We start from the raw sequence: 72,089 nt of genomic DNA, 5'->3' as shown, positions 1-72,089 counted from the left end.
TGGTGCATGTTCTTCTTGACTGTATAACACTCTTATGTCCTCTTTAAATAATAAAGGAACCTGGGGACTTTTGCAGGTTAGAAAATGTTATAATATCAGAAACTTTTCTGCTGACTGATACTAATGCCGTCCTTTCCATATTCATGGGCTCTCGGATTTCTCAGGCAGAAGAAATACTGCAGTTGTACTGCACATGGGATTTATTAGGGAAGCAGTGCAGCAGCAGGAGCAATATTGGGAAGTTCATATCGTACCAATTCTTTTATTCTCCATTACTGAAGGAGACATACTAAGAGACACTCTTTTTTATATCACCCTGTGAATGAGGATAATTTTGCAGCCAGCAGAAAGAATTTGCCCTTTCATTAGGAACAGGCCAAAGGTTCTCAGATAAAAGAGGTCTGCATAAGGTTTACTTCTCTACTACGTGGGCCATATCAGGGTTGTTAGCTATGGCTGTGAGGTACCCAGGAATATTCAGTGCACAAGCCTTCAACATAGCCAGTGCAGATTTGCTTTCATTAGATGAAATCCTGTCTTTCCTGGGAGTAAAATAGATATATGAAGCAGATGCTGCAAATAAACTGTCTTGCAGACATTCTGGAAAAATCACTGGAAATTATTTTTTGTTGGGAGAAAAATTAATCATCACTATTTGTCTTTATCTCTGGTACGTACATGTGGCTTTTCTGCAGAATAAACCTGCATGCTTGCTTGTGTCATGTCAAATGCTGAATGTTTCTTCCGCCTGGTTGATGCTTCCCCTCTCATGTGATACAGACCTGGGGCTTCATCCACCTTCTGTGACATCCGTGGAGCTAGATAAGAGCCTTACAAGCCTCACCCGCAATTGGTATAGGCTATTTTGAACAATGTAAAAATAATCTTCATTGTAGCTTAAATTATTTTTGTAAGGCATCAAATACTTGATAACTTGAATAAAATTATGTGGGTTATCTTCGTGATACTTTTAACAGAGCTTCCCCTCCAAAGAAATACTTAGTGTTTTATGTTCTAGTACAAGCAGTAGAGTCACATTAAACAGAGAACATGTTGTTCTTCTCTGTGCTGATATACTCTGAAAATGCATGTTGGCCTTTGTGCTTAGAGAATGTGTGAATTCATGTGATTTCTTTCAAACAAAGCTCAGTATGTGGAAAAAGCTTGGCATCTTTGCTTGGAAACAGGCTAAATTGCAACAGCGACTTTTAGTCGGCCTTGCACTGTGGTGCCAGCTTGCTAAACGAATAGAAATACTGTGTAGCAAAAGATGCATAAAAAGAATAAAATAAACAGTTTGGCATTATAAATGATAGCACTTACTGCGCACTTGACAAATAAGAGGGGTAACAGTCTTGCCATCAGCAGACTTGCAGGGCCCTTCCACACTCTGTATCTGCTGTGCCGCACCACGTATTCACCCTGGCAGCTAAGGGAAAAGCATCAAGCAGTGCTCTGATGGAGATCGCGCACAGCAATCGAGCTGGTCGGCAAGGCTTCTCCAAGCAGATTTTGGCTGAACTTGCCATTTCAGTTAAGTCTTTTTCTGCAAAAAGCGACACCAATTTCAGCAAAATTTCCCACAAACAACAGCAAAGAAATTACAAATGGTGCTTCATTGAATGAAAGTGTATTTATTTGTTTTATAAAACTGGAGAAATTACATCAGAACAAATTTAATTATATTCTTACCTTAATTCATGACATGTAGAATTGCATGACGTGGTATAATTTTTATGAACATGTTTGGAACAGCAGTAAGTTATATGGTATGGTATGAAATATCATGATAAAAAGTAGTACATCAAAAGTGCAGTGCTTCTTTTTAATGTTGTTGGGGTTTTTTTTAGTTAACTATTAGGTGAAAGTATGTCATACTTTTTGTGAGAAAGATATTTTTAAAATTGGCTTTGCTTCCATTAACAAAGAAATTGAAAATGTGAAAAATTTTCATGAAATAAAAAATCTGTGGTTTAACCAGTTCTTGTACCAATAATCCTTAAAAAGAGATCACTCATGAATAACTATATAGAAAAGCCAAATTAAGCCCCACAATATTCTGTTAAAAATATTATTCTTATTTGAAAGCAAAGTAAGACAAGTGAATTCTTATTTTATTAAACAAACATGAGAAATCCCTGTGATTTCACCTGAAAAACTTGAAGAAATTTGGTGCAAATAGCTCAGGAAACATGAAGTACCCAGATAATACAGTGATATGACATGTAACTGGCTCACAATTTTATAGTGATTGCACTAATTGATGCTTGCTTTAACAGTAAGAGTTTATTTCTAGCAATAAGTATTATTCTTAAAGAAAAATTATTCTTCCAAAAGAAAAGGCAGTCCCCATTTGTATATGAACACAAAAGACATTCATGGGCTGTTAGTTTGTGTGAAAATGATTATTTCTGTTAGAACATTTTTTAAAAAATCATGTTAGTGTGAAGAATGGTTTCCATTTTATTGTCCTAGGTTATGTAACATTTCTTTTAAATGCCCCCCATCATATATTAATGGATTTCCTTATAATATCTCTGAAGCTAAAGAAAGAAGATTTCTTTTACTAAAATTCCCATCCAGACTTCAGATGAAATGGTTTTGTTATAGGCACTTTGAATAAGAGTGTAGTCTTCTAATGTACTTGAGAGTTTGAACAAACCCTCTGACTGTTTCCAAAATGTTATCTTCAATGAACAAAGGAAAAAGAGATAAAGATTTAAAGCTCTGTGGGAACAAAGCAAGTTGTTGCAGGTATTTCAAGTTATAAACAAGATTAAATTAAGAGCCGTAAACCATATGAGATTGCTCCAATTTTGAATGAGAACTGTGCTGTTCCTTATAAAACCAGTTCCTCTACAAAAGCTAGTTTCTTTCCTTGATTATCTGTAGAAGACAGGATCATCCCTGCATGCTTTACGTCTCAAGAACTTTTCAACTCACATAGTGCTGCAATTAACCAATTGCATATTAATTATTACATATTGTAAAGTTTTTTCAAACTATTTTTTTTTATACAAAGATCGCAACTATTGAAGAAAAGAAGCAGCCAATGTTTTCAGAGAAACAGCTGCTATGTGCACTCTCTTAAATAGTACATATTAGGACGTCATTTCTTGCTGATTTGATCAGTAGTAGGTGGAACACACCAACAAAAATCATGAAAAATGTATCAGGGATACGATTTAGGGATTACTTTGCAGCCTTTATTTCATGATGACAAGTATACAGAGAAGGGAAAAAACGATTTGTATCAGGTAAATTGGCACTAAGCAGCAAAAAGGGCAAAATTCTGGCTTGGTGCTCATGGGTAAGTTTTGGTGCAAGACTGAATGGCTTTTAGCAAAACTTCTGGTATTCCTTGTACCACTGCAGCTACCAAAAATGTTGCCCTAACTTCAGTGCATTAAGGGCTGAAGGCAGAATCTGGTCTTGACACTCACGCCTCCCCACAGGCAGCCATCAGCAAACCATGAAAACACGGACCGTATCAATGGTCCTGGCATCTCTCATGAGAAGGAAAACCCCTAGTGTAGGAGGTTGCACGAGATGTTTTTTCCATGAATACTTCTAAGAAGCACTGTACAGTACAATTCACCCAGCACACACTCACTGGGAAATCTCATGGTCTCAAAGTGGAGAATGGCATTGTCCTTGCACATTTTGTATTCCTTTTATAGAGACACAATGAAAGCTCTTGTCTAGAAACTGTATTATTCTCTATTAAATTATACGATTTGTAGAATAAATTTGTACAGTTTTACTTCAAATCTTCAAAGGTTTTGTTCCAAGCAATGTAATGCTAAGATGTGCTACCTGGGTTTTCCTGCAACATAATTCCTCCATAAACTTGCCACACTTCTATATCATTCCCTTCCAGTCTTCATTTATATTTGCTTCTTGATAGAAAGCAAGCAGTGAAGAACCCATCTGTCTTTGAAGGTGATAGCAAAATGTTGACAGCTAAAATACAACAGAATTACTTTTCCAGAAAGAAATGTTTTGTCTGTGAGCATTGACAATAGCTGTCTTGACTCACATAATGCACACATGTATGTGAAAAATGTTTGAAGAATCTTGCATAGATAAAAAATGAGTCAGGTTTCACAGTGACATAGATAAAACAGCAGGAGAAAGTACAGCCTGACTCTTGCATTGCTGTATCTTTTGAAGACACTGGCTACCTTAGACAATACCTTTAGATATAGAAGTCATCTATCTATCTATCTGTCTATCTATCTGTCTGTCTGTCAGACCTGTAACTGTTCACATAGCCTATTGACCTGTAGTTAGGCACTCGAGCCAGCTCTGATTTCAAGAGAAAATAAAACAGGCATGTGGCCCTGGGAATTTTGAGATGAAAACCAGAGTTGACTCAAAAGTGATCAAGCTGTGGAAAAATACATCTGTAACAAGTGTTTCTTCAGCACATCATAAAAACAAGATACATCCAAAATTAATGGCTGAAGAACACACTGATGTCAAATTGTTTTGGGGACCTTTTCTGACATGCTGAATGTTCAGATTGTTTGATGCTGACAGTTCACCAGGGAAGTCAAGTTAAAAGATTAGGAAACCCAGGACAAAATAATTCCAGCAAATTGAAGTACTCCTAGTTGGAATGTATTGCCAATAGCTCCCTGTCTGATAAAATAAGTGGCTCTGTACAAGCAGCTCTCTGGGAGCAAGTCTGCTGATTTCCATAGTATGACACCGAGAGGGGAGGGGAAGATGCTTACTTAGATAACCCTGACCCAAGACCCCACTATACTCAGTGGGACCACTTACTTGAAGGTCAGCAGAATTTAAAAGGAACCAAGATTCTAAAGTACATAGACATTCATAGGTGTAATTAATATTTTCTCAACGGTTATGTATTTTTCTTAAGCGCCCACTTCAAAGATTATAAAAGAAAGTTAAGTACTTCTTTAGAAAATATCCTTTCCAATTGCCTGGCCCTCGAATCACTGACTACCACGCAAGTGTATCGAGAGCTGCCACACAAAGCAGGTATAGCAGGAAGGCAGCCACAAGTGTTTTGGTTACAACAGATTCATACAATTTCAGGCATTGTAGATCTGTTGTGATTTCAACTCCTTTTGGATTTACCATTGGAATAAACAGGGTTTGTTAGCTTTAGTTGCCAGAACCTAAAATCCTGTGCTGGACTGCTGGGGTTTTTTGTGCTAGGCGAATATGTGCATGCAAACCCCGTGAGCCCACTTACGCAAGGAGAAGCAGCTTGCTCCAAAAAAAAAATCAACAACCTTTGTCTCAGTTACACTACTATTTAAGCTTAAAAAATGAAGACAAAAGTTTCAGAAGAAGAAGTTGCCTTGTGCACATGCTGTTTCAGGAGAAGGCTGACAACAACCCCTGCTTATGCAGCTTCTCTGAGGAATTAACTCCCTGGTACCACAGTTTTCTGGAGTGGACCTAAACCACCAGGTGTGTTAGCATGAACATTGTATTTGAATTTCAAATAAGAAATTCCTCTTTTTCAGTCTGAGGGGAATATATTGATTTTAAAATAAATTCTGTCTGAGGAGAGAAGGCAGCCCACTAAGCAGCACAGGGGATCAACATAAGCATATTAATAATGTAATTATTATAACCTAACAAACAAGACAGAGTGAGCAAAATAATTATCAAGATGAGAACAAGCTGAAATTGGTATTTTCCAGCCACAACTGCTGCTGATATAATTCATGTTTGTGAAAAACACTTTAAACTGGAAACTGCAGAGGCAATTTAGGTATGAGTCCTAAAAAAACTTACCTCTTTACAACCTGAGATGATGTGGTGAGGAAGAATGTCATTAAAATATCATCTTTGGTCCAATTTTGCTATCAGTTGAAAGACAACGGGACTGGTGCTGCCACAAGGCAGCACCATTAGGAAGAAGAAATAAGGCCAGTGACTTCTGCAAATTGCTGTTGAAACCCCTGAACTCTTGAGTAGTCATCACACGTCTGCCCACAGGGCTTCGGTTGGTGACTTGTTGCCACAGCAAACACCAGGATTAGACATGCACGTAGCAATGTTTACACACACACAAATGTTTTGCTTGAATAAAATAGAAAATGCTTAATAGTACTTCGTGAATAATTTTCGTACTACTGCCAACAGTTGTAAAACAAGACACAAGGGAGATGTAAACACTTTTTCAACAGCTTCCTACTCTCTGCAAGGTGAAGGCTGGGACAATTTGAGGCAGTCTTCCAGTTATACGTCCTGCTTGCAGAAATCTCACAACTTCTCCTCTTTAAAACATGAGTAGTTATAACTAACTGTAAGTCTTGGCTTCCAGGTTTTTTTTCTTCAGCATTGCTTTTACTTGACAAAATATGATTATACACAAGAGATACTCGTTACATAGCTAGACAAAAAAAGCTAGGTTAAAAATAGCACTTGAAGTTATAAAGTTATGCTTGCATTACAAATGGAAGTTTGTACTTTTGACAATAAACTGAAGACTATTCATAGTTTCTCTTGCCAAAGAAATATCACTGAGTTATACTGACTTTGATTTCTCTTGTCATGTCTTTATGCTATTACAGATTTAATGGATATAACTAATGAAACATATTAATCTCATAAAAGAGATTTTTAGAGGTTTTAAAACACAAAACTCTCACTGTTTAAGGCAGTAGGATTATAAAATTCTCAGATTAATTTTTGATGTTTAAGAAAGTTCCAAGAAACCTCCAGGAACTCCACAGAGCTCTCTATTGTTCTTCAGCTAGTCCCAGTGAGAAAAAAATGGAAGAATAAGAATTCAGAAATAGAGGATTCTACTGTAAATTTCAATATGATTCTAGTTGGCTTTGGGTGGCTAGCCTGCACAGTTAGATGCATGTCCAAAGGAAAAAAAAAAAAATCAAACAGTGAAGACCATTTACATGAAGTAGTATAGGATAAACAGGAAAATTAATTTAATGAATGGCAATTCATGGTGTCCTGGCCTTCAGATGCAAGCAGCCTCTTAAATTACACCTGGTATCATTCAAAAATAGTTATCAGAACAGCTCAGAGTTTAAAAAAAAAAAAAAAAAAAAAAGACAATATAAAGCTTGGTCTCAAATTTTCAACATCTCTCAAATACAACATTTTCAAAACTTTGGAACCAGATTCACTGTCAGCTTTGTGGATAGCCAGGCAATTACTGGCAATACCATCTCCCCTGGGCTTGAATGCAGAGAAAGCAGAAAAGGGCCTCGCACTGAAGGATGTCTCCCTTGTCACATCCACATCCTCTTTAATTTAAAGAACTTTCTCCCAGATATTTTTCCAGAAACAAATTATTTTATTTGTTTACTTCTGATGAGAATCCAGCTGCAAGCATAGAAGGCTCCAGCAGTTTTTCAGTGCTAGGAATAAAGATCATTTCTTGTGCACATAAACATCAGTAGTACAGAGACATTTTTACCACTTCAGCTGTGCCATATAATCCAGTGCCTTTACTGAGTATTTATGAAGACCATTGCTACTATGTTGACATCTATGAAAAAAACCCAGTTAATGTGGAATTCAGGAAGCTTGTTTTGTCTGTTTAAACCAAAGTAATAGACTACCAATTCTTTGAATACGTTTTGGAACAAAAACCATGTAATGTATCACAGAAGCAGAAAGTAAAATTACGCTACTGCTGATCTTCACATGGATTTGATTAAATCCTAGTTCCTTAGCTTTAAACAGTGAAGTGTTGACTCTTCAGTGGGCTCTTTCCCCTTCTCTCAAAGAATTGAACAAGTATAGCCTGGAAGTAAGTTGATAAAGTACTTTGTAGCCAAAGTACTGGAGTCAGTAGTTTATAACTGCTTAAGAAACGCTTTAAAACTTTGGTTGTAGAGGTCACCCAGCTTGTATGGAAACATTTTGTTGATCAACAGATTATCAACGTAGTTCAACATTGCTAAATGAATCGTGTTGGGGTTGAACACAGGGCTGCCTTGTCCTATGAGAAAGATTCCCAACTCCTGCACAATTCTGCATTCTCCAGGGCGAGTTTTCCCTCAGTCATTCCTCAGCTGTCTTTGCAAGATGCGCTTGATGAGAAGGGCAACCCCAGGTCACCCATTGCTCTTTTGTGGGGCATGGGCCAATGTAGCCAAACCGGATAAAGAGAGCAGGAATACATGTACTTGAAACTTAGGAGACTGTTGCTGAATTTAATGATCTCTATTAGGAAGTATATAATTACATGACCACTAATTTTTGGACAGTGTGAAAATGAAAATGTATATAAAACAGAAGTCATTTATCAGCAAAAGTATCAAGTTCCTTGGGATAGCTTAGAAATAAAAGGGTATGTCAAAAAAAGAAAAAAAAGGAAAAGAAGAGCTAAACATGAATTTTCTTGGAGGAAGTTTTACTTGTTTTTTTAGTGCTCTGAACACTTTACTGGAGGCTTCATGAAATATATTCCACATACTTCGGTATAGCTTTGCTAGGGCTGGCTGCAAAATATGTCATATATGCATTGATACAGCATACATACATATATGTAATATATACATCATATATACACTGGCAGCACATAACTGAGTTCTCTCAGTTATAAAAATGAATCATTATTTGGTTTTGATATTTTGTAGTTCTCCTCCAGAAATAAATTTTGCTGGTAAATCAAGCAAAAAGACTCATCTCAAAGATGGTTTTGTTAATTTTCAGACATCACATTACAGTAGGCAAGGACACAGAGTAGGGAAGCAGTCTGGAATCTAACCATGTAATACACTCTAATTATAACTCATGTGTCATCTTTCCAATAGACCGTGTGTTTACAAGAAACTGTCACTGACTTTTGACGTATGTGAGAGCAATTGGGTTGAACAGTGGTTCTAACCTATGGGAACTTGAGAGTGTCTGTTTCTATTTATGTTTTTACTTCTCAGTATGGTGCATACTTCATTTGCTGTAGAGCTCTAACGCGGGTGAGTAGTCTAGTTTTCCTTGGTAGTCAGCAGAGAGACTTGACCTCTGGAGGCCATTTTAGAGTACTTAAATTCATCTCTCTCTGTTGTTTACTTACGGAGCTTAGATTCCCTAGTGAGGGCACGTAAATTAGGTCATTTCTGAGCATTAAAAAAATGCTGCATCATTAAAATTTCAGTAGTGTATACTACCCTCATAAGTGCAGATCTTGATCACAATTTCCTTTTAATCCTTTCCCGTCAAGGGGAGCAAGTCAGCAAGAGCTTTTAAGCAGCTTTACCTGGTCACCGTATTTTTAATGATTGATTCATATTAAATGAATAGAATGAGTGACAGAACATAGCCTTGTACATGTGAATGTACTTTATCAGAATACCCCCATTCATATAAATTAGTGGGAAGGTCTTTTAAATATGTGTCTTGAAACTGCTTTTCTAACTCATTTTACCCGTTAGATTGACTCATATGAGTAATGAGGTGATGTATGAAGAATGGCATCCTTTGCTGCTGATTTTGCCCTTTGTTTGGATCCAAAGGATGCCTATCATGGGTCAGTATTTAAATTCCTTGAGAAGGAAAGTCCTCATAATGTGAGAATTTGGAAGAATCATATGAAAAAGAACCTTACAAATGCCAGACTGGGTCCCTGAAGGGATCAAATTTTGGTTCCCAAGTCTTGAATTTTTAAAACTAAAGTCATAAAAATGCAGAATTTCTTCATTAATTAATAGGAAAATTACATAGGTGATGTCTAGCCTGCTGAGCAGCTGCCAAGTAAGGAGAGTATTCAGTGAAATTTTCACTCCATGATTGAGTTCTGGGTAGGAGTCTTGGCAAAGCAGCCAGATCTCCATGGTTGTTGGTTCTTCAGATTTATTTTTGAAAGGCTTTTTTAATATGAATTTTATTTTATACTGTCTAGCATCTTATACTTATTAACATTTTTCTGTCATTGTGCTTAATGTGATCTGAATCATTTCCATTTCCTGAAAATGGACTGAAAAACAAGGGCACGTCTGTGCATATGCATGTGCGCGCGCGCGCGCACACACACACACAGAAACAGCTCTCCATCCCAAAAACACTAGCAAGGAAAATAACTATATGAAAACAAAGGTTTCAAATTTAGATGGAGAATCATAGAACTGATTTGACACATCATATTTAGATTCTTTAAGTATGCTCTAAGATTAAAAGTGTTTTTTTTAAATCAACATTATCTGAGAACCATGGACCAAGCAAAAGGCAAATAAAACCAGATGTTTTCAAAGAAACAGTATTTCAATAATAATGACGAAGTTCCTGCTGCTCCATGGCATTGAGAGGACTGTACCTTATCTTTCCACAATGACTGTCTGCGGTACACTGACCTAGAAGGTCCTTTCTAGACCTGAATTTCTTTATATAGCTGACAAAGAAATTAATTTGAATAATTTTCAGTTCTGTTCATTGTTTCTAAGCATCTTTACAGCATTTGTAGGATGTATGTGAAGGAAAGAGGGAAAATATTCAGTATTTTTAAAAAAACAGACCCACAGCTGCAGCTGATTATTAATTTTCAGAGAAGAAATAAGCTTATTGCAAGCCATTATGAGTTCGAAGTAAATAGTATCTGGGTTTATTGCTATATCTATATTTTATGTAATTAATAAAGTTCAATATGAAAGGCCCTGACTTTTAATAACTCATTAAGTGAATCTAGCAATGCAAGAAGCTAAACATCATTATTTCCCGCTGAGATGTATTTCTTTAGCACAGACTCTTAAGCGTATTTCAGGGATGATTAATAGCGGGACTCAGGCAAGCACTGCTCAAATCTGTTTTTCTTATGAATTCCCTTCTAAACGCCATTTCAGATCTCTAAGATTACTATTATGAAACTGCTTTTGTACGAAAGACTAGAATGGGCTGAGATAACTATCTGATTATCACTATTTTTTACAAGTCAAATAATAGTGTCATCAGCTGAATAAGGATGCAAGATACAAATTCTTTGTGCAAATGCTTCTTTATTTTCCAAATTTCATTTCACTCTTTCTCATTAATATCAGTCAAGGAGATACAGGGGCAGACCCACTGCCAAGTGTAACACTCATTACCCCAAGCAAACTCATTCAGGAGGGATACTCTGGCTAAAGAAATGTCAGTCGTAAACAACTGCTGCTTAAGCGACTGACTTAATACTTGTTCACAAGCAGCACTGCCGTAACACCTGTTGCAATTATACTACTTAGTATAAAACATACCCACGTTTATCCTAAGGGGCCTAACTTCAGCCCAAATTCAACAAATTATTTAACCCATGGTTCAGCCTAATTACTGCACTAAAAGATGATTTTCATCCTGCCTTCAGGCAAGAGTTGCATTTTGGCTGTGTTATGGGACCAAGTAGCATGGCACAAGGGGAGCCATCGGTCAAATCAAATAGTTAATGCCGGGGACCCAAACTCCACAATACTCACATTTCCAGCGGTTTTACCCTAACCCCACTTCAGTCTGGTTGAGGCACTGAATATCCATCGGGTGCTGCAGCACACGGTGTGTACTTTGGAGCGTATCATATCCCCAGCTCAGTTGGAAGGCAGCCCCCAGGCTCACCCTGCGTGGAGAGAACCAAAGTACAACCAATCTCACCCACTTTACACTCCACTGCTACCGGGGCTGTTCTTCCCACATAGTTCTTTATCCAGTTTCTTATTTCCTTTAGACTCAACTGGTTTGCCCTTCCAACATATTAGCTCCTCATTGTCGTTCAAGGGAATATTAGCCTTTAAAAGGCATTCAGTGATTGTCTGCCTTTGCATTTAGGGTGAAAAATAACAGACCTCTTTCCCCATGTTGATTAATGACGATTAATTGAGCAATGGCATTTTATCCTTCAAGTATTTTTGTACTGGCCTGAACCTGACAGAGTTCAGTATCGTTTAGCTTTGCTTTATGCAGAAATTGAATCATGCTCTCAGATGAAAATGCAGAGAATCAGGAGATGGCCAAAGTAAGTCACATTAATTGTGGGCTACTTCTTACACTATTAATGTTAATTCTAATAACCTTTGTGAATAAAAAGTTTTTGAAAGTTTTATCTATTGTTTGCATAGTTTGTGATGAGAATGAATGTTTCTAACACAAATTTTAGGGCCCAGTTTGGCATTTAATTCAGTAGATTGGCATTGCTTTCAAAGTAAGATTTGACTCATTATCTAAAACTATTTGAGATAGTGTCAAGTTTTGCATTAACTACAGTATTGTGATTATTTCCATGATAATTTATATTCCTATGCATTCTGTGGCTATAGCCTTGATGAGGTTCACAATGTTAAGGGGGAATGCGGGCATAAGGCTGCTACTCTTGAAATAAAAGATGTCTAATGAACTAACCTGAGGACCAAAGCTGGTCTTGACTCCTTGGCGTGAACTGCTACATACGTAGCCCATGGGCAAAGCACAGTTTAGATTTTAATTAACTTCTGTTATATCTCAGCCGGTCACTGATGTGGAAGTAGGTGGGTTCTTCAAATGGAAAGGATCCTGCTCTGAAAGCACGTGGATTTGATCCTGATCGTGATGGCTTTAAGTGGTGTGAAGAATCCAAAGTGTGGGCGTCGCTATGACTGCTGTTATGCCTCTTAGCTCAGCTTCTAGCGCTGCAGCTCGCAGCCCGATTTCAGCTGCTGCTGTTACAGAGGTTACTCTTGCCTGTTCGTACATCCCTGCATTACACCAAATAATTAATACCAGTAAAGCATTTAATATCATTATAGGATCAATAATTTTAAGCAGCTTCCCATGTCTTTCAGAGTTCTTGCTGCTTTTTCCTCACATTTAATGTTGCCTTTGAAAGCATAATCAATGATGCTTCCTTTCCAATGTAAACATAATCTCCTTTAAATAATCAGTGATTAGAAAAACTTTATCCTAGAGAGTCAGAGTAGCAATGTTATCTATGCAAATAAAATATATCCCTACAGAAACAGATTTTTACAGGAATATTACCCTAAAATCAGAACTTTCTCAGGAAATGACATCTCATTACACTATGTCTGTCTTGGGCAACATGTCCTCAGTTTGAGCATAAAGATGGCAGCCCAAGTATTAAAATCAGTCACTGCAAATACATCAATCAGCTTTACCAGTCCTACAAAACATCATCCCTGTCTAATATTATTTAGGCTTATTTGCAGAAAATGTGGAAACCATGATAAACCAAATTGGGCATTTGATTCTCTTTCTAAGCAACTTGATGGAAAATTTTCCCCCTGACTTCAGTACTACAGAATCAAATTCCTTGTCTTTTTTTGCCGTACTGATGGCTTATTTACAGTCAATATCTCCTGTGCAGACCTCACAAAAAAGGTTCGGGATAACTCATAAACTGGAGATTGCTCCATTTAACAAAGTTCTGTTCATTTTCCCCGAGAATGACTTTTGGGGTGCTATTTCTTTCCTTATAGGTGTATTTTATATTGTTTGTATGGTCCTTGAGTTAAAATTTAACTGATGTTTATTCTATTACCATTTCATGTTCGTGTTTGAAGATCTTAATGAACTGTTGTAAGTCTGCCTTACTGGAGGGATTTGCATTGACTAAATTTGTAAATCAACACTAAAGTTTCCCTGTGTTGAAAGACTTTCAGGCAGTGGGTGCAGAGCTGTAATCAGTGAGTTGTTCCCTGGTCTCTCCTGCTTCTAGTCACATTTTGATGTTCTGCTTTTTTTCTTTTTTTTTTTTTTTTTTTTTGGTGTCTGGCGGGTCATAATGTCAGGTGCAATGCAGACAGCTAATGCTCACTGCTGTAAGAACTGACCTCAGCCCAATCTTCATCTGTGAAGTGGGCTGTAATGCTCTTGCTCTTCCAATCATGAAAGGCAACAAGTGCTCTTTTATAAATGTTCCCAAGCAGGCAAGAACTCCAGTTCCAGTGGTTTAACTGTTGTTAGTGATAAAAGTGTACTGATTGAAAGGAAACTTTTTTTTTTTTGTAGCAATAGCATGCTATTTATAGTAAATTGTCTAGAAGGAAAGAAAAAGAGAATTAAAACCTTTTGATGTTGGGTATTTAACTTTAGGCCTGGGAATGCTTTAACAAAATGTCTTGCAAGGTTTTGGTGGTACTAACACTTAAGCACATGCCTAGCTGTTCTGTTAGTTCTACAGAAATCACTAAGATATCCTATGATACTCCTATTTATAGGAGCTATAGAGCTAGCTACATGTACAGGTATTTTCTGCATGACTATCTGAGTAGCAATTGAGTATTTGCATTTCCTTTAAACATATGAAGTAATTAGATATTGTTTGATCACGGACACTTGTCAAAATGTTAGGAATATTAACAATATTTTAAAGTTGAAGGATTTTTTTCCTTGTTTAGGACAAATAAAAACCAGGAGAGTTTTTATGATTGCTGAAAAGAGGCAATTGTTTGGGAAGACCAAACAGCTGCATGTCTGAGTTGGAGCTCAGGGTTTCTATTCTTATTATTAATTGACTCACTTTCACTTTATGGGAACAGATAAGAAAACTATTCTTTGTGCTTGCTTGGTCTTAGAGAAATGATAATTCACAAGCATGAGCAGGGAACTGATACACAGTTCACTTCACCTGTTGCCATCAATTCCAGAAAGGAAAATTATATTGTGACTGTTTTCTGCATTAGGTATTCATACGTCTCTGGCCAGGAATGTATCTGAGCAATTGAAAAACTCCCTGGGAATTTACTAATGGCAAGGGAGGGAAAGAAATTCTGATTACTTCGTCAGTTTAGCATTAAAATCTGCCATGGAAAGAACTGAGTCTACATCTCTCAGACCTAGTCTTCCAGCTGTAAGTAAGCCTTTTCCCAGGGGTAGCTGGTTTCTTTTTCTGACTTACAAATACACCTAATCAAAGCTGAAGGATTAACCCAGCCTGCCCTGTTTAAGAAGACAAAGCAATATATGATACGAGAGTCTTATAGAGGATAATGTTAATATGTGAAATAGGCTGGCTTCTTCCCTTCTGTCCTCCAGTTTGAAAGTCGTCAGGAACAGTGACTGCAAATGAAGGGAATTCCTACTGTTTCCTCCTATTTTTTACCAAAAGTGCAGAAACTCCAACCGCAGAGAAACACTTGTTCCCTTCTGCTCCCGTGCCAATTTACCGTTCTCCAGGACTGGATCCTGTCACATCGTGAAATAACTTGTGAATCGGCGAGGCTGTACCATAACACAGGGAGCAGGAGGTTTAGCAAACAGAAGCTCTCTTTCTTTCCTGCAATTTTCGAGGCTTGTTTCAGCATGTTAGTCTTTATTCAGTACCTCCTATCACTCAGAGAAATTGCCAAAGAGACACTATCACATGGGTAACACTCTATATCGTACCTTTACTGTAGTTTTCAGAGGATAAGGTATAAACATTCAATCAGATGTTGGGAACTGCAGATATGGTATAAAAAAAGTGCCCGTTTTTAACTCTGAGAGGAAACAAGTACAATTCTGCTGATAAATTGCAGTCATACTTCCCATGCCATGCAATTATTGCGAGTTTTATGGAGTCCAGCTATTGAGTAGCAGTCAAAATGCCACCACTTCCACTCATAAATTATTGAATGTTCTTGTGGGGTATTTTCACTGGATTAGCTACAACTACAATTAAAACAGTACTTGACCGGATGTTAAATCAGATTATATTCAAATTCTTGAAGCAATTATCTCAAATACAAATTTTATTGCATGAGCTAGCAAGCATTTAAAAGATTAGTTAATACTACATCCAGACTGCAATCCTAAGCGACTGAAACAAGAAAAACAAACATATTTTTCTACAACCTCTACAATTAATGATAATACAGTAAGAAAGTTAAAGAACTCTCATTTTCCTTAGAAGTACTTGAAGTCAATGAAGTAGAAAAACTTGATTCACTTTAGACTGCATAAAAATACAGAAAAGGGCAGCATTAATTTTATGAGGCAGTGTTAAAACCCAACTTGCTGGAAAGTGAACCCATACCCTTACACAGGAGAATCTGGATATGCTGCCAGTGACATTGCTGAATTCTTCAGACCATCTTCTTAAGCAGTCATCTCTTAAAAGGAACATTCATTCTAATTATAATCTCATATTTAATCTATTACTAGGAGAAAAAGGCTAAGAAAATTATGGTGGATCAATACCATTTACATTTAGAAATGTAAATCCTATTTTACACATGCAGATCCTGACAGATCAAAACACAGATGCCCTCATACACTGATGAAAACTTAAGACATCAGCTTCCAAATTTAGTACAGGTGTTTGGTTTAAGTGCTTCCAAAAGCCAAATTCTTCTCTTTGTTCTGGCAAACATTTCAGTATTAACAGTCATTTAAATCTGGTTACCCCAAACTTTATTTTAAATGCATGTTACCACAGCAAAATAAAGCAGTCTCTGCTTCCTGCTTCAGCTGAAGAAGTTTATAAACTAGTAGGCTTTCAGTAATTAACCTCTTCTATTAATGTAGTTTTAGCAGTTCACAAAGTGCACGGTAAAATGAAATAACATTTTGGTTTGTTTTAGCCAAGAATTCTAGGAGACAGTTTTATTTATATATTCCAGTACGTATTTGCCTTTTTCATAATAACATCATGTTGTTTAGTCATGGTCCAGCCTAAAATCCACTATGATCCTGAGATCTTTTTCTACAGCACCACTGCCTCACCTGTTGTTCCTCACCTGGATGTGTGCAGATGCTATCCTGCCACAAAGGCAGTGGCGCTGGTGCTCGGTTTTTCTCAGATCCTCTTGATTTCTAAGCCTGCTCTTGAATGTGTTGACAATAGAGGTGTCTGCAAATCTGCTGAGTGTAGACTTTACTCTACAACCCAGATAACTGCTGAAATTACTGAAAAGGACATGGCTGAACTAAAACTTTTTGCAATTATCCCATTTGATACATTAGTTGGTTTTGACATTGAACCACTGTTAAACTGGAAAACTGTATTCAGAAAGAGGTTTTCATGTGTGTGTGTCGTAATTTCATTTCTACAGCTATGTTACTTTAGTTTCTCCAGTTACCATTGTGATATTAAAGGAGTATTACCAGTACCAAAAGAAGAAAACACATTTTTGAGGTTTCAAATCTAATGCCTTTACTTTGTTGTATATGTTGAATTAAAGACAGCCCTTAGGAGAAGTTAGGGCAATTTATCAATTTCTAAAAGGAAGCACTTTAGCCACTGTGTACACAAAGCACCACTAACTATTTAACGAAAAAAAAAATCTATAGATGTGGTTTAAAGAAATGAGTATACATCATTTAATCTTCATTGCCCTCTTGCAGGATTTCAGTCAGGAAACTGTTCAGCCATACAGATTTCATTACCGAAATCAATGAAAACAGCACTTTGTGTAAAAGCTTCTTGCATAGGAACAAAAAGGCAAGCTTAGCTTTCCTTTTTTAATTTTTTTAAGCACTATTTTTGCTTTGTCACTTTTCTACATCGTGTCCTCTCTACAGCCTCCCCCGGCTCCCTCTGGTGGTTACCGAACAAAAACATTGCTTCACTCAGGGCCACATACAAACCCGCAAATTATACACCGATTTCGTTAGCATTTCTTGCTCTAAGAATAATTAAGAAATTATAAATTTATGAAAGTATAAGGCTTTGTGTAGCCTACTGTTGTGTAATCTAGATCATAATATGCCTTCTGAGCTAAAAAATATTTGAAAAATCCATTAGGATTTTTTTCCCCCACTCAAATTCTTTTGAGGTTTGAAAGTGAGAAATAGACAATACAACTAACCAATAGGTTAACAACCTATAATATCCTTGTTAATGATCCAAACAGAACATCTAAATCCATAATTACAGTTAAGTGACTTTTAATATCTCCCTTTACTCAGGCAGAACTCTCTGATACTCTGGATGTGTCACAAGCTCTCTCAGCTGGCAATCTCTTCTCCTACCTCAAGTGTGGATGCGGATTTTCTCTTGATCCCAGGGATATTGCAGACTAGCATGGGAGAATTTCTGGCTGAAATCTCAGTAGATACAGCCCTCTTCTGAACTGATAGCCAGACAATTTTAATATTACTATTTATTTTTAAAAGATTTAAAAAAATCTTTCCATAATCAATATCATGAAAAGTCACCTCCAAAGGCACAAGAAAAAGAAGCTATTTATATTTTAAATTAGAGTATCGGTATTAATAATTTTTATATGGTAATTCTTTTTATTAAAACAGAATTATTTGAAATATGAAAAAACACAGGAAATTTTGCACAAGGCAGCCCCAGATCACAGGGCACATGCTTGACAAGTCTATTTTACCTGCATCACCTTTGCAGATGAACAGAATTAAGACTAAATAATTTCATACTGAGGTCAAGCCTCTGGCACTTCTTGCCCCTTCAGAACTTCTTATGGTTAAAATACTTGTATTACATTTCCAAGAAACAGCAAAGTACAGAGATAATGAAAAATAAAAATTGAGTGATAAATACATATTTCTTTATGATAGTTCTAAGTGGTAAATACTTACATTATGAATGTAATAATGTAGAAACTTTTTGCTCCTCTTGTGTTTATACTTCTTATATCAGAAGTATCAGAAGGACTTACATCTTAGCCAGAAATGTGCAAAAAATAAAAAACTTTCACTCTTGCTGGATCTGAGCACAGTTAGGACACAGGAAAATGTTCAAGACTATTCTCTCCTATCTGCTCTGCAACTCTCATATCTTTTGAGACTTTTTAATCAATTTTAATGGTTTTATCAATTAATCTCCCTACAATACTCTTTCTTCAGCTCATTACTCTAGGAAAAAAACCTTCAGAGAGTCTCATAACCATGTGCCTGGCTGCATATATAAAATCCTTTTATTAAATTATATATAGAGATAGATATATAGATAGATAGATAGATAGCCAGCATTCTCCTGCAGAAACTGGCTGCTCATGGTTTGGACAGGCATACTCTTCACTGGGTAAAACCTGGCTGGATGGCTGGGCCCAAAGAGTGGTGGTGAATGGAGTTAAATCCAGTTGGTGGCCAGTCACAAGTGGTGTTCCCCAGGGCTCAGTTTTGGGGCCAATTCTGTTTAATATCTTTATCAATGATCTGGATGAGCGGATCGAGTGCACCCTCAGTAAGTTTGCCAATGACACCAAGCTGGGCGAGACTGTTGATCTGCTCAAGGGTAGGAAGGTTCTACAGAGGGATCTGGACAGGCTGGATCGATGGGCTGAGGTCAACTGTATGAGGTTCAACAAGGCACAGCGCTGTCAGGTCCTGCACTTGGGTCACATCAACCCCATGCAGCGCGACAGGCTTGGGGAAGAGGGGCTGGAAAGCTGCCCAGTGGAAAAGGACCTGGGGGTGCTGGTCAACAGCCGGCTGGATATGAGCCGGCAGTGCGTCCACATGGCCAAGACGGCCAACGGCATCCTGGCCTGTATCAGAAATAAGTGATCTTCCCCTGTACTTGGCACTGGTGAGGCCGCACCTCGAGTCCTGTGTTCAGTTTTGGGCCCCTCGCTCCAAGACAGACATTGAGGTGCTGGAGTGTGTCCAGAGAAGGGCAACCAAGCTGGTGAGGGGCCTGGAGCACAAGTCTTATGAGGAGCGGCTGAGGGAACTGGGGTTGTTTAGTCTGGAGAAAAGGAGGCTGAGGGGAGACCTTATCGCTCTCTACAACTACCTGAAAGGAGGGTGTAGTGAGGTGGGTGCTGGTCTCTTCTCCCAAGTAACAAGTGATAGGACAAGAGGAAATGGCCTCAAGTTGCAGCAGGGGAGGATTGGATAGTAGGAAAAATTTCTTCACCAAAAGGGCTATCAAGCATTGGAACAGGCTGCCCAGGGAAGTGGTTGTGTCACCATCCCTGGAGGTATTTAGAAGATCTGTAGATGTGGTACTTGGGGAACATGGTTTAGTGGTGGACTTGGCGGTGTTAGGTTAATGGTTGGACTTGATGATCTTAAAGGTCTTTTCCAACCTAAATAATTCTATGATAGATAGATAGATGATAGGTAGATACATACATAGATAAAATAGGTAAATAGATTCATTTACACATGCACATATGTATATTTGGTACCTACTTCATGGCAGCTGCTATATGAAAAGGCTGGGAAGCACCATACCTGCTGATGACTGTTCATTTATAGAAATGCCGACATGCCTGAGTTGATCAAATGCTGAGGACATGATGTTTTCTGTACTCAAACACGGATATAATTTTTGAAAAGCATGCTGGAGGCTATAATTGGTCTTGAAGTCTCACTGCTGGTGACAGTGGATTAAAAAAAGTAGATATTCTTAAAATGATTAAAGTTCTCCATAGTCTGTAACTCAAGTGAGCTTTTAAAGTATCCACATTCTTTTTAAGCCATCCTCACACATTTCACAGTAGTTTCTCTTCAACACTGAGAAGTTACCTGTTCTCCAAAGTATCCAGAAAAAAAAAAATGGTCTCAGGTAAATTATGACTTGTTAAACCAAACCTGTGGAACATGTATGGGCAGCTCAGCACATCACTGCTAACGATGCATCACTGTGCAGGTATATGATTTGCTGATGTACAGTCTCCCTTTCTGATGTTTATGATGGTCAGTCAAAGTTTTGTGCATGGGCATGAAACTGTGGTCTACTGAAAGAAACTTGTGAATGTAATTTCTCTGACCTAATGACTACATAGAATGCTCTCAGAGCATTTCTGCTTCATTTTAAGTCCTTAACAATAGTACATTGTTCTGCACTTTCCATAAATATAGCCAAACTGTTGCAATATATGTGTAATGTAATGTATTACACATATTTCAACATGAAATCTTTCTGGTTTAGAGATGACTAATAAATACAAAAATAAACTATTTATATCACTGTTATGTCAATGTAAGCAGCCATGAGTTAGTTCGGTATCGGTTGATTCAAGTCAGTCTGTATTACATTGTCCACAGTTTTTTAATTTGATTAGTGGTTGTTAAGCAGCTGAGAGAAATGTGAATTTGCTGTTTTCTTTTCAACAACCTAACATAGCAAAAATTTCAAGCACTGAAATTTTCCTTTAGAATTTTAACAAGGCCTAGCACAGATTTATCCTAAGACAGTAGAAGTACAAAACCATTCTCTTCAATCATTACTATATAATATTATGCCTCTCTTTGAGCCATACGTTTTTCAACAGCACTGCAAAGAACTTGTATAACTGCAAACATCTTCCTCTTAGAAAAGATCATAATATAAAATAATAGGAAAAATGCAGTAAAACCAAATCCCTGAAGTATTTTTGTTTCATTAATATCAATTTGCATAAGCTCTGCTGTGGATTAAAACAACACTACTCGGGGGTCTCTGCATCTCAGAAGAAATATGTTTTATCTATTATTTTTTCTACATTGAAAAAACCAGAAGAGTTAATTCTATCTCCAGAAATCAACTGATAGATACAACTGATAGACAGCGGTCTTGACTACTACGTGATGTTTTTGGTAAGAATAGCAAAAGAACGTATTTAATGAATAAAGTCACGCTTTCATGACTGAAACAGTTTAATGAACATCAGTGTGTTCTCATAAAGAAAAAATGAGCTACAGATTCACTCTGTATGCATCTTTTGCATATTTTTCTTTTAAAAGTCTTTAATACAAATGTACAGAAAACAATACGAGAAGTAAGACTGGAGTAATAGAAAACTCCTTAGTTTCTGTATCCATACTTTTCTCTTTCTTTCAAGTGTTTTAGTTTTTCTTTAAAGAAAAATAATCAAACACTGGTTACCATAACAAAACTAAAAAGCTTGCATTTTAACCAATATTATATTAAATTCTTAAATGTATATGTAAATATAGGCTGGAGTTTTCTTTAATAAATGGCTTTTTATAAAAAGTCAAGACTCAGATACAAGACTGATACAAACTGAAAAGGCTTCAGCTGAGCCAAATTATACCAATGATAGATTTCAACCTCAGTGAACCTCAGGGTCAAATATTGTTAAAAAAATAGAAACAGATTCACCAAGTTATGCAAATTCTATAATCTACTGACCTGATGCTGTGGTTGACTTAGGTGTTCCTGGACACTTACTTAGTGGGATATAAGCGGAAGCTGAGCATAATTAGCACTCAAAAAAATGTACTTTTTATTCAAAAATAGAAGTTTCAAAGGCTGGCTTCCAGAATGCTTTTAAAAGGAGGAAAAAGAAAAGGAATAACAAGAAGCCAGCCAACCTAGAATGACTTACTTTGTCTTCTTTTGCATGACAAAACCAAACTAAAAAGAAAATAAATATATTAAAAATACCAAAGAAAACACAGGAATAATTTCTTTTCTGACAGATAGCCAGATTTTGTCACTGTCATTAATTAAATATGAAACTGCTCAGGTTGCATGTTGCTTTTTACTGTTCACGAGTCCTCAGGGTGAAACACCTCAAAAATAATGTCATGAGGGGTTTTGATAACTGAAAGCAGCCGCAGCTTCTTTTGCTCCATGTTAGGGTTGGTGACACAAAGGACCGGGCTGTACGCAGGACTGAAAGGAAAAGTGGGACACCTAAAGACACGCAGTATGCACACTTCACCATTGTGTCGACTTTCAATGCTTCTTTAGGACAGCTTGTATAATCCTCTGAATTCACTAAAAATGATCATTGTACATCAAGGCACATTGCTGTTTTCCTTCCAGGAGGACAAGCGTAGGCAATCTTTGTATTTTGGATCAACCTTTTTCCCTCAAGTCCTTCTGCCAGGTGGACACCTGTGAATCTGAACTGCCTCCAGCAAGGGCGGTGAGTCTTCAAATATTACAAAGTGTCTGCAGAAGGAAATAGAATAAACTGTTTTCTGTATCCATGGATCAGAAAGGAGCATGCTTAAATTGCTGCGCTAGAAATGTAAGTTAACAATAGCAAACAGCTTTCTGATTGTAAATGATAGCTGAGCACTAAAACAGAGTGTCTACAAAGGTGGTGGGATTTCAATCAATGATGTTTTTAAGGATAAACAGGTATTTATGAAGACTGGTTATAAATCATTCACCTTTCTTCCTCCTGATTTCTGTTTGCCTTCTGAGATGCAGGGCAGTTAGATTAGGAACTCCTCCAGCAGAACCCTCTTTCACGGTGCTCTTCATGTACTCAGCGAGTCTTGGGAGATGAGGGAAGGGAAGACAACCTCACCTATATTTTTGGTAAACTTCAAATAAACTCTGAGTAATAACACCTCCCATGAACTCTCAGAACAATGAAAAATAGAATCAGTCTAATGATCTGGACTCTGAACGAAGCCCTCTCCCAGAGCAAATCAAAACACTGTACAGCTATGCCTGATTCAATAACCACCAACACAGGTAGTTACCAAAATCAATAAAGAAGAAAAGTCTGGCTCAAACAAAATCAAGTTTAAGCTGCCTCCATCCATGGCAATAAAAAAGTTTCACTAATTACCTGAAAGTAAAACCAGACTCTGTTGTATCAGAAAAACGATGAGAGCTGGAAAAAGGGTTCACCAAAACCTAGAGAGCTGACAGCAGCACTGAAAACTGGCTTCTGCAAGACCTTAAGTTAAGATCTACGGCAACTATGGAATGATTTTTCTATCTTGAATTTGTCATTTTGATCTCTATATTTTAATGTCCTTCCCTCAAATTCTGACACAGCCGAAGTCATAACAGTAGTAAAGTGATGGTGAGCATACAAACCTGTAAAAGAAAATAGCCTTCTAGTCATCCCCAGAACTTTGTAACTGAAATTGATTTTGTCAGACTATTTAACTAGAAGGTAGGAAACTTGTTTTGTAAAGCAGTCAGGATCTCTTGGTAATTCTAATAGTAATTCTAATGAAGACTATTAAATCCACCTTAGGGTTTTCTTTTCCTGCCTCACAATTTATATGATGACAGTCTGCCATATAGAATTAACAGAAATAGTGAACCTGCAGGTTTTGTCTACAAAAAACTTGTTTTTCTTTACTATATCTGCACAAGGCCTTTGCACAGCTATAGAAGTACAGTTGTACCATTTTCCTAGAAACTATAAATCTCTGCTTATATAAGCATCCATATAACAAATTTTTAGTATTCCAAGAGCAATCAAAATCACATGATTTACACAATTTTTGGACACGATACCTGCAGAAAAATGGCAATCCCCTCATATATTTTTCTTGCATAGTTGTATTTGGAGCCATCTCCAGGCTCCTCAGCAATGTGGACAAATTGGGTTTTGCTTCCCTCGAACGGGGAAGACCGGGGTCAAGCCAAGACCAGGATGCTGCTGACACACAAGCCCTTTCTGAGTGTCTACGGAGAAAGCCAAGGTTGCTGCCACCACGATGGAGGGGAGGCTGGTGGCAGTGGCCACCGCTGGGAAGGATGCCCCATCCGCTTTCCACGGGCTGCTGTCCTCCTACCCACCCATTTTCTCTCTTTGCCCAAAGAACTGCCCCGGTGACCAAGGTCCCCAGGGCTAGGCGGTGGGACCCTGGCCTTTTTACTTCCATCAGCCTGCTCGCTGCCTTCGGCAATGGCTTTCTTGGCCTGTGTCTGGTGCTGACCCCCGACAAAGCAACCTGCAGGCTCCTGGTTGCTTGACCTGCTTCAGCAGCAGTCGTGCTTTCCAAGTTGCTTCCTTCCACTGTGATCCCTTTCAGCACAGATAACTTACTTTGATGTTTCCCACATGGCTGAGGTGTCTCCTCTAGCTTGTATATCTATTTTCCCTATATAGAAACAGGAAGGTCATTTCACAGAACTTAACCCTTTCTGTTCTTGCCCTACTACCTCCAACCAGTCAGATGCCTGTTTCATGAAGCTACTTGAAGGTAGACTAAGTGTCCATTTAAATGACTTCTGCAGACACCGTGCCTGTGACCCGGATCCCTGCTGCACTCTCCTGAGTTTTATAAGACTTGCTCTGTTGTGCTATGTTGTATTCCAAGCACTCATCAAAATACTCTTGATTCTGTTATGTCAAGGAAAATCGGGTATTTACGGTCTCTGTTTTAAATAAAACACAGTTGTGTTTTTATGCACAGGCAAGTTGCTTCTGCAGCCAACATTAAAAAGCATCTCATGGGGTATTTGTCACAAAACAAGGCAAGTGAAACAAGCACCTCTTTTCAACAAGTATAAAGCAAGATCATGTTGCTAGACCATGGTGATTAGCTTCTGTCATTTTCACAGAGAAAATTGCCAGGCATTGAATAAAGTATGGGTACATGTTTTCATATATAATTTTTAAGTCATACCTTTAGAATACTAATTTAAAGCACTAAATTGTAATCCAAAATACGGATGGAATTTTGAATCCAAAATACAGATGGGATTTTGGAAACTCTAGCTTCAAATTTAGTTCTCTGCATTTGATTGCCTGCATTTTAAAGGCTATTTTAGAACTGATTTTTAAGAACTGGAATAGACAACTAGGAGGAAAAAAATCAGCATAAATTCTCTGACAGAGAGGCAATGGCTCTCAGACAAATAGGGGCAGATGTTTACTTCTTTCTAAATGTCAGCAAGGACCAATAAACTTCAGTTTATTAGTGAAACCTCTCCACCATGGAAATCTGAATGTAGTGACAACTATGACCTCAGGGTTACATTTCCCCAGAATATAAATAGAAGGGGAGTTAATGCTTAAAGATAGTTGACTTTTCCATACTAATAACTTTATAGAAGGTGAATCACAGGTGGGTTATGAATCACAAACTTTTTTATTTAGCTTTTCAGTGATATTGAAAGTTCACATCTGCCTTTAAAATGTAAATTTCTACTTCAGGAACTTGTTGTAAAGAAAAATAATGGGGTACCGTTGATGTGACTATTGCGCCTGATCTTGTTTCACAAATAAAGAAAAAGAGTCAGTCTTCAAAATAAGCCTATTTTCAGCCTTGTGTTTTATAAACAAAACATGACCAAATCTGGGGAATATTTTTGCAGCAAAGAAAACTGGTTAATCAGCTAAGGGCTGAGTTGTCAAAAGATTTCTAAAATTTTCAGAGCTACTCATACACTTTAATATAAGTACACTTTAAATTTTTTTCTCTATACTGACAGTGGGGTGCTGTTTAGAGGTTTGAACCTCAACTCCAGCTTCATTTTCACTACAGGGGAAAAAAAAAGAGAATTTATACAGGGTTTTACTGAAACACTTCTCTGAAGTTGTATGTCCTGTTATACACATTTTATTCCTGTAGAATGATACAATGTATAAAGACATATACCTATGTATAAATTTGTATAGTCAGCCTCTGATTTTTGTGCCTCACTTATTCAATATATCCTAAAAATGAAAACTGGGACAGCGGGACTGTAGCTAAGAAGTATGGGAAATCTGTATTAACACATGCATTGTTTATTTTTTCTGAGGTGCTAAGTAAATGTTCATTTTTAAATATAAAAGCACTTCACTGACATTATTTTGATGATATGTTTATTATATATACATTACATAGTAACAAAGACTTTAGTAGTAATGAATGTTTTAAATCAATTTGTTGGATTGTTAAATGATTTCTCTTTCCTGAAACAAAAAAGTAGCAGTGTAAGTCAAATATTTTTATTATTGAAACCATATGAAAAATAAGGTACCCAACCAATGGAGTGAGCAAAAGGAAGGACATCCTTGTGATATTTTTTCTCAGTAGTATCTTTCAGATTAAGTCACTGAGGACTAAACATGTAGGTCTAGACCTAACAGGGTACTTAGGTTCCCAGCTCCTTTATAGATTTCTTCTACCATTTTTTTTCCCATTGATTGCTATGGAAAATCATGGAGCCAAAATACTTTGCTGGAGGTGAGTAATAACATCTGATAAAGATGACTGTGGATCCTGGCCAGAGACAGAAGATTGCATGTAATTTCCTGCTTTTTCTGAAGTTCATAGGCTATTTTAGTTTTGACAAAAGTAGATCTTTTCATGTCAAAAGGTGTTTGGGACTAAATTCAATAAAACTAGATTCAAGGAAATGCGTGAGGCACATGCTTCAGACATCTCTTTTGCAAAGATAAGAACTTTATTTTCCTAAAGCGTAAGGCAATTTTTTCACTGAATTTTTTTCTCCCGCTTTTTCAAGTAATTTGTGTTTTTAATTATATAATTATTTGTACTGAATTCATAACAACTTCTCCATTGGAACCTTCTATTGCATGAAAATTTTACTCAGTCTAGATAACAAGAACAGTGGATTAAAATGTCAACACCTGTTTGTTTACAGTGATCTTAACAGGAATCACGAGTGTTGTCAATGGGGGAACTTTCCTTCACTGATATAAAAGCTGAAGCCTGTAGGTCTAACAGAAAAACTACAATATAGTTGTGTTCTCTGTTGGTTTTTTTTTCCCCCTAATGCTCAGGGGCAGCCTTACAAGAGCTATATACTTTACAATATATACGTAACAGAAAAGCAAAGCTTGAACAGCAAAACTGTCAATTAAACATCTAAAGAAACTAATGGAGTCAACGCTCCCATCCAGATCACTAATGTGATTTTCAGCTTGCTTTCCCTTAAAACTGATTTTGTTTCTGTACTCATTTTTTCCTGCTTACTTGTCTATAAACCAGTCTAATATTCTACATTAGTCTATAAAGACTTGTATTTGTTTTCACAATACACTCAGAGCACTTCCAAAAAGTCTGCAATATCTGATATATTCTAGAAGTGTTTAACAATGTCCATTCTCAAATATGGTACAGAAGTAGAAACTAGTAGGTTTGCATGGTGATCAAACACGTCAACAAAATGACAAGGTGTGCACGTTAGAAAAAAACCCCACAAGTCTTTTAGGAATCTTTACTAGTTTATTTCTGCTTAAACCGTTTGTAACTTCTAAACTGAGTTACAACAGACACAGAAAGCAGTTCAACCCCAGTAAAAGTTTCTCAGATCTATAGAAACTGAATTGGGCTCTCCCACTGTGTGTTCCTTTGGACATAATGGCCCAGACCGTACATAAGCTTAATTAAAATCCAGACCTGCAGAAGTCAATCGCTCTGCAGTCAGCTGATGTGCAGCTGCTGAGATGCCTCGATATAAGAAGCAACGGGAAAGGTAGAAAAAAACCCGTCCAACCGCGGACGGCAAAAGAAGCAAACAAAAGGCTCGTCGCCTGCAGCAGCGCATCCCAGCAGTTCTCTGCTCGTCCCTTCGGCTCCCACGGGAAACCGGCTCCAAAACGGGAAAAAGCCGTCTCTCTCCCAGCCTGGACCTTCTTCACCCGTGTGCCCGGCGTGCACCCTCTGTCACACGGGGATTTTTTTAACAGCTTGGCACTCAGGATCCCTAAGGGAAGAGGGATAAAGCGCGACAGAACCAGCCGGAGCTCACCGGCGGGCAATTTGGAACCGACCGGGTCGGAACCCTCCGGCCAATCTGTCTCGTTTCACAAGGGCCGATGTGCCCGTGGGACTATTTCCACGAACTCGCCCCCACGTTCGGGAGGAAGTTTTGTCTTTCACCCCGTTTGGCTTCTCAGAACCTCACCTTTCGGCCCCGCTAAAACCTGCTTTGAGCGTCAAAAGCGGCCAGGCTTTTTTTTTTTTTTTTTTTTGACGAGTAACAGCCTTTTCTGCCACCTTTTATCCTGTGAGCTGCTGCGTATTACGTGATGATGACTGAAAACCTGTGAACGAGGTGAAAACAGCGAGCGCGGGCGGTGTCGAGTCCGGACTAACTCTCGCTGCCGGCTACCTGTTGAGGTGGGTTTCCCGCAGGCGCTTAATTATTTCTGCCTCTCCGAGAGAGCTCATTTCAGCCGAGCTGGACCTTGGCTTCCAGCCGTGCTGGAAGACGCCACTTCTGAGCTTCCCTAGGAGAGAAGGCAAAAAAAGCAAAAAGAAGTTTTTTGAGGCGGGGGTTTCCCTCCGCTCCCTCCCCGCGGCCAGCCCGGGAGGCAATGGCAAGCTAAACCGGGGAAAAAAAAAAGAAAAAAAAAAAAAAGGAAGGGGAAAAAAAAAAAGAAAAAAAAAAGGAAGGGGGAAAAAAAGAAGAAATAAAAAGAAGGGGAAAAAAAAAGAAAAAAAAAGGGAAGGGGGAAAAAAAGAAGAAATAAAAAGGAAAGGGGGGGGGGAAATCCCCTACCCCTCCTTCCCCACGGAGGAACCCCCGGGGAGCTCAGTCTCCCGCAGCAGCAGGCGGCCGCCAGCGCGGGGGGGTGCGGAGGCTCCGCCGCTCCGCGGGGCGGCCCCGGCGTGGGGTTGCGCGGCCGCGGGCGGAGCGTCTCCGCCGGCCGGGGAGGGGGGGGGGGCGGCGAGCCCGGCGGCCAAGCCGGGAGAAGAGCTCTGCTTGCCGGGGCTGGGGGGCGGCCGCGTCCCCCTCCGCACCCCCTCCGCGCCCGGAGGCGCATCTTGCGCGGAGGCAGCCTCCTGCCTCCCTCCCTCCCCGGCGTGGGGGGCGGCCGCCCCTGGCTCACAGCGGTCTCCGTTTTCCACCCGCGGGAACTTCAGCCCGCGGGGAAGGGGGAGGATGGAGGCGTGGGAGCCGGCGGTGGTACCCCTCAACCGGTCCCGAGCTGGGGTAGAGTCGCCCCGTGGGGAGTTCAACCTCTCCGGGTTGCCGGAGGCGGAGGGGAAGCCCCTCTTGGGCATCGGCATCGAGAACTTCATCACCTTGGTGGTCTTCGGTTTGATCTTCACCCTGGGGGTGCTGGGCAACTCGCTGGTGATCACGGTGCTGGCGAGGAGCAAGCCAGGCAAGCGCCGCAGCACCACCAACATCTTCATCCTCAACCTGAGCATCGCCGACCTGGCCTACCTGCTCTTCTGCATCCCCTTCCAGTCCACGGTCTACGTGCTCCCCACCTGGGTGCTGGGCGCCTTCATCTGCAAGTTCATCCACTACTTCTTCACCGTCTCCATGCTGGTGAGCATCTTCACGCTCTCGGCCATGTCCGTGGACCGCTACGTGGCCATCGTCCACTCCCGACGCTCCTCGGCCTTGCGCGTTTCCCGCAACGCGCTGCTGGGCGTGGGGCTCATCTGGGCGCTCTCCTTCGCCATGGCCTCCCCTGTGGCTCACCACCAGCACCTCTTCCACCGCGAGGCCAGCAACCAGACCTTTTGCTGGGAGCACTGGCCCAACCCGCGCCACAAGAAGGTCTACGTGGTTTGCACGTTCGTCTTCGGATATCTGCTCCCGCTGCTGCTCATCTCCTTCTGCTATGCCAAGGTGGGGCAGTGGGGAAGGGTATCTAAAAGGGATGGGGGGACGCGATGGTGGCGGGTGTCCACGAGCTGTGGGGCCGTCTGTGGGCACGTGGAGGGACGTGGCGCCGTCGGGAGGACACGGGGCAGGGGTGAGTTTGTGGCACAAAGGGAGAGGGCCGGTGTTATAGCCGAGGGATGGCTGGGGGGCACGTGTGTGTGTGTGGCACAGGCAGGTCAGGACAGGGATTGCACAGGGTGGGGGGGGTCTGGCCGTTACTGGGGTCCCTCTGCCAGGTTTCCTTGTTGCAAAGTGCTAAGAAGCCCCAGTGCTCTGCTGCTTTCTCTGTCAGCACAACTATCCTATTTTCTTGCAGTGCTGTATGAGGAGTTTAACTCAAACGAAGTACAACAAAGCAACAAGTTGGTCAGGCTTCAGGCAAAGAATTGCGGTTCTTTAAAATGCAGTGCACTTATAAATGACACAAACCCGGCCGTTTGGTCTGATGCAGTTAACGGGTTAAGAGCAAAAGGTGCATCACGCTGCCTGGTCCCCGCAGGCCCTCTCTTGCCCCGGTTATGAGAGATTTACCTCTGACTCCAGCAAGGGCAGGTGGTGCTAGGGAGCAGTGCATGAGGACCTAGGGAGGACAAAGCAATAAGTAAGGGTGCCTGAATAAGTGCATTTAAGGACTTTTCTGCTCAGGCAAACTGTCACATTTTTCTGTGAATATGAATTGTGGCCTTTGGCGTAGGGTCCACTGTTTGCAGCTGGACAGGATCTGGAGCACCGGCTGCTACCTGCTGAGTTAGGCAGAGATCCTCCTGTTTCTGTGCCAGCAACCTTCAGTAGCAGGATTTCTCCTTAGGCAGTAATTAACATTTGAGATGATAGGTCTGCTCTTGCATATAAGGACTGCTTCAAGTGTTGAGAAGTCAGTTCTTTAATTGGCAAGTTCAATAGATGTAATTAAAGTATTTAATTTGAACAAATAATTTTATGTTCTGTTCAGTTTTGTATGCATTTTACAGCAACTTAATTGTGATGTGCAAATTAAGGCTAGAATGGCATTCAACTCTGCTAAAACCAACTTACGCAGAACTCGAAGGACAACATTTCTAAATTACTGTTTGTCATGAAACAAGTCTGACCTGGCAAATGGAGAAGAAATACATATTTTCATACACAAACTGAGCTCTGTTTTCCCTGGGTGAATACACCAGTATTTCATCTACAGTGGTGAATATGACGGAGCTGTGTGAAACTTGTGGCAGCCATAGATCATCAGAGTTTTAAGAAAATATTACATATTTCAGGGACAATGTTACAGAATGTGTGCAGAGGGAGTTTTTCAGGTATTAAGAATTCTTATATTTTTCAAAGCCAAAGCATCTTCAGTTTCAGTGTAAAGTACCAGTCTTCAAAGTCTAATTATATGAGAGAAGACTGAAAACAAGTCCTTCAAAATTACGACAGTCCTGCATAGTGTAGGGGGGAAAAAGGGGGAAATATGCTTAAACAAACTATAAGCATAGTAAATACAACACACCACGTTGTTACAAAGCACCACTACAGAAGTAGATCTCTCAATATTAGTATGAATATGTAGTTAAAAAAAAAAAGGCACAAAAAACCCCAAACCAACAAAGCAACCCTATGTGAAATACATGTCCAGAACAAGTTCATAAAATCAAGGCCACTCAAAGTTACACCTAACATCTTGTGCTTAAATTACTGCCAGCCTAGGATCTCACCCTTGCTTGGTGATGTGTTTTGAGCCTGTATGTATGGTCCTGCTTGCCATGGTGTCAGGCTGGAAGATCCAATCTGAAGGGATGAGTTTTAGGAGATACCTAGGAGGTACCTGGTATTCCCATCAGTGTCAATGAAGCTGAAAAATGCCGTGACTTGTACAAGGCCATTGGAGGTATTTGTAGCCTGCAGCGTAAAGGCTCATTCCTGCCCTCATTACGAGCCACTGGCAAATCTCCAACTGCAATATTTTGGCACGTGGGGCAGGGTGAGGGAGAAATGAAGGGTGATAGTAATTGAAAATCAGAGCTGGAGCTTTAGATTTGTCAAAGCCATTGCTACTCTCACAGGTCTCAAGCAAAGTGGTCACTGCGAGCTGTTATCAATGTCACTAAAGTACTATGAAGTACAAGTTTTTTGGGTTCCGAATGCACGCAGAGTTAGAGGATTGCTGCTGTGTAATAGCCTCAGAAGTATTACAAAACTAAATGCATTCATTTCTTATGGACTTCACTGGTTTTCATGAACTGCGGATCAGCTAAATAATGCAATCTTCTGATACAGTATATTAAGACAAAGGAGACTCATTTCTCTATTTGAATATATTGCCTTTTCTAGACTCCTTTAAGGCAGTCTGGGTTTTTTTATAAGCAAATTGCAATTGAACTTTCGGTTTTGAACGTCTCATTTTTTAGGCACTCTAATAGGGAGCCGGGTTCTTTCTCTCTCTCACTCTCTTAAATATGTTAGGAGAGATTTGTATTTTCCCCAGTGGATAGCAATACTGTTACAACTTATGGAAGTGCTGAAATAACACAAGGTATTTGAAAACAGTGTCGTCTCACAAAATCAGAACTGGAAATCTCATGTGATGTGTTCTCAAGGCAGGGATTTATGAGATTGTGGTCTGTGTCCTGTGTGAACAGCTACCCGTTTCCTCTCTCCCACAAATAACTTTTGTTCAGTTTCAACCAAATTTGATAAAGGAGTGAAAATATCAGGCGCAATTATATTTCCCTGGTTTTGTGAAAACAGGAGTCAAGGAAGAACGTGTAGAATCTCTGTCATCCTCTCTCCTTTAAGGAGAGCCAGTCTGCACTCAGCTGTTATACATCAGACAAGCCACAGGGGGAAGAGGTCTTACGTAGCATCTACTCATGGAGGAGACACATCTTTTTGGGAACACACATCTTTTGGGGAACACACAGTCAAGAAACCACAAATCCATAGGAAACCAGCTTTTGTTGGCTCACAGAACTACTCTTGAAAGGAGCTTACTACTCCAGCCAGAGGGGTGGTGATTAGATAGTTATTAGTTGAGTTACAGTGCTGTGTGCTTGTAGACAGCCTGTATTCTTATTTTTTTACCGCTTATCGTATTACTTGCCATATTTTTTTAATGCTGACTTTTTGTATGTGTTTTGTAACACTGCCACAATATTTGTTCACTAATATGTTCTTAAAGGGCAAAGTGATAAATGATTCCCAGGGAGCTTCTAAAAATTGACATCTGCCAGGGTAGTGCAATGTGACAGCTGATTTTGGGTGCCTCTGCTTTCGAGTACCCAGTTAATGAGGATTCAGTCCTTGCAAGTCAGGCCTCCTTCGATCAAACCTTTAGGCTGGACACCTAAAATCATTAGCAAATTTTTCCTTTTATAGATGTTATCATGTTAAAAGCTTTTTTTAAAAAAAAAAATATTTCTTGCCTTAAGAAAGTTTCCATTATTATCTATCATTCTAAACATTCTGAATTCATGGAAGTCATGTGTGATTTATAGACTTTGTTAAAAGTAAGCCATAAAAAGTAAGAGCCTCAACATAAAATACAAACTCATATGGTTCTTGGCTTAAGATATTATATCTTAAATTTTGCTGACCAGCAAGGGAAAACTTTATTAAACTACACTGAAAAGAAAAAATAAAGTCTATGACACATTAGCAACACACTATTAAACGAAAGAGGGTGAAGGATCTGTTATGACAATAGAAGCAGCAGCATTACTTTAAAAAATGGATTGCAGGCAATGGCACTCGAATTTAAATCAGGTTCATACTATAAAATATGGTTCAGAATGTAATGCTCACATTATGACTCTGTTAAACAAGCAGTTCATTCTTATTAGATAATGACCTTGGGCAGGTGTTCCTGCTGCAGGATTTTCAATGGCTGATAATGAAGGTGTAGTCAGTGGAAGGATGATATACAGCCAGACAGGAAATATGCTTTGCAACGGTGTAGACTTTAAACTTTTACACTGTTTGGTAGACTTGTGTGAATAGGCAGAGACAGTTTAAGCTATTTTTTTCTCTCTTGCTTATAGGAAAGACCCCTTTCTCTATTTGGTTATAGTCCCTCAGCCTGGGCTCTCAAACCGTCTTGAATGCAGTCCCTGAAACAACTGGGGAAACAAAATAAAACAAACAAACAAAAAGGATAGTCTGTAGGAAAAATCCAGGGCCTCCCAAATGCCACCAGCGGTAGTCGTGGTAGTACAGTCTGGAGCAGACTGGAACTTCTTATACTTCTATGATCCTACAAGTCTCCTTGACACCCTCTTTCACAACAACATAACTTTCTTCCCACAGCACCCCACCCTCATCTCCAGAAAACAGGAAAGCTATTTCTTCCCCGAGAGCCAGATAAGATCTCTGATCGACAGGTACATGAAAGCTGGAGTTAGAAAAGTTTCATGTAAAGAGTTAATTTTTCCACAGAGCTGATTTTTTTTTAAATGTAAGACCTTACGAGAACAGGTTGTGACCTACTTTTTAGCAAGGTGGGTATTTCATTCCATGAGTTAAAAATGCACGTGTAAATATATCAGTGGGCATTTTGAAAGACTTTCTTAACAGAAATAACCTAAGATGAATTAAAAGGCACATGCAGAATTATTATTCATTCAGGTGAAGTGACAGTGGCTGTTAGAAGAACAATTGATTATTCATTGGCCCAGAGAAGAGGTAATTTGAACAGGGCAGTGAGGAGAGGTGTCTTTGATTTGCCTTGTAGTGTTTGTGCATAAACATGGCTCTTAATATCCCTCCACGGTGTTCTGCGTAGGTCTCTGAGTGCTGTTCCACTGCTGTTGGTAGGTAATTAAATTCTGCCTATTTCTCTTGCTGCTGGTTTGCGTACCATCTGGTACACTACCACGTAGAGCCAGCACATTTTCACTGCAGAGACTTATTTTATGAAGTACATATATGACCTGAAAGAGGGGAATTTGAGAAGGATTCATTGGAAGGTTATAATCTAAATCTTCAACACCACCACCCCCCCCCCACCCTCTCAGCCCCCCCCCAATATCCAGTTTCACAGTTTTGTCTGCTGCATTTTCTTTGGACTGGAGAGAGATACAATGCAAAAATTTGTGCTAAAACATTCAGAAAAAAATGTTTGTAACTTCAAAAGAAGATTTTGCAGTTTGATTTCTGGGAAGAGTTTATCTGACTTTGGTTTGGGGCTGAGGGAAAATCACAGTGCTGTACAGTCTCTGGGTAGCAGAGTGCTGGGAAGTGAACTTCACTGTATTTCTCCCATGCTCTTTTTTGGGTTTACATTTTTCACCCATGGACTAAGCAATACACTTGTTTTGTACACAGTGAATAAAGAGTGTGTGAGCCAGAGGGTCATCAAACTGGTCTTCTGCTCGACCTCAGGGGCTCTTCTGTCCTTTCCTTCTGGTCTGCTTCTTCCTGGAGAAGAAGGGCTGAAGCCAAAACAGGACCTTCTCAGACAAAACCCATTTGTTTTTCTCCTGCCTTTGCAGAGCTCAGGTTGACCTTGGTAGCAGCCTGGCTAATCTTTCAGAATAGGGAATGCATGCAGCACTGAGTCTTTCATGCACAAACATGTTGGTGCACAGATAAGCACAAATGAACTACACTTCCAATGTTAAGTGGTTGCAAGTAATTTTTGTTTTTCTGGTTGGTTGTGGTTCACTGGTAGCTAAGAGCAGATACTTAAAAAGTGGAACCCACTGATGAGCTATGGTTATTCACAAATACCATCTTATTTCTTTTAATTTGTTATGTATGTTTCTAACTTCGCCAAAGTGGGATCAAGTCTATAGGTCATCTTGTCTGGTGTCTGTCCTGGTAGTATTTATCTGTGCATCCCAAAGAAAACAGAGAAAACATCCCTAGATTGTATAAGAGAATTTGAATTTATACCCTTTTCCCCCCTCAAGAAGTATCCTTATAAGTCCTAAAATTTAGTATTATATTCCTTAAAAAAAACGCTTTTAATGCTGGATGATCTTACCTATTATTGTTCTCAGTTCATCTTAGAGCTCTGTAAAGTGCAACCTAACATTGTCATCATCATAACTGAGCTCTAAATCTGACAATCTCTAAAAAATTCCTCATACCATATTTTAATTAAACCCTTGAATTTAATTAAGCACCTCCTTTTTTTAATTCTGTATGGTTTACAACTTGTTAAACACGGTCAGCTGAAGAGCATATTCCCTGCCCTCCATGCCTACAAATCATGCTATATGAATATATTAGATTCAGTTAAAAATGACTGCAGATAAAGTAGGGCACGCACCTCTACATATCCACTATCCAAAAATCTTATGTGTAAATCACTATGTTAAAACTTGGACCCTGCTCTTGGATGATGAGCCTTTTTGAGATGTATTTTAAAAAAATACTTATTAAATGTACATGACAAGTATCATCAAACTGTTGATAAAGGTCATACCTCATGTGAGATACATTTTAGTATAAATTATTTTTGAAAGCCTAAGCTTCTTTCAAGGATCAAATAGCGCCAGCATCCTGATTATATTAACCAAACATCCATCTGAAGAAAGCAAATTATGCAGGTGACTCAGAAAAGCTCTGACTCAAAACACACACTTTTTATGTTACATGCAGTAAAGGTCATTCTAAATTAACAAGCATTGAGATTTTTATGGAAGAAGAATAATTGCTAATTCTAGGTGCATGATAGGTTTCCATTTGTTGCCTTGTTCATTTCTAATATGTATTTGTTACGTAATACATCTGAAATTTTATGTAAGAATTCAGTTGTGGTCTGCTTCATATTTGTTGATTTACACAGATGCAAACTCTGTTGATTTACACAGATGCAAAATCCTTTGGATTTTATACTGTGCACTTTTGAAATGTGTAAATTGCATCGGTAATGTTTGTAAGCAACTCATGCAGTACTGGAGAGCATACTCTCAAATATATGGGTTCAAATTTTAGAAAATGGTGAAATACAAGGTGCAAATTAATCTTTTCAGGTTCTTAATCATCTGCATAAGAAGTTGAGAAACATGTCAAAGAAGTCAGAAGCATCCAAGAAAAAGGTAGGTTGCTTTCATTAACCATATGTATTTGCCTATATTTTAGTTTTATGGCTAAGCTAATTTGGTATTATATTGCTTGTTGCCAAAGATGTAATGGAAAGAAGAAATTGAAATGAAGTATTTAATGATGTATTCAGTGTCTCTCTGAACTTAGCAGGATTGGAATCTTCTCTGATCCAAGTTTTCCACCACAGTGCATTAAGCCATAACCTGAGATCCCCATATTTTGAACTTCAGAGCATCTGAAATGTAGACATGGAGACGTAACCTGTCTCTAATATTAAATGGATTTTTTTGCTTCACAGGCATTTTTCCCTAACTTGTAAATCTGTTTGTTTATTTTTTTAACTAGCTGAATTTTTTAATGTTTTATGAAGAATTCCTAGGTTACATGATAAGACTTTAAAGTGAGGTTTATTGTGCTTACTGATAGGAGTCTTAATGATTCTGCAATTCTTCTATTGATTTTCCACAAAATATTTTTTTCTCTTATGTTCAAGACTTAAGTTGTATACTGGTTACAAGTAGAATCGTGAAAGGTCTTTAAAGCAGAATATAAGCTTTGAGATTTAGAATAATATTTCAAAGATGTGTTTATATATTGAATTTGTCAGTTAATATAATATGGTTCTGATTTTTGAGCAGATTTGACCACAGTAATCATTTGACTAACTTCTCAGTTTATGAATGTGGAGTTAGGAAAAACCCTTAGGCTATAGCTCTTCATTTGATCTGATCACTATTACCATATGGGCATGCAGACTGTCTGCAGTGTAAATGAGTTATAACATGGGCTCAACAGGCAATAAGTTATCTCTTATTTATGTATTCTCTACTTTTTTGAAAAATATCCTAGTCAATAGATTTTAATTCCTCGAATTAAAAGCATTATGACCCTGATTCCGTAAAATACTTAACATATATACTTCTGCACTTAATGTCATCAAGGCTAAAGGTGTATTTTTCAAAGGCCATCTCTACTGTCATTTAAATTATTCTCAAATTGAAATATCTGTGCATTTCCTCTCAATATTAACACTTAAAATTTGCAACTAAAAAACAGATCTGGCTAGGAACTGGCTTTCATAGCTTCAGGGAAAAGCATTACAGATAAGCCCAAGACTGCTTGGATGTATCAGGGTTCAGTAACCAAAGGGGTGGGAGGAAGCAACACAAAACTTTTTTTTTGCCTTAGAAAATAAGTTTCTGATCCTAAGGCCTAATTCGTGTTTTTCAAAGCAACTCTGTTTTCACTAGTGTGCTGTCTCTCTCTGGTTACTGTATCTTTCTTTTTTTCCTTCCACTGTTTTGTTAAGAATGCATTTAAGGCTTAATTATACCTTTCCAGCTTTATTCAAACCTTTATGAAAATTTCAGTAGTAGTATCTTAGAATTAATTTGCTATACGTGTGGAAAAAAGTTAATGAAAAATATGATTGTGCCTAAATGTTATTTTTCATGCTTTTTGATCACAAAGCATCAATATTAACATCATGTATTTCAGGTGGGTTTTATTTGCTAATGAGAAACCCTAAGCAAGCTCCCATTAGGTAAACAAGAGCTGCCCTTTAGTGTTACCTTGGTTGCAAGGCATAGTGGTGATTTTGGAAAGGTAAGCTCTGAAGTTAGGCTTGGGAGGAATAATGGGATAAAACAGATGTTGTGAGGTTTCCTAATGCAAAATTACTTATTCTGCAGATATGAAATACCTGAAGTAAAACAGTTACAAGAGACACGTTGTCATCCTCTGCTTTCAGGTGCATGTGTACAGTCCACTGAAAGTCAGTGATTTTCCTGGTGGTTTTTTTTTTAGAATTTGAACAAACTGAAGTAATATACCTCTTTTGAAGTAATTGTGCATGTGGTATCCAGACAATCTGTTTTCAGTTGGAATGTTAACACCCTGAAGGAATCGGAGAATGAGCTACTCTTAATTTGTACTTCCTTGTTGGTACATATTCTCCTGATGAGACCTGAAAGAGAAAATATTTGTGTGGCTATTTGTTAGTGGCAAAAACTCCACAGGGCTAAATAGAGGAACGGCTTGTGAAAACAGGTCAATCCTTGACACTAGACAAATTATATGTACTACAGATATAATGTCCTTTGGTTTCTGTTGTGAGATTTTTCTAACCAACAACAGTATCTGTCATAAGTTATTTTGGCCTATTGCCGTAGAAATCAAACTTTTGTTTCTGTAAGTTTCTGTAAGTTAAATCACATTGTGATTAGGTAGGTCAGTCTGAATTATTACTGAGCATTAATCAAGTCAAGAAGTATAGACCAAGTTCAATAAGCTAGCAAAAAGTCTAGATATTCTCTGTGCTGCAGTATTTATCACTCTGTGGCCACTGGGTTAGCTTTGCCTGTGAAGAAGAGCCTAAATTATGTGAAAAATTATGTTGTGAAGTGTTAATATAGTAATTATAATGGTCCATAACATAATATGCTTTGGAATTAATATTAGGCTTTTATTGGGAGAATGATTTAGTTGAAAGAGGTAGTTGTTAGAGGAGTAGGTATTAGTTGAGCAACTGCGAAGCACTAATGGCTGTTTCTGAAGTGGAAGCTAAAGAAAACATTGACAGTCAAACTCCCCTGTGCCCTGGCAGAATACCTTCAGCACCTGAAAGGTCTGTACTGACTGATACTGTGGCTGTCTGGATGGATCTAATCAACTTGATGGCCCTTCCTCTCATAAATAACAGAAGTGGAGTCAGGAGACAGCACTGAGGATATTTTGTGTTCCATTTTTCTGAATTCAGTATTTGGTGGTGAGCTTTGATTTCCAGGTTGGTTTTGACAATGTGCAATCACTGGAAATTTCAAGCTCCTTACTTTTCTCTTTTTTTCTCTAGTTGTATCCCAGAATGTTGTTGTATGACTCTCCCTGTGGGAATTTTACGTTAGAGGAGAGACTTTCAAAAAAGCCCCTGCTCCTTTTGTAGACACTGGAGCAAAGTTTTTGTCTGACTGCTCTAAGCTTTTCCACTAGCTGCCTTCATGTATAATAGATCTTTCTTGAAATTTTGTCAGCAATCTATAAAATACAGATCATTAGATCTGGATGAGATTTCCCGAAGACCCGTGTTATCATTATTTTACATCACGCTTATGTCCGCCTCAGAAAAGGCTAGGCTTTTGTGTAGGGAATCCGGAACATCATTTTTACCTTCTAGGAGAATCATACATTTGCCTTTTACTGTGGTATTTTCAAGGCTAAAGTTCTCCTTGCAGCCATTCACTATGCAAAGTAAAGCCCATATAGGTAATGGAGTAAAATCAGTAATAAATATTCCAAAGTGTGTTCTCTCTAAGTATACCTTTTTCCCCCCAAATAATGGTTTTGAAGCAGGTTTAAAGCTGATTCTTCAAGTGCTCACCAGACATCTGTGTTTTCCTTTCCCTGTCTCAGACAGCACAGACTGTGTTGGTGGTGGTAGTGGTTTTTGGCATCTCCTGGCTGCCGCATCACGTGATTCATCTCTGGGCTGAATTTGGAGTTTTCCCACTGACTCAAGCCTCCTTTCTCTTCAGAGTAACTGCACACTGCCTGGCTTACAGCAATTCCTCTGTGAACCCGATTATATATGCGTTTCTCTCTGAAAATTTTAGGAAAGCCTACAAACAAGTCTTCAAATGCCAGATAGGTAACGAGTCACCTCTGAATGATGCTAAGGAAAATAAAAGTCGGATAGATACACCGCCGTCTACCAACTGTACACACGTGTGAACTTTTCAAAGTCCTGTATGTTGGCTCTTCATTTGTGTGAACTAAATGCCTAGAAAACAAAGCACAATGAGCTTTATCCTGGGTTTATTTTGATAAAGCTAATTGGTATTTAATGTACTGAAGTTGCATTTGTAGCAAAAGTTTGTGAAACTTTATGAAAGAAAACTGGCCCGATCCTTTGGATCTTAGATAGCTTTGTCAAATGAAGCTCTTGGACCTTTAAAAGATGCTTGAGAAAAAAAATGTTGGAGGTGATATGTCTGTATTCCTCCTCACTAAGCATATGGTTTGTAAATGTTCAAATATACAAGAAGTGAATGTTGATATGGACAAGTAACTTTTTGACATCTTACTCTATCGAAGTGAAGAGATGGCTAAATTTTCTGTCTTACAGAAAATAAATACCATACTACTATGATTTCAGAGAGGAAAACTTTTGTTCTCTCTTCAGATTGTTTTGAGAATGCCTTTTCTCTTTTTAAAGTAAAGATGGGCTCTGATTTGGAGTTGAAATAACCATTGTACAACTTGAGGCAATTGCTTTAGAGAGGAAATGCTAATTTTACCTGTTTAGCTGTCTTTTTAGTGTGACATACTGAGTAATGATGGATGTTTTTCCACTTCATATGCTTGCCTTACTGTGTACACAGAACTTTTGTCTACGCTTTTGTCTATAAGGTTTTGTTTATGGCCTGTATGTAGTTGTACCAAAATGAGGATTTGTGTCTATGAGGGAACCTTTTCTTCATGTGTTGCATGTGCATGTGTGTGTATGTTTTGTTAACTTTATAGACTTGGAGATGGAGATACAGTTTTAAATGTGCAATATATACATATGTTTTAAAATATTATGTTCCATAAAGTAACTCTGGGCAATGCTTAAGCTTTTAAAAATAGCATTCCCTTAAAAGTTGTAGGAAGGGCTTGATACCATGTAGCTCTAAATTGGAAAAATTCAGGAGGATGCATTTAAATCAATACAAAATATATAAATTAAATGGTCCAATTCTTCAAATTCTTAAATAAGATAATTAGTTTCAGCAATTTTATAAAATTACTTAATATGTCTTAAGTGGTAAACCACTAAAGAAATAGCGGAAGGGCACTCAGTCCTTTGAGAACATTATTGTTAGCTGGTGCAAGATATGCTTTTACCTTTTTTATTAATGACCCATAGACTCATAGAGTAAATTAAGTTTAAGGAACCTCCGGACATCCTCTCAAGGCAGGGCTACCCTCAGAGTTTGATTGCTTCCTTGTCTAGGCAAGTTTTGAAAATTTCTAAGGATGGCGATTGAACAGTTTTCTTGCGGCAACCTGTGCCAGTGCCTGATCACCCTCACTAAAATATTTTTTTATTTTTTCTTATCCCTAGCTGGGATTTCCCTTGATGTAGCTCATGACCATTGCCTTCTGTGCTTTTGCTGTGTACTTAAGTCTTCTCTCTAACACGTAATTTAAGATGGCAATTAAATGTCCCCCTAGCCTTCTCTTCTGAAACAATGCATCACTCCCAGTCTCTCCTCATCTGTTGTGCTCCAGCTCTCTGGACGGATTAGCGGCCTTCCACTGGCCTTTCTCCAGCATATCCATCCCTCTCATGAACCAACATGTTCAAAACTGAACAGTGTGTTCCAGATGTGGCCTCACGAGCACTGAGTAGACTAATCGCTTCCCTTGACCCATTGGCTAATTCTTGCTGATACAGCCCAGTATTACAGTAATTTATTTCTGCAAGGGTACACTGCTGACTCATATTTAATTTCTGCTTTACAAGTGCTCTCGTGTCCTTCTCTGCAGAATTGCACTGAGTCCCAGTCCAAGTTTCAGGACTTTGCTTTTGGCTTTGTTGAACTTCATGCATTTGATAGCTGTTACTTCCATTCTTCTGGCTTATCAAGGGCCTTCTGAAAGGTAATCGTGGTCTCCAGCATATCTACCACTTCCCTGGGTTTGGTATCACGTGCAAACTTACTGAGAGAGTCCTGCACCCTTATCTAGGTCTTTGAAGATGCTAAATAGTGTTGGCCAGATGCTCTGTCAGATTCCTCCTTCTCCACAAACTTGCTTTAAAGAAAAAAGTTTAGAGTGGTGGAACATCAACTATGGAGGGTTAGCTCACATGAAAATGTTTGCATTTATGTGTCAGTATTGTCTGCTTGGAATCAGTAAAATAATATTGAAGACATGCTATTGTATGCATGGTGTTTGTGCCCATTCTTTCATAAGAGACAGTTTGGTGATATTGCTAGGAACACAAAATATATGAAAAAACCCTCAATTGAAGAAGAAGGGTTTATCTGTGCAGGAAACCATTTTCTGGGTTAGGATTGAAGCTAGGAAACACAGCCTAGAACAATGTTGAAGTTCCTTTGAGTTTTCAGATCCTCATCGACCACTAATCACTCAGATTATTAAAGCACTGTCAGACTTCAGCTGAATTTATAACATATTAGGAGATTCTACAACTTTGAAAATTCTATTTTTTCCTTTTAAAAAATTGCTTGTGATTTTATTACTTTGAATAAAAAATTACAATGTCGATATATAATTGTATAAAGTTAACATGCTGAGTTTATTGTTTCCTCTGGAAAAGGCTTTATTTTCTTAATTGTACATAATTTTAAACTTGCTTGATAGCAATGGAACTATAACCGTTTGAAATTTTAAGGGGCGACGGGGACGGGACTGCAGTAACAACTAGTAAGAAAGGCCACACCTGGTTCCTGGTGAGATCAGTAAAATTTCCACCTCACTATTCAGAGAAACCTTAAGAAGCAGCTGACGCTCCAAGGCTCAGTTTCCTGCCTAAAACACGCTTTTGTTGATCGTTGTCTCTAGCGTGACTTTGACATACTCAGCTGTGACATGGAGGTTGTGAACGTAAAAGCAATGTTAACGTAAACTGTGTCTAGACCTCGAGCAGCTGTACAGTTGGGCAGGAATTTGTCATGCCACAAAAATGGCTAATTTGGGCAAAAAATTGGGGAATGGGTGCTAATGACCCCTTACAACTGAATGTCTGCTTTCAAATTCTAAGCTTGTTGGCAGACATTATTGTTTCTGGTGGAGGGCAAAGCAAAAGTTTCACCTCACTTACTTGCCTAATATGCTTTTTTACATCTTTTTAACCAGAAAGGTTAATTTCAGTGTATACAAAGTAAAGAAAAAAAAATTTTTCTTTGGCTAGGGCTGAATTTTCCACTCATAGAAAGATAAATAATCCCACTGAATTCCACCCCGTTGTGTGAATTTGAAAATATTGTTCTGTACAAAACAAAATAGGCAGCAGGAATGACTACTCAAATTCTTCTTGAACTAAAGCAAGATATGTGTGTGCAATTAAGCAAATATTTAAGAGAAATTTAAGTTTCTTTTGAATTATATTTCTTATAAATTGAGAGAATTGGAGAACCCCAACAGAAACTGCTACTCACATAGGTTTTTTTTAAACTCCCTAAAATTTTGTTATATGTGTACTGCCAAAATGCTTCCTCTTTGTGCTGCTTCACAAGTGTCTCCCAAAGTTTAAAACATACAAAGCACTTTCAACATTGATGATAGAATTAGTGTATCCCATCAGATCAAGTAGTAGTTGTTCAGTCCATCTTAAAACTGTGTCTTAGTGGAGAAATGTAGAAATCTTGTCTTTTCATAGTTTTCTCTACAGAGTGGATGAAAGACCCGTGCAGAGGTAGCATCTCCGCAGCACTTCATGCTAACATGAGAGAGTCTCCTTTCTTGCAGGCTCTGGAAAGAATCATAGAATCATAGAATGGTTTGGGTGGAAGGGACCTTAAAGATCATCTAGTTCCAACCCCCCTGCCATGGGCAAGGACACCTTCCGCTAGACCAGGTTGCTCAAACCCCCATCCAACCTGGCCTTGAACACTGCCAGGGATGGGGCATACATAACCTCTCTGGGCAGCCTGTTCCAGTGCCTCACCGCCCTCACAGTGAAGAACTTTTTCCTTACATCTAATCTAAATCTACCCTCTTTCAGTTTAAAGCCATTACCCCTTGTCCTATCGCTACATGCTCTTGTAAGAAGTCCCTCTCCAGCTTTCCTGTAGGCCCCCTTTAGGTACTGGAAGGCTGCAATAAAGTCTCCCTGGAGCCTTCTCTTCTCCAGGCCGAACAACCCCGATTCTCTCAGCTTGTCCTCATAGGAGAGGTCCTCCAGCCCTCTGATCATCTTCGTGGTCCTCCTCTGGACTCAATCCAACAAGTCCATGTCCTTCTTATGTTGGGGGCCCCAGAGCTGAATGCAGTACTCCAGGTGGGGTCTCATGAGAGTGGGGTAGAGGGGGAGAATCCCCTCCCTCGACCTGCTGGTCACGCTTCTTTTGCTGCAGCCCAGGATTCGGTTGGCTTTCTGGGCTGTGAGCGCACATTGTCAGGTCATGTTGAGCTTCTCGTCAACCAAAACCCCCAAGTCCTTCTCCTCAGGGCTGCTCTCAATCCACTCATCGCCCAGCCTGTATTTGTGCTTGGTATTGCTCTGACCCATGTGCAGGACCTTGCACTTGGCCTTGTTGAACTTCATGAGTTGTGCACAGACCCACCTCTCAAGCCTGTCAGGGTCCCTCTGGATGGCATCCCTTCTCTCCAGCGTGTCAACCGCACCACACAGCTTGCTGTTGTCGGCAAACTTGCTGAGGGTGTGCTCAATGCCACTGTCAGTGTTGCCAACAAAGATGTTAAACAGCTCTGGTCTCAATACTGACCCCTGAGGAACACCACTCATCACTGCTCTCTACTTGGACATTGTACTGTTCACCGCCTCTCTTTGAGTGCGATCATCCAGCCAATTCCTTATCTACAGAGTGGTCCATCCACCAAATCCATGTCTCTCCAATTCAGAGACAAGGATGTCGTGCGCGACAGTGTCAAACGTTTTGCACAAGTCCAGGTAGATGATGTCTGTTGCTCTTCCCTTATCCACCAACACTGTAACCCTGTCATAAAAGGCCACCAGATTTGTCAGGCTCAATTTGCCCTTAGTGAAGCCATGTTGGCTGACTCCAACCACCTCCTTATTTTCCATTTGCCTTAGCATAATTTCCAGGAGGGTTCGCTCCATGATCTTCCTGGGCACAGAAGTGAGACTGACTGGCCTGTAGCTCCCCAGGTCTTCCTTTTTTCCCTTTTTAAAACTGGGGGTTATGTTTCCCCTTTTCCAGTCAGTGGGAACTTCCCTGGACTGCCACAACTTCTCAAATATGATGGATAGTGGCTTAGTCATTTCATCTGCCAGTTCCTTCAGGACCCGTGGATGCATCTCACCAGGTCCCATGGACTTGTGCACCTTCAGGTTCCTTAGGTGGTCTCAAACCTGATCTTCTCCTACAGTGGGTGGTTCTTCATTCTCCCAGTCCTTGCTTTTGCCTTCTATGACTTGGGCAGTGTGGCTGGAGCACTTGCTGGTGAAGATTGAGGCAAAAGTTGTTGAGTACCTCAGTCTTCTGCAGGTTCCAGGTAACCAGGTCTTCTGTTTCCTTCCAGAGAGGGCCCACATTTTTGCTGGTCTTCCTTTTATCACCAATGTACCTATGGAAGCTTTTCTAGTTGCCCTTGACATCCCTGGCAGGGCTTTGGCTCTCCTAATTGATCCCTGGCTGCTCAGACAGTTTCCCTGTATTCCTCCCAGGCTGCCTGTCCTTGCTTCCACCCTCTGTAGGCTCCCTTTCAGTGTTTGAGTTTGTCCAGGAGCTCCTTATTCATCAACACAGGCCTCCTGGTGTTTTTGCCTGACTTCCTCTTTGTCGGGTTGCATCGCTCCTGACCTTGGAGGAGGTGATCCTTGAATATTAACCAGCTTTCTCGGGCCCCTCTTCCCTCCAGGGCTGTATCCCATGGTACTCTACCAAGCAGATCCCCAAAGAGGCCAAAGTCTGCTCTCCTGAAGTCCAAGGTGGCAAGCTTGCTGTACACCTTCCTCCCTGCCCTAAGGATCTTGAAATCCACCATATCATGGTCACTGCAGCCAAGGCTGCCCCTGAGCTTCACACTCCCCACCAGCCCCTCCTTGTTGGTGAGAACAAGGTCCAGCATAGCACCTCTCCTCGTTGGCTCCTCCATCACTTGGAGAAGGAAGTTATCCTCAACACATTCCAGGAACCTCCTGGGCTGCTTGTGTCCTGCTGTGTTGTCCCTCCAACAGATATCAGGGTAGTTGAAATCCCCCATCAGGACCAGGACTTGTGGACATGAGGCTGCTCCTATCTGTCTATAGAGAGCCTTATCTACTTGGTCTTCCTGGTCGGGTGGCCTGTAGCAGACCCCCACTATAATGTCACCTGTCCCTGCCCTCCCTTTGGTCCTGACCCATAGGCCCTTGGTCGCCTCCTCATCCATCCTCAGGCAGAGCTCCATGCACTGGTCACTGACATAGAGGGTGACACCCCCTCCTCATCTCCCCTGCCCGTCCTTCCTAAAGAGCCTGTATCCTTCCATTCCAACACCCCAGTCATAGCAGCCATCCCGACACGTCTCCATGGTGAAGGGGTTCAGTTCTGCCCATCTTCTGATGTTGTACTAGGACATTGCAGCAGGTTTCTAGCCAATTTTGCATTTTATATGCTAGATTTTCTGGGGTTTACCACTTTTGCCTTAAAAAGATGCAGAAATCTCATTAAAACACTGCCTCAGTGGAACTTTGAAATTGTAAAGACTAATGTTTAAAGAGGTCAAGAAATGATTCCACCAGGGTTCTTCGTGCAATGTTGGCCCTGCCTGCTTGTGGGTAGGTGTTTGAGGTATGATACAAAAGATTACAGCAGTACTCTTCTTCAACTAATATAGCCTAAAATACTTTTCCAAGATATGTGTCGACCCAGATGCACACTCTGCACTGCTATACATAAATAGATTTAGGATCCATAGCCAAAATGAAAAAAAAAAATTTAATCGCACTTAACCAACATAGTGTTCCTCATGTGCAAGCACCCTGAAAAATGATGGGACTTGCTCACCTATATGTTTGGCTGTGCTAACTTCACAGGTAATTGTATCACCCATTTAACTAATTCAGAAGAAAGTAATAATTTTAGTTGAAAGTGAAGCTAATGTTTAATGGCCGCTTCTAAGTCAGTCATCAAACTACACAGTTTTCAGTCAGAAGTATGTACTAAACATGTATGTTATATCATAATGTAAACATTTAGAATTGCCTAAAATTTCTATCTTGTATCAAAAAATGTAGAATTTCCTAATAATTTTCATATGTCTAAGGTAGGTAACAAAATCATATGCTATAATAGATTACAAAGATATGACCAAACTGGCTGAAATAATTATATGTAAAAAATGATTGTGACTGTATAAGGAGCAAACTTTAATTTTGTAGTTGAGTGTTCCCATCTGCAATCTTAATATTCTTTCAATATTTTGTATGATGAAATTAATTGGATCCTTGATTATTTACAAATTCTTCTGAAGTCTTTTTCCAAATTTAAACTTGGAAAAATCATGTTTTCAAGACCGTTTAATTTTTTTGGCCAGATAGGACATTTTAATGACATGTTTTAAGTTATGGTCCTTTGAGCTTTATATTCACTTTCATTTTGTATGCATGCACCTCTTTCTTAAAACCTTAACTTTATTATTTTCATAATCTATTATATCTTCATTTTTAAAAAATAATGTCATAATCTCCAGGAGATAAACATTAAGCTTCATACATTTAATGTTGCAGTGAAGTAAATTTTACTTTAAATCCCCCATTATAGGGAAGGTGAGGGATCTTTTTAAAAAATTTATGTTGTGAATGCATTATTTTAGACATTGTTATCTTCACGGTTGCTTCACAGTACAATGTGTCACATTGAACCTAATGATATTTGTGGTATTTTGGGAAAGAATAAAAGCAGAGAAAAGAACAGCTTCTAGCTTACAGAGCTTGTGTTAGTGTTATGTATTCAGTACATGTACAAATGTTGAAGAAGAAAATTAAAATTCTGTGTTTGTTTCAATGTATAATGAATGTAAAGTAACATGCAGTTGTTTTAATGTATACTGTATTTTGCAGGAATTTTCATGTGATTTTTTCAATAGGTCTGTGCTGTCTCTGCTTGTGTCTATAATATGAAATAGAAACTGCTTTTCTTACAAAGTGTTTACATAATACTTAAAAACAATCAGTGTTATTGGGAATACTTCCAGAAAAAATAGTGCACACAAAACTCAATAGAGTTTGATGGCTAGATGTCATTATGGGTTAAAAATACCCTCTTGAAAACTTAACATAAAAACCATTCTCATTTTCAAGTACTTAAGTGCAGGGGGCATGGTCCTCTTTTCATTCAGGCTGGTAAAAGTCAGCTGAAATTGATGGAATTCATTGATATTTCTTATTCAAGTGCAATTTAAATCTCTGTAATTTACATATTGCTTAAGAGGCATACAAACAGAGCCAGATTCATGTATTTGAATACGAAAAGAAATAAAGTTCTGCAATGATGTGAAATCCCAACCTATTTTATGAAAGCCTGTACGTGGCTCCACTTTTGGAAGGAGGCAGTCAAATCAGTGCATATTTGTGTGTAGATTTGCATTAACATTGAGCAATGGCTATTTCAATATAGTAAAAATAGCTAGATGAGCATGAAACCAGAATATGATCCATTCTACACCTAATGAAATGTACTTTTAAAACCAAAAGTGAATGCTACAGCATGGATTTAAAATGAAGTGCACTCTAATCTACCAATTTTACTGCGCAGTTCTTAAACAATCACTTGTATATGCATATGTACTTGACATTCGTAGATACATTGGTGCACCTTGGCCAGATACTTTTATTGGATGCAGACTGAGGTCTCATTTTATAGAAATATTTCCTTAAGTGCAGCATTCTCCCCTTGGAAAACTTTTAACCATTTCTATTGCATGGTTATTCCATTCCCTCATAAACATCTAACCATATTTAAAATTTGCTGAGAAAAATTAAATCTACCCTTTAGTAATAAATCATCTGAGCTACACAGATGTTTCTAGCAATACCTGTAGAAAATTTATCAACTTGGTTAAGTTTAATATTAAGATTTTGAAAGAAAATACAAAATTCTTGCTGATGGCTTGTAGATGTGACAGTTAGAGATGAGGTGATGGCATGACAGTGTTCCTTTACATTGAATTTCACAATTTAGCACAAGCAAACTGTTAGTTTTAATACAGTAAAATGAAATGTCATACATTTAGGAATGAAGAACATGAGGGAAACTTTAAGAACTGATTATTATGCTGGAAAATGATCATTCTGAAATTGTCAGTTTAATTAAACATAACCTCCAATTCTGTGTAACTGAAGGGACTTGCATAATACCTGAAATTGTGAATTCCGGATGTGGCAGTACCTGGGGTTGTGTCGCTGGAAGCACTGCTGCAAACAGGGAGGCTTTCGCACAAAAAAATCCCCAAACACCCAAGCTGAAAAATTCGGCAATTCAGCTTAGAGGGATATGGTTAAGAAGTGGCTTAATTACAACATAGCTCTGTAGCCATACAGACAGAGAAATACCTGATGCTATGCCGTTCTTAAATGAGTGGCTAAGTTAGCAAGATCCAGTACAGTGAAATTAAGCTTTAACAGTTAAATCTGTAAATGAAGTGGAAGTCTTTTCATAACCCATGGGTATAAATAACACTTGAATACTTCATGAACAAATGTGATGTATTCGTCTTGCTTCAAATCTAGTTTGGGTCTTTCTCAAAAGATTTTATGTATTTAAATCTCAAAATATGGACTAGGTGGTAGCACTGCTATGAGGAAAAAAAAATGCAGCTTATGTTGCAGAGTATTTAGACCTGCTGATCACAGTGGTCCCTTCTGGCCTTGTTCTATCAGCATTCTTATTTTTGTAATTAGTAGTATGAGACCTATGCAGGTATGAAGAAAAAAATCAAAAAACTGAGCTGTTATTCAGTCTATAAGTGATCATCTGAAGATGTATCTAGAATAACTCCACAAGTGGGCTACATCCTGAAAAGATCTTACGATGATTAAGAAATTCGATTGTAATCTCTGGCATATGGATTGCCATTGTTAGGGAAAGAAGTAAAATGATGCTGTGTGCTCTTCTCATTTTACCTAATTACTTTTTGCCATAATTACTCTAAATGTAATCACTGCATTACTTTTGCATAGTAATTTATCATTTTCATGAGAACTATGAGCTGACAGTAGCCAGCACATTTGAAACACCTGGTGGTAATTGCATTTCACTCCATAAGTCAACTTTGAAGCTTTTTACCAACCTGTTGCAAAAACGTATTGGAACTCTTTACAAGCTAGAGGCTTACAAATTAGTGTTTTCACTTCAGCTCAGCTTAAATGAAACCTTGTAAAAAGTAATGCTATACTGAACACACATGGTTTGCCATGGTGTTTCTGATAGAGCAGTCAACATTTGGGGTAGATTTGTACAGGTTGGGTGGTAGATAAACCTGACTAATTCTGGGTATCCTGTGTGAGCTTGAGGAATAACAGCTCAAAATGGCTCCTGTCTTGAATTCTGCTCACTTGCAAGAATTGTACAGTGCTCTGGTCATGGCACCCTGTCACTTTGGAGGGGTGTTCCCCTAACCTGCTGTCAGCAGTTAGGCTTTGCTGACCGTGCTACGTGGCCAGGCCAGCATCTCATCCCACTGATATGCTGCTTCCCAGCTTGCCTACCTGCCATGCAAGGCTCCCTGTGGGGTTGTAAGGTGGGAAGGCTGATATGAATGTAGGCTCTGCTGTTTCAAGACTTCTGGGTACTCCCTACTAAAGTATATACAGAGCGGGGTTTTGTCTTTCCTTTCTCCCTTCCCTTCCCTTCCCTTCCCTTCCCTTCCCTTCCCTTCCCTTCCCTTCCCTTCCCTTCCCTTCCCTTCCCTTCCCTTCCCTTCCCTTCCCTTCCCTTCCCTTCCCTTCCCTTCCCTTCCCTTCCCTTCCCTTCCCTTCCCTTCCCTTCCCTTCCCTTCCCTTCCCTTCCCTTCCCTTCCCTTCCCTTCCCTTCCCTTCCCTTCCCTTCCCTTCCCTTCCCTTCCCTTCCCTTCCCTTCCCTTCCCTTCCCTTCCCTTCCCTTCCCTTCCCTTCCCTTCCCTTCCCTTCCCTTCCCTTCCCTTCCCTTCCCTTCCCTTCCCTTCCCTTCCCTTCCCTTCCCTTCCCTTCCCCCTTTCCCTTCCCCCTTTCCCTTTCTTATACTGTGAACCCATGCTGGAAAAATTCTTAGGCTAAAAGTAATGCAGCACTATATGAATATGGACAGAAAATATTGTCCAGATAAAGGGCTCATGGCCATTTTGCTATGGATGAAATAGTACAAGGATGTTTAGGATGTTTTGTAATCACAGAAACCTCGTTAAAATATCTTTAGTGTTTTGCTAATTTTGCCACATCCAGAAGCTTTCTATAATGTCAAATGAAATAGAATCTTGTATTGAAATTATTTATTCAATAGTTTTCATTAATATATAAAGGCAAGAGTTTGTTCCTCTTTTTATAAGACAGCAATATTATCAATGGTTTAGCTGAGTACAAATTGAAGTAAATGGACTTTCCTACTTCTAATCTGAATCTTACAGTATTTTTCCATTCTTAAATATACTTTTCAGAAGCCTTTCCCACTTTTCCTTGTGAAATACTGACTTTCATGTGATTTTAAGTGAAATCACTTCCAGTGATCGGTGTAAAAGAACATGGTAATAAAATGGCTGCTTCATGGCTGGTAAAAAGGAAATGATTATGGGAGGAATATGCTATTCACGTTATTTTGTTTTTAAAATTTGACTTAAAACTTGTAATTGTAAACCTTTTATTCTTATGTATAAATGATATTTGTAGTATTTCATTCTGCCTGGCTAAAAAGATGCAAACGGAACGTATTATTGGCTCGGTGACTCAGATTTCTAAAAAGTGTGTATTAATTAAATTAAAGCTCATAGCACTGAATGCCTGTTCATGTCCTGCTTTTCTAATCCATAAAAAATCCCCCACTGTTACTGAAAAATACACAGCTTTTAAATTACTTTTATCCTTCCAACAATTAGTGCACATGAGAGAGGAAGAAGAGTGAAAATATTTTTAAGATTCTATTTCTAAAGCCAAGAACTGTATTACACATCATTCTAAGAGGCACAAGGGTAAATTAGCAAAGTGCAAATAAGGGTGAAACTGATCTATTACGGCTGCATATTTATGGAGATGACTAAGTGCATCCCTTGTTTTCATTAGAAGAATTGATTAAAACTGTTCCTGTTGACCAAATTCTATTCTATTATTATTCTAGTTGTATTGTAACTTCTAATGTACTTCACTTGAGCAACATCAAAGTTATTGTTAAATTAATCATCTGGACTTTACTGAAGGAAAGCAAAAGATAAAACCATGAATATGTAACAGTAAAAGATATTGAAAGAAGTAAGTGGGATACTGGGGTTGCTAACTATCACTGGGCAGTTGGAAAGTTCTCCAGCTTGCATTTTTTTTGGATGGATGATTTAGCAGGCCAGTAAGCTTTCCTACCAGCGATAGTTCTGTTATGATCTGTCGCTTATTTTGGTTTTTGTTTTTGAATCTGATTTAGTTTCTCAGGAAATTAGTGAGTCTTTCCAATTATTTCAGTGGAAATTGGATCTGACTCCCTCTCACACTGCAAAATAGTGTTCAAATTGCTGCTTCTGCAGTCTCTCTTCATGCTGCAGAAGAGTGTTCTTGTGAAGACATAAAATGAAGTATGCTCTAAGGAAGAGGAAAATCTCCTCTTAAGCTTTTGATGCCATGAAATGTGACCTTTATATCAGGAAAGCGGCAATGTCTATCAGTATGAGACTTGACCCCATTTGCTATCTCTTGAACAATACAAAATGGAGGGCTTAAATTCATCCCTGAAACTCCCTTGAATTCCTACTGCTGAAAAAAGAAAAAGGAAAAGAAAAGGATGATCTCATTTGTTATAGGCCATGGATTTGTGGAATAATGATACTCAGAAGTATCTAGATGATGCGTAAACATTCCATTACATTGTTTAATACTCACTCCATATAGCATAGTTAATTCTAAAAAACAGGAAAAGTGATTGTTCAAAAAAAAAACCTTTGCATGTTACCATGGGTAATTCAGTTAAGGAATTAGACAATAGGCTTTTAGAGTGGCAGCCAACACATATTAATCCAACTTTTGGTCTAGTTGCAGAGAGTGGAGAACATTTGTTCTTTCCTCCCTCTTTTCTATATTTTATTTTAGTATTGCTTCAGGTTTTACTTTGTACCTTCTGCTTACTTTCTTTTCTTTGTACGAGTCATATTTTTATTTAAAAAATCAAAATCGCAGTTCTGTAGAACTAGTCATTTACATGTCTGATATATTTATATTGTATTAGAAGTATACTTTTACAGGTAGTATTAGTAGTAAGTCAGCCACATTTGATTGCATCTATGCCTAAATCCTGCTGAAGTGGTTACCAGCTCTAACACTGTGCAAGCAAGAGAAACTATCAGTTTATCCAAATGCAAGTGACCAGCCTAAGTCAAATAAAGTTTCCACAGAGACATCAAACAGATGTCACCAGAACATCTCATTTTGCAAGCATTATCATCTCATTAGGAGTTCTGAGACATTCTGTTCCAATTAATCCAGGAAGAGGCGGGCTGGAGTAGGTGTCTAAGACATTACGTAGCTCTGTGCATCTGTTTACTGTACTTCGTCATGCTTAATCCTCACTGCTTCTAACAAGGTTTTTAGTGAAGTTAATTGTGTTACAAGGTTTGGCCTCTAAGAGCTCTGTGACTGCAGTTGCAAGACTGCTTTGGTTAAATCACTGAAAGCAGGTACCCACTGCATTCTGAAAGCTTATTTTGGTATAGCTTTCTTCAGAGTTTCATCTTCTGTTATTGTTTTGTATCTGAACTGCTTATTGTTTGTCAAAATCTGCTTTTATTGATGTTAAAGATAGTATTCTTTGTAGTTGTAGATGCCACATCCCTGGAAACATTCAGGGTCAGGTTGGATGGGGCTCTGAGCAACCTGATCTGGTTGAAGATGTCCCTGCTCATTGCAGGGGGTTGGACTGGATGACCTTTAAAGGTCCCTTCCAACCCAAACCGTTCTATGATCCCTATTGCTTTCAGTAGGAGAAAAATGGCAAGAAAATGGTGGTGTAGCTAATGCCATGGACCAGGACCATTGGACGCAGGACCCAGATGTCCTTGGACATGATGTGTCCCCTGACATCATCCCTGACTTGTTTTAGCTGAGACACGGCGTTGCTGTCTGTGAGAGCCATGAGATGTGTCTCACTGCCTTCTTCCCAGGCTCCTGGTGACAGAGCAGTACAGATTGTTATTGAAGTCCTGGGCAGCCTCATGCACCAGATACTGGAATGGCATCTTCTAATGCAGCAGCTGCAGGGGACTTCTGGCAGTGACTGATCTCTCACAGTTACCTGGTGCAGGCCAGTACTTCGTCACTCCCATTAATTTTGGCATGCCTTGAAAATTTTTGCGTGCCTTGAATTTTTTTTTTTTCTCTACAAGTTTACCTCATAGCACATCTTAAACAGGATGTTTGTTATTTTTATTGGAGTAGTGCTCCTGAAACCCAGCAGCAGGTTTCCACAGTCCTTAATGCTTTCCTTTCAGAGTTAAAAAACCCCATGTTCTCCCAAGCTCTTCCTGAATCAGTGCCAGCAAAGCTAAGAAAGATGGGGTAAGAAATAATGGAAAGGATTAGCAGTACAACTGTTATTTCATACTTCAGCAACTTGTTTCATGTTTTTGGCAAATGCAGTTATTACTGGTTTGCTAGGCTAACTGTTTACATTTATGAGTTCACCAGCTAAGTGACAGTCAGAGATGACTAAAAATATGTTTGGGAAGCAAATACTTTGAGGAGTGCTAAAGAGAAAACACAAAATGAAATAGGAACCAGGGTAGAGGTCAGATTTCTGACATTATATAAATGTGTAATAAAGCAAAAAAAGTATGTTCTTTTCACAGTTTTCTCTTACTAAAGATACAAATTATTTCAGCATGCCATGCTATTTTTTTAAAAACAATACATGTTTTTTAGTGTGAGGGTTGTGAGTTAAGAGGCATAGTCTTGGTGAATGCACATACATGCCAAACAATTTATAAAGGTGGCAAATTAATCTCCTTCCCAGATAAACAGAGTACACTGGAGACAAGGCGAAACTTTTGTGGCAGCTTAGAAGTAATGGCAGATGATGATTTACCTGTGCTGTAGATGGGAGGATCAAGTAGTCATCATTTACTAGCATGTCTTGTTTCTAGTAATCAAACTCTAGGCAAAAAATATTTTTTGTTCTATTCTTTTCCCATTCCCCCCCTACTCAACATTGCTTCTCCCTTTCCTGATCCCTGCCAGCAGCTACATGCTGGAAAAACTATATGTCTGAGTTTTTCTCACTCCTTTTCTGTTTTCCCACTAAGTCCAGCTGCCCACTTTCATTTGCTGCATACAAAGCATCTCTGCCTTCATTCTGTACAAAGACAGAAGTGAAAAATGGAAACAAGATTATTAATTGGACCTTTTATTTGCTATCTCAGTATTTACCTTTTAATCTGATGGAATACTCTACAGAATTTTAGTCTTATTTGGAAGAAATAAGCCTTGGTAGTTGATCCATAGAAACTTTGCCAGTTGTTTCACCCAGAAACACACAATGGAATATTATGGAGTGCTGTTACCCCCAACTAGCTGCTATGTAATGCCAAATTTGGCCTTATGGGCAACAGCTCAAGATTACTCTTTTGAAAGTCATTACATTCCTTTGAGCCATTATTCAAAGGAATTTCAGCTGAAAGATTTACTGGCTCAATGTCCTCCCTGAGTCAGATAGCCAGGGAGTATTCAAGATACTCCACATTCAGCTGAAGCCTGAAATAATGACTTGGAGGACTATGTTGCCCATTTCCTCCATCTATGTAAACTAATTTTAATAAGGTAGGTTCTCCATGATCCAGAAGATTCCTGTTTAGATCATTATAGTTCTCTCCCTCTCTTCAGTGAGTAATGATAGGAAATGCGTGTTCTTCCAGGAGTGTATTTAGTCGAGCCCTGTTCAAATTAGTATCTGCATTTTCAGCTCTGGTTTGATTGACTGAAGATTGATTGAAGAATAAAGTATCTCTGTGGTGAAATTATCAGCCCAGTGTGAAAAAAAATGTCCATGGTTTTGCAAGAATTCTGTGGCCTAGAAGTGTATTTCCTGAGATTTTGTGTGAATTAAGCAGACCCGTTCCTTCTTAAATCTGATTGACACATATCTTTTGCTTTCCCAAATATTTTGTATTTAATCTTAACTCACTCCTCCTTTCCTCTGCCAAATACAGACATTCAAAGGTACCTATGACCCTAATTGTGGTAGCTCTAAAATCAGAGAAGACAATTAAAAAGATAACCTGGTAATCAAGAAAAATAAGTATTAGAGCAGTACTAAACAATGCTGGGGTCAGATGTATTTCAAAATGTCATTTTGTTCACCTTTTCCTTTAAATTGGACCTTTTCCTTTAGGCGGATGGCATGAGAGGGCTGTTAGCTCTCTCACTAGCACTGGACTACAACTAATAACCTAAAAGATGAGAATGCCATGTTATGATCATGAATACTCGGCTTTTTTGTTGGCTGGAGCGTAAATTGTCACACAGAAAAGTCTAAAAAAGGGCTCTAAGAGAAAGTTGTGCAATGTCTTCTGCTAAAGCCATGAACAATTGACACAAAGCATTCATCAGGCAAGTATTGGTGAGCCCATCATTTTAATCAACGTGCCAAGGTCACAACCTTAAAGGATTCAGTAGAAATTTCTGCTCATACTCCTCCTACCAGGCCTTAGTCTGGATAGGTTTGGGCTTCTTCATTTGGTTCAATTTGGTGTAGGTTTTGACCCAAGACTAAGCCATCCTCTGAAGTGAATCAGTGCATAAAGACATGAAACACAATGTTAAGGCTGAGATTGCCCCGTAGGCACTGGGAATGGCGTTTTCCTCCTGCCGGACCAGCCCTGAAGCCGTGCCCTGGGGCACGTGCCAAGGCACCTTCTTCCTCCCATGGAGGAAAGTGCTTCTTCTCCAAGGTGCTGGGGCAAGAGACTATTAGTAACAGCGCAGCAGCGCGGGAGGCCTTAGGGAAATCTGCTTCGTGTCGCCTGCTCCCGTGTGCCTGGGGTGGGCAACCGCGGCAGCTTCAGCGGTCGGTCATGGCCGGGCAGGGCCAGACTGAGGCCGTGCCGTGCCATGGGCCTGCGGGTAGGCCCGGCCCGGGGAGGCCCATGGCTGTGTGGAGCTGGAGACGGGCCCTGCTGCGGCGTCGCTGGGGCAGGGGGTGATGGCCCTGGGGGGCTAAAATGGGACCCTGGGCTGTGGGTAGGTGGGGGAAACCCGAGGGGGTGGGCAGGGACGGGGAGGGCTGTGGGGGCTCTTGGGGGCCTGAGAGAAATCATTGGCATTTTTATTTACACCCTCATCAACACTTTAACCGTAAGATGGAGCCTGTAATTAACTTGTACTAATGACACAGAGCTGACTGGGCAACTTCGTAGCAATGGCATATAAACTCTGTGGAATGGTGACAGAGCAGGTGAGTCTGGTGTATCCAGACAGTTAGATATTACATCTATTTATTCTGTATGAAATTTCCAAATATTCATTTTCTGTTAGGAGCTGACAAATAATTTTTAGGGAGTTGAATATATAAGACAAGACTGTATTTTCACGACTGCAGCATATAATAGACAAATAAAATATGCTATATTGTACAAGGTAGTATTGCCCGTGTAGTCCTTAAATATAGGGATACTGTAATAAGATGTCTCTTTTTGCAAAATGTACCAGACTGTATCACTACCCGTTACATCAGCCTAAGGGCATGTTTCTGAGGAAAATATTTGCCTAATCATCTTTGCAATGTTTTTGTTTGTTTCCTAGCAGGAGCATACAAAGTAATAAAAGTTAAATAAGGTTAATATGAGAGGATTATGGATTATTCAACTTTTGTCAGTTTGGGTGAGAAATAACAAGATTATTAATAGAGATAGAGCTCTAGAGAGACAAAAGGTTGCTATGCATCCAATTTTTCTACTGTGGTGCAGATAATAATAATGATTTGGGTTTCATAATGTTATATTTATCTGTAATGATGACTTACACATTATATGAAAACACATTTTCAGCTGTGCTTTTATAACAGCAGCAGTCTGAATTTCTATTGCTCTGCATATACATTTTATCTTATGAATTTTGTTTGCAACTGGAATGAGATATTTGGAATATTGCATGTTATTGTAAGCATAAAATAGATATAACCAAGGGCAGCTGATGAGGTAGCTGTGGGATCTGATGACAAAATGTGGTGTCAGACTCATAGTCCAAGATCAGATACTCCACGGCCTCATGATACAAAGCATTGATCTGATATTTTGTTGACTCCGCTTCAGAAAAAGTTGACAATTAACTCATTACTAAAAAGCTTTGTGCTGTGTAAGGTTCTACAAATTGTGTAAAACACGCATAAAAGTATAAGCTGACATAAACTCCATATTGTGTGCTCTAGCATTTCAACAGATATGCAGTTGTACGTTCACATCTAGCAGGGATCAAACTTGTGTTGCTGAGTGATTGAATGGTGCCCAGAGGTAAATGATAACAGTCAAGCAACCAGGGAGTACCGTAATAGGAGACATAAAACAGAAATACTGCCTCTTCAAACCACAAAAGCTCACAGCAAAAAAGACCTTTGCAAATTCTACTGACAGCAATGTCAACTTAAGACAACATGATCTAATAAAAAAAACTTAGCCAAGTAGAACACTGGCTAAAGCTCATATGCTTTGCACACCAAAACTACTGAAACTTTGTCCTCCTAGTTGATCCAACAACATGGCAATTCACAAAAAAAAGAATCCAAACGACTGAGAGTCACATCTTCTATAAATCGCATACTTAAGGCCTGATGAAGCCCTAAGCTTGTATAGTATTTTGTATTTGTTTAATGTTAATGCTGAATATAGTGACTTCAGCTGCTGTGTGGGTAATCTATAAAGGGACAAAATGGCGCATCCTCAATTAGGTAGCTGGCTTGCATGCTGTGCTTTTTTGCATTGCATGTTCGCATGCCTCTATCCAAGATTACAGATATTACCTTGCAAAATAACAGTTAAAACTTAAGAAAAAATCCACCAACTAATTTTTAAAATAAATAATAGTAAATTCTAACTAGACAAGTCAAGTTTTTAAATCTATTTACTGAAAAATCTGAGTATGCGGTTCATTCCCAAGCTGTTGATGTTGAAGTTTTGATATTTGAAACTCTGTTTGTTCTGACAGAGCTCTTTGTTTTACCACTTTCCTTGCCAGGATGCCGTTAAAACCAAACATTCTTTATTATTCCATTGTGTGAGAGTGAGAGGTTCTTGCAAAGAAATGAGCAGCTGTGTTTATTACTAGACTGTTAATATCAATCCACAGTTATTAATAGGTAGACAGAGAGTACCAGCATTTTCATAATGACTGAAGTTATGCATTTGATATTAGATACATCATATAATATTCTTTTGAGTGCATACAATATTTGTTACTGTGTACAGTTAGAAAAGCTAATGCTAATTATAGATGAATATATTTTAAGATCAGAGGGGAACTGTAATTTTCTTTTGACAGATCTCCTTTATGACACCAGTCACAGACTTTAATCCACCCCAGCTGCAGGTTTCTCAAGGAAAGGGCAGGAATGAGAGAAGAGCAGAAAGTTTGCACGTTCGCAGTGATGGGTGAAGTTATGCTCCCAGCTAATGTGAGGTGTATGCTGATGGTTTAAACTGGAATTGCATCCACATGTTCATCTGTTGAGGTCAGTAACTTTGTATTTGAGTGAAATCAATCTTCAAGAAAGGGCATCCAACCCTAATCTGAAGAAATCAAATCAAAAGACCAACTTTTGTCTGAAGAAATCAAAGGATGTACCATTCACCTCCTCCTTGCTAGTTTGTGTATTTCTAGTTTAAATGTGTTTGGCTGTCTCTTCTACTTCTGAATCCTTTTTGCCTTTCTCTTCCAGTTGAAGAACCTCTGAGAAAATACCAGTGACTCTTGCTCTGAAGCAAGCATGAGGACACTGTTGACTGTGAGCAAGTGATCTTGAAATCTCAGACAGATTGTAGATAAAAGTAACTGCTGCTGTTTAGCAAATTATCTGTTTTAGAAAATTTAAAATAGAAGCATTTTCTATATCAGATTCTACTTCAGATATATGTAGTTATAATGGAACAGGTCACAAATGCTGTAAATCTGCCTGTTACCATTGATGTTTATAGCACATTCCCAGTTTATGCCTCTTGTAAATCTTCTCTAGGGATTATTTGTTTGAAAAAAGACAATGAGAAACTAGGAAAGAAAAAAGTATAAATAGCCTTTACCAGGAACATATGTGAAATAGAAAAAGAGGATGTACAGCAGAGAAAATATCTTGTGCTTCCTACAAAGTTCAAACCTTTTTTGAAAAGCCTTTCTCAGATCTTTTCTTCATTTTTAGGCTGGCAAGTGTTGGCAATTACAGAAAAGTGTGTGATAAGTGAATACATAGATATACCAACTGCACAAGAGAATAAAAGATGAGCCTTTCTGAGAGGAACAGATGGATTTACAACCACACCAAAGAAATTATAGATATGCATTTTTTATGATCAACAATATATGATAGAGCAAGAGGATTTACTTTTCACAACTCATTATAGATGCGTATATATTTAATTTTAGTATTTGCTGGCCAGATTCTCTCTCACTCAGTCAAAACTGTAATGGGAGTTTCATGGCCACCTTAAAATGACATGTCCTTAATCAGATTCTTCATGAGCTTTAGCATATAGCTACCTGAATGCAACTTGTGCCAGTAGAAACATGAGAGTGAGCACTTGCAGGGAAGAGATACAGACCAGGTTTTTTTGACAGCTGTGCCTGCTTTATATCATTGTAAAGTGGCTGTGAAATTATAGCTTTTCATTAGATTTCAGAGATGTGTTAGAAATGTCTACTAGCAAGGGCAATGAATAATATTATACCTTCCTAGCTCATGATGATTTTTTCCTTACCTTCCCTGTCTGTTAGATACAAAATATATCTATCCGTTATTTATCCCAAGAGATTGCTTTGCTTCTACCCTCAAACCTTAAAATTCTGAAAGAAAATAGCCCATCTCATTCCCATTTAACTCCAGCAACAATCAGTTCTATGCCATCTCACTACCCTGTCCTCTGTGCTACGGAAAGAGCAATTTCCATCCTTTTCCAAGCCATTTCCATCTAGGCAATTCAGTGCTTTTTGCTATATTCAGACCAAGGGTTCCTTAGCATTCAGCAAGAGCATCTCCAGCTTGTTTTTGCATTTATCTGTGTCTGCAAAAGGGTATAAGGGTCTAACACAACCTTTCTTCTTACCTGGGGGCAAGCCGTCAGTATACCAGTGATCATAGTCTGTAGTTTGGTTTGTCAGGTTACTCTGACAGACTATAAATACTCACATCTTGTTCCTAGATCAGATGAGAAAAAAGTACTGGCATCAAGTGTACTGTAAATGCAATAACTAGTATGCTACTTATACAGATATTTGAAGCTAATCACAGTTGATGGGAAATGCTTCATGCAAGTATGTTGTCTGATAATGGGGTAGTTTTATTTCTTCATTATTTCTTATTTTCTTGGAAAAGGCCTTATTTTCCCTCTCTTTTCTGCCTGCTGCTTATCTGGGCTTTGAACAACAAAGTAGCCTAGCTATTGAGTTTTTTGACTAGTGGAAGTGCTAACTTTGACAAACAGGGACAAAACCATGGTACAGAATGTTTTTAATGTTGTCTTCAGAGGGGCAAGTCTGAAACATCAAAAACATCTACTAAAAACATGGGCAGGTGTAAAGATGGAGTACATTTTGTGGCTGGAGTTGTTGAAGAGACTCACTAGGGATAGCTGGTTGGTGCCTGGTGAGAATGCAATTTGACATCTGCAAAGTCTTATCTTAGCGTGCACTGGGAGTGTTTAACTACCTTTTCACTCACCATGGAAAGTTGACTAAAATAATTTTATGTTACTCCCAAATCCAGCTCGGATCTTTCACAATCTAGATTATAAAATAATAAAAAAAGTAGGTACAATGTATGTTACGAAGTAGTCTCACAACTTCAGACACCTTCTAGAGCATATTACAAAAAAACCCTCACCCAAGTACAATGACTTTACTTGCCCATAATTCCAAAGAAACACCGCCAGCACATTTCACCACTCTATCCCTTGACAGTCACACTCTTAATTTTGAGCGACATACATACAATGAAATACAGAAAATAGTTTCATTTACACTGGAATTTAACTATGTTTTCAGAGCCTATTAAAAGTTAAAATTGAAATGACAATTTATTCAATTTAAAGTGTTTTGCAATTAAATTAATTTTAAATAAGCTGAATTTCCTGGTAATTTTAAAGGTATTTCTTAACAATAAATTCTTAATGCTAAAGTTTTAAAGAGAGTGTAACCACTGAGCTACAGCCTGTCTTTGTTTAGATTGCTGAAACCAAATTGTATTGAAATTTTGCAGTGGTTTTGAGTACCTGCTAGAACTAGATGTAAAAATCCCTAACTCAATGTATTAAGTACATCTAATGTGACCTGAATCTAATTAGATTAAAATACATACTATTGATAGTTCATATTTTTCTGTTTTGTGTAATATATTTAAGATAGTTTTATATTACTAATGAAGAATTTTGAAATATTGCTATGAATTTCAACAGACTTCCAATTTTGATAAAAATTCAATATTTATATAAACGTATTAAAAATGGTAGCAACTCTGTATAAGAAAATATTTTAATATTTAACTTATTTTAAATTTGTATTATTAATTCATGCCTTTAAATATCTAATATTTTAGCAGAAGTCTAGTGTTATCCTTAGGTTGTTCAAAGCGTAATTTCATATAAGCTCATGAGGTCCAGCAAGGCCAAGTGCAAGATCCTGCACCTGGGTCAGGGCAATCCCCAGTATCAGTACAGATTGGGGGCTGAATGGACTGAGAGCAGCCCTGCTGAGAAGGAACTGGGGACTTTGGTGGATGAAAAATTGGACATGAGCTGGCAATGTGTGTGCTTGCAGCCCAGGAAACCAACAACTCCTGGGCTGCATCAAAAGAAGTGTGACCAGCAGGTTGAGGGAGGTGATTCTCCCCCTCTACTCTGTTCTGGTGAGACCCCACCTGGAGTACTGCATTCAGCTCTGGGGACCCAACATAAGAAGGACATGGACCTGTTGGAGTGAGTCCAGCGGAGGGCCACAAAGATGATCAGAGGGATGGAGCATCTCTCCTATGAAGACAGGCTGAGAGAGTTGGGGTTGTTCAGCCTGGAGAAGAGAAGGCTCCGGGGAGACCTTATAGCAGCCTTCCAGTACCTAAAGGGGGCCTACAGGAAAGCTGGAGAGGGACTTCTTCCAAGGGCATGTAGCGATAGGACAAGGGGTAATGGCTTTAAACTGAAAGAGGGTAGATTTAGATTAGATGTAAGGAAGAAATCCTTCCCTGTGAGGGTGGTGAGGCACTGGAACAGGCTGCCCAGAGAGGTTGTGGATGTCCCATCCCTGGCAGTGTTCAAGGCCAGGTTGGACGGGACTCTGAGCAACATTATCTGGTTGAAGATGTCCCTGCCCATGTTCAGGGAGGGTTGGACTAGGTGATCTTTAAAGGTCCCTTCCAACCCGAACCTTTCTATGATTCAATATTATTCAATATTTTACTTTGGGGGGATTTTCATCCAGAAATAAAAGATCACAAAATGATAATTATTTAACTTGTTTTGCCGTTTATAAATTTAAATAATCATCTAAATTTATCTATCCTTAAGTGCATATTTTGTGTACTTAACTTTTTTTCCATCCTGCGCTGCCAGAAGCTAAGACATTATGGTGCCATTGCTGGATGTTTCTGAGATTGCCATGCTTTCCTTGTTTTCAGACAGGAAATGGGTTCATATCATCACACTGTTATATGTAGCTTTAGTCTGCCTGTTTTCCTACGAGAAGAGGAGATGTGCAGTCCCTTCTTTCCTACTTGTAGCCTGCAGGCTTTTAACTTGAAATCTTTTTCCCTAGTTCTGATTTTTCACTCAGTCACTCAGGGTCTCTCTCCCTCTTTCCCTTTCCTCAGCTCACTCTCACACTCTTTTTTTGTTTGCATAATCTGGAAGGGGGGGGGGGGGTCATCCACTGGAATGTTTGTGCCTGAAAGATTTTCCTGTAGCTGTCATTGTGTTTGGGTAGTTGAATTTTTTGTTTCTTTTAAATTCTCATGTTTAACTTGATTATATTATGCTGCAAGCATCTTGGAGCATATTAGAGATGTACTAAATAAATAGACGTGTATATTCTTGATGTATTTTATACATATAGGTGATATATTTTTTATCTATCTATTTATTTAAACTCATTGAAGACACATTAAAGATTATTAAATAAGCATTCAGGGATGGCTGAAGTACCATAGTAGTTTCTGAAGTGGTGCAAGAAGCACAGGCATACTCAAAGTAGTTAACAAACACTCAAGGCCAATACCTTGTAATGATCAAGCTCTGCCCTTAGCTGGGTTTCAAAAACAACTGGGGATAAATAAATTACATAAATGTATTCAGGAGCACAAATCCTCTATAGTAAATGTCAAAGCAATTGTAAACCACAGCATCTTTGAAATTAACAGCTAGTACAAAAAAGCATGTGTCTGATGCTTGGAAGACCGGTTGATTGCTTTTCAGACATAGATCTGAGGGGAGGAAAGTGAATCTTTAAATGTCACTTGGGGAGGGGCGGAATGGGAAGGAGGAACTGAGAAAAGTCACACATGAAGCAGAAAAGAGCTTCAGTGTATTTTGAGATCTTGACAGATGTACTTATGATTAAGCTTGGCTGTGAAAAATATAGATGTCATTGCTGTTTTACTAGTATGAGACAATAAAATGTCATTAACTCCCAAGTAACTGCTTTTCTTATCAGACAGCCAAGAGGATAACATAATCTTGCCTAGTTCCACTAGTAATTATATATGTAAAGGCAGCAGTTTTAACTTACTCCCATGGAATGCAATAAAAAATAAATCTGAAGTTTAATCCTGTAAGTTTACTGACGTTAAGAGCCAGGTCACAAAACATTTATGAGGAATTAAGTGTGTGTTTAAACAGTTTGTTGCACAGTGACAGACCTATATTGAAATATACCTAGCACATGCCTACACTATAAATTGCAAAGCTCTAGAATAACATCAGAATGAGTTTCAAATGAGATAATCCCACAAAATGGAGGCAGCATAGCCATATGGGCTGTTTACATGGCTTGGCCAAGGCTGAGGATGACACTGTGCTATGTAGGCATATAATTGTTTTAGCTAAGCTGGGAATCTAAAATAATGCTTTATTGTTTAGTACAGATATGAACCACTGTTTTTTATTGTTAACAGTGAGCACTGGACTCTCTATTAGTAATAGGTATTTCCATTAATTCAGTAAGGCTAAACAGAAGAGTAGAGACCTAGTAATAGGTGTTTGCAAGCCCAACACTTCCTGAAAATTGGAAAGATATTTCTGTAGCAGTATGTATTACCTATTAGTTTGAACATGCAAATAGGTTTAAAGATTTAGAGTATGTGAATAGCAATAAAGGGGTACTATTGTGCAGAGATAAATTGGAAGCTGTCAACCTCCTGCCTTCCTATAAAATAGTTATATAAGATGGATTTGAAGAGGATCTTGTCCACAGAGATAAATGTTGCCTTTATGTTGCCTTTATGATAGCAGAGGGGGCAGAAAATGTATTGAGTTTATCAGCTTGCCTGACATCCATGGTAATGAAAACCTAGAAAATACAAGAAAGAAGAAAAATATATGCTGTCAGTTCTTTCATATTTCACAGCTAAGGAAAAAACCCTACTTTTTAGAAATGCAAGTGCTTAGATTTTGGCTATTGATTAAATAAAGCAAAAGATCTAGGCAATGATCAATTTTATATGTGAAGAATCTGAGATTTTAAAAACTAACATTTAATTCAATTCTGGACTGTAGAGTTTCCCCCTGTGGTGTACTGTGGAAAGCAGCCTGAATTAGTAGCAACTGTGGGAGCTGGGGAGAAGCTTACAAAATTTCCTGAGTCCTACTTGACCATCCATAAGCTTTTTAATTAGATAGAGCAATTGTCAAACTGTTGCCTGCCAGAACAGTTGAAAGATTTCCTTCGTAGTATTTTGATCGGTACCAATGCACTGGTTTTGGAGAGGTGTTTGCCTCTGTGGGTTGGCCCAACAAACAAATGCCCCAGCAGGATCACCAACTAACGTTAGGCTGGAAGACTGACTGTTCTTCGTGAGACCAAAAGGCAACTTTAACCTAGTATCCCATTTTTGACAGTGGCCAAAAGTGAATGTTTAATACATAATATAAGAATCAGGACAGGTTATATGGTAATTCCTTCTGATAGTCTTGTATCATTGCCCTGTTTTCAGCTCAGGGATGGGAGAGCTGGATGGGGTTTCCGTGTACTTTGTAATGCACAATTATTTTTTTTTCAGTGTATTTGTCTAAACTGCAAAGGCTACTGAGTCTTCAATCCAGTCTTTGGCCCTCTGAAGATCCCTAAATTGCAGATTACCAGAAACCGGGACAGTAAAACAGGGATGCAGCCCCCTCTTTTTCTCCAAAACACTAAGGAAAGCGCAAACCTTAATATGCGCTGTAGCAGTGGAGACCTGATAAAGTTCAAGAGCTGCTCAAAAGCTGCAGGGGTGGTCCTGTGTCATGGAGCTGTGTACTGCTGTGGGCTTTCTTCATCTTCAACTAATACGGTGCATGACTGGGGATGACAAATAAAGCAGAAAGCCCTTGGTTTACTTTATTTTAAAGAGGCAATCCCAGAAGCTGCTGTCAGTAAGCCCTGAGCTGAGGAGTGTGGACGAGAAGAAGCTGTCCTGTTCTTGTAATTTCAGAGGTCTGGGGAATGGGAGCTGCTCGAAAGTATTGTACTGTGCCAAAGGAAAAGACAGTGACCTTTACTGAAAAACACCTTACAGAAAAGGTTGTTTATGGTGCCCAGCATCTTCCTCTGTGTCCCTGCCTTTTCTGTACACTCCTGAATCACAACAAATGTTGCTGTTATGTAAAACCCCCAATGTGTCAGCTTGCTGATCTTTCTAGCCTTGAAATTCCCTGAGCCCCCCTCCTTTTCTGAGTCATTTGCCCTGCTTCTTCTGACCGCTGCTCTGTGCTTGCCAAATAACTCTTCTTTTCTGTATTTTTCTGTCCACTCCACCCCATCACTAAAGTCACAGGGAGGTTTTTAACAGTTTTCTGCTAAAAGATTGGCTCAAGTGCAGTTCCAGCTGAAGTAGGAAAAAGTACATTTGTTAATTGTTCAGTTTCCATGGCACCAAAGACTTCAGGCTTTTTCTCTCTTGTTTTGACAAGCCGTCTTTGTACTGAGAGACCATAGAGATCGCAAGTGGGTTTTATGCTGAATCCTTTTGTGATATCAGCTCCTTTGTAATCAGGAAATGGCAAATATACAGGTAGTAGGATGGCCAGACGTAAGGGTCTAGTAGTCTGTCACTCTTCTTCGTACCACAGAAGGGGGCTAAGAGAAATTTTGACTGTATGAATGACAGGAAGATGCAGAGCTGAAGATAGGTTGGTAATTTCTCTGCAGGAGGTTTTTTCCCATTGAACAAGCTGCCTATCTGTGTGATCTGGAAGCAAGTACCTGGTTAAGAATGATAATAGAAGTGCTGTAAAGTAATCACTTATTTTATTCATTAGAAAGAGTCTCCCTGAAGCTTTGCTGAGTACATAGGTGCCTGTGCCAGATGGACCAAGACGGCTCTATTAGATATGAATTATTTTACATCTCCTGCCAAGGTACAGAAAAAGCTATGGTGTGTTTTGCATAGGTTGCATAGGTCTTGGGACTAGCACTGCCCCCTCTCTCTCCCACCTTATAGTCTATCTGCACTGTCATGTGTATCCAAAATATTCTATTGACTGCTGAAAAGTGACGTTTTTGATAGGAAAAAAATTGCTAGATGGAATTCTTTGTAGCAATTTTTTTGCATTAAATTATTAAATGCTACAGAATATATATTCAGTGATGAATCTACTTCACAGAGTTAGGTAGTATATGATTAGTACAATAAAAACTTGTTCAGACTCTGAGACAGATAATTTACATGATGTGTATTACCACAACAGTGAGTTTTTATTTGAGTCTGGTGCATGGAAAAGTAATGGAAGTTAGTTATTTTGAAGAGCTGGTGGCCTAACTAGATTGCCTTAGTGAGTGATCACGATGAAGCTGGAAGTAGGAATAAAAGAAGAAACCCTTGTGGTAAGTGATAAATCCATCAGCTGTTAGTCTGCCAAACTTTGCGTACATTCATCGACAGTATAAGAGGATGGGGTCATCACTTTTGGGCAGCCATGAGACAACCAGATAGTAGCTGTCTGGAGACAAAGACATGATTTTTCACAGTAACAGTGAGGCAGCCTCCCTTTTCCCAACCCCTTTGTACCGCTGGTGTCAAGAGGACCCTGGATAGGATCCTTACATCTGACCAACACAGGAGCACTGAGTGGGCAGTGAAAACAGAGAGATGTGTACTGCTGTATGTAGTGGTGGTTACAGTAAAATCAAAAGCATTCCAAATCAGAGCCTTCTCGGCCATGTCCACACCACAGGTTGTCAGGTGCACATCAATCTCTATCTTCTACCTTTGGGAACAGTCTCACTGTTTGTCTGATGTGTCTGTCTCTGTCTGCTTGGGAAATTTCACTGTGGAGAAAGTCAGATTTATCAGCATTTGTTTTCACCCAGAGATAGGAGCATTTTTCAGAATCTATTTAAAAGCAGTATTTCAAAGGATGGGCAACCACAGTTTTACTTCTGCTTCTTTTTCTAATCAGATTTTGAAAAGGAAAACACAGCTATCAATTTAATGGAATGCTTGCTTTTCTGAAACTGATCTTTGCCACAGCAAATGACCAAAGGATACTATTACCTTGGGTATTTATGGATGTATTTCCTCAGCTGTAAATATATTTCCTTATAAATTAGACAATAAGGTATTCTATCAGGGAAACAGACTTCTTGTCTGTTTCTAAATGGCTGTACATTCTGACGTTGCATTTTATTTCTTAGGCTGGTTATGTAAAGCCTGAAAAGAAAGAAGTGACTAGTTTGCTTCACCCAGGGTTTTACTGGCTTTGGGTGGTTTTTTTTGTTATTGTTGTTGGTTTTTTTCTTTGGGGCTGTTGTCAGGTCTTGCAGTTGATTTTTAATAGGAAGATGCAAAATTAAAACAGGGAAAATTGTAAGACACTTCTGTTTGGCATCTCCGTAACCAGAAGATTATCTGAAGCTTTGAAAGTCTTATCAGTGAATTCCAGAACTACTCTTGTAGTAGTTTCCTCCCCCCCACCCCTTTTCTTTTCTTTTCTTTTCTTTTCTTTTCTTTTCTTTTCTTTTCTTTTCTTTTCTTTTCTTTTCTTTTCTTTTCTTTTCTTTTCTTTTCTTTTCTTTTCTTTTCTTTTCTTTTCTTTTCTTTTTTCTTTTCTTTGCCTTTTCTTTTCTTTTCTTTTCTTTTCTTTTCTTTTCTTTTCTTTTCTTTTCTTTTCTTTTCTCCTCTTCTCTTCTCTTCTCTTTTCTAATTGTTAATTATAGTAAAGTTTACCCCTTTCCCAGTGCTAGAATACTTTTTACCAGTTTATTTCTGTCTTTTAGTATTATAGGACCTTATCCAATGTTTAGGACTGTACACGTACTCTTCCATTTGGATAAGAACCAGGTAAAAATAAACGATAAAACTATAATGATATTATTATGATAATTATGATACTTTGCCATAGTGAATCAGTGGAGAGAAGCTATGAGGCTGTTATCAAAGAGCTGGCAGCAATATGTTATAGTTGTTGCTTCCTGATGTTGTCCCTGAGACAGAACATTTCTACCACACCAGAAATACTGGGTTTTGCTTATATTGGCACAATTAATTTCTGATTCCTACATTTTTGTATAAAAAGCTATTTTTTTGCATGATATCACAATTTATTCTGAAATAGCTGGTAATGGATTGTTTCAGTCACTTCTTACAGAGATGAACTGGAAGTCTCAAAGGAAGAAAGGGAACAAGGAGAGAAGAAGAAAAAGGGTGGGGGAAAGGAAGTTGCTTTGATTACTTTCAATGGGAATAATTTCTTACATTTCCAGCTCAGCATGCTCATCAATACTAGTGGACAATCTGCAGTACATGTTAAACAGTTCCTTTCTGCTCTGTAGAACTAGGTGTGATTCCCTGCAGTGCACAAGTAAAACAATTCCACTATCAATAATCTACAGAAACGCTTCTACCAGACACCTCTGGTTTTAGGAAAAATTCCATCTAACACTTCTGACTTACTAGGAGTTGATACATCTTTTTTATTGGTTTCTTTTTCAGAAATTGATCAAGACCAATCTCAGTTATAAACCACCAGATATTTTTTAGGTTTTGTCCAGGTAATTTCTTCCTCACCTTTCCTAGAAATATTAGCTATATAACCTTCATAATCTATATTTTTATATCTATATAGTAACTGTAACTACCTATATACTTGATTTATCTTTATGTTGATACAGCAATGTCTAATCTATATGATTGAACACTGGGATATACTTTCTGGTAAAAATAAGAAGCACAAACTTTGGGATTCACATTCTTTCATTATAACTTTCTTCCTTCTTTATTCCTTCATATTTCAACATTTGGTTTAGAAAGCCCTTTTTTGCTCCAGCAGTAATGTAAAAACACCTCATGAATCAAAGACACATGTAGCTATGCAGAAAGAATTTCAATCCCTTTTCTTCTAGTCATACAAGTAGATGATAAAAGCCAGTATGAAGGAAGACAGAGTATACTGCACCCTAAGACTGGTGAAAATAGTATCCTTTGGAAACTCACGAAGCTCGAGATAGTGAATTAAACTACTTTTTGAAATAGTAACAAAAAATACTACTGGCATAGTAGGGTATTATTGCATGACAGAAAGTAGAAACTTCAGATCTAGAGCTCAGAGACATGATTTGCTCTTTCTTGACTTTTCGAGAACCATGTCCCTCCCTAGTGAATAGTACAGTGCTCTGGCAGATGCTTAACTTTTGCAGTGGAACACCAGAGGACCCCTAAAGATACTGAAACCAAGT

At 38.9% G+C, this 72,089-nt stretch overlaps 1 protein-coding gene across 1 annotated transcript; it reads left to right on the top strand.

Annotated features, from left to right (window-relative positions):
- The first annotated feature begins 29,359 nt into the window (after positions 1-29,359).
- Positions 29,360-40,849, top strand: GALR1 (galanin receptor 1). Its single transcript, XM_075024285.1, has 3 exons — positions 29,360-30,061; positions 37,051-37,116; positions 40,532-40,849. Exons 1-3 carry the CDS (start codon positions 29,360-29,362, stop codon positions 40,847-40,849), a joined length of 1,086 nt encoding a protein of 361 aa, XP_074880386.1.
- Positions 40,850-72,089: the final 31,240 nt, after the last annotated feature.

The sequence above is a fragment of the Buteo buteo genome, chromosome 3 (assembly GCF_964188355.1).
Source record: "Buteo buteo chromosome 3, bButBut1.hap1.1, whole genome shotgun sequence".
NCBI lineage: Eukaryota > Metazoa > Chordata > Aves > Accipitriformes > Accipitridae > Buteo > Buteo buteo.
This window is presented reverse-complemented; position numbering and strand designations above follow the sequence as displayed.

What these genes read in the sequence shown, in the direction of transcription:
- GALR1 (XM_075024285.1), top strand. Translation starts at nt 29,360, where the DNA reads ATGGAGGCGTGGGAGCCGGCGGTGGTACCCCTCAACCGGTCCCGAGCT. An exon ending in TCTCCTTCTGCTATGCCAAG is followed by an intron (nt 30,062 to 37,050) that starts GTGGGGCAGTGG and finishes TAATCTTTTCAG; the next exon opens with GTTCTTAATCATCTGCATAA. An exon ending in CAGAAGCATCCAAGAAAAAG is followed by an intron (nt 37,117 to 40,531) that starts GTAGGTTGCTTT and finishes TCCCTGTCTCAG; the next exon opens with ACAGCACAGACTGTGTTGGT.